The sequence below is a fragment of the Amblyraja radiata genome, chromosome 13, assembly GCF_010909765.2.
Source record: "Amblyraja radiata isolate CabotCenter1 chromosome 13, sAmbRad1.1.pri, whole genome shotgun sequence".
Lineage (NCBI taxonomy): Eukaryota > Metazoa > Chordata > Chondrichthyes > Rajiformes > Rajidae > Amblyraja > Amblyraja radiata.
This window is the reverse complement of record NC_045968.1, coordinates 26,835,047-26,907,135: the sequence shown is the minus strand read 5'-3', so window position 1 is coordinate 26,907,135 and position 72,089 is coordinate 26,835,047. Positions and strand designations below refer to the sequence as shown.

Genomic DNA, 72,089 nt, shown 5'->3' with positions numbered 1-72,089 from the left:
AAATGTGTTGCCTTTGGTTTGGAAATGCTAAAACTGTGTTGCCTTTGGTTTGGAAATGCTAAAATGTGTTGCCTTTCATTTGGAAAAGCTAAAGCTGTGTTGCCTTTCATTTGGAAATGCTAAACCGGTTTGTCAACCGTCAGTCACAAACCACTACACATTAATGACATTGATCTGGAGTTGGTCAGTAGCACTAAGTTCCTGAGGGTGCAGATCACGAACAGTCTGACCAGGTCACAAATCATCGCATCACTAGTTAAGAGAGCGCAGCAGCGTTGGCACTTTCTGCGCCGGATGAGAAGAGCTCACCTCCCCCATCCCGTCCTCACCAATTTCTACAGGGGCACCATAGAGAGCATTTTGACCAGCTGTATCTCGGTCTGGTTTGGGGACTGCAAAGCCTCCGACTGGAAGTCCGTGCAGAGAGTGGTGAGGACTTTTCAAAAAATCATCGGGACTTCTCTTCCTTCAATCCAGGACATTGCGTGCAAACGTTGCTTGTCCAAGGCCAACAGCGTTATAGAAGACCCCACACATCTCCATCATGAACTGTTCACTCTGCTGCCCTCGGGCAAAAGGTATCGCAGTATAAGGAGCAGAACAGCCAGGTTTTGCAACAGCTTCTTCCCCCGAGCCATCAGAATCTTGAATTCCATATAATGCGCCGCAACAATTATCAATTTTATCTATTTTATCTTTTTATCTAATTAATCTTTTTATCCATATCCTTTTATCCATATCCTTTTTATCCTTTTGTTGTTTTATGTTGCACGGTGAGCCAGATGCAGCAAAATTTCGTTCGGACTTGCATTTGTTGATTTTTGAATGACAATAACGTCTTTGATTGATTGATTGATTGATTGATTGATTGATTGATTGATTGATTGATTGATTGATTGATTGATTGATTGATTGATAAAGCTGTGTTGCCTTTGGTTTGGAAATGCTAAAGCTGTGTTGCCTTTGGTTTGGAAATGCTAAAGCTGTGTTGCCTTTGGTTTGGAAATGCTAAAGCTGTGTTGCCTAATTAAAGTTTCCTTGCCTAATTAAAGTTGCCTTGCCTTCTATATAATTAAAAGTCTAATCTTGACTACTTCCTGTTTGCACTTTATATTGATTTTAGAAAAAACGCTACCACGTATGGTTGTGATTTTTGGCCATCCTACTCAGAGTCCCCCTCCGCTGATCAGGTGCCGAGGATTTTTCCCATCGATGAAAAATAAGGGTTATTTGTGTTTAAAAAAGGTTGAGATTCTCTCTCTCCTGTCAATCACGCTATGATTTCAGCAAGTCATGATTTCAGCAAGTCATTTAACAAGGTACCGTGTGGTAGGCTGCTCTGGACGGTTAGATCGCATGGGATCCAAGAAGAATTAGCCAACAGGATAGAAAATTGGCTTCATGAAAGTAGGCAGAGTGTGATGATGGAAGGAGTGCTGGTGCAGAGTTCCTTGAAAATGGCATCACAAGTCGATAAGAATGTCAAGTAGGCCTTCAGCACAGTGGCCTTCATCAGTCAGTATGGTGTATGTAAGTTGGGAGGTCATGTCACAGTTGTATAAGATATTGGTGAGACCACATTTAGAGTATTGTATTCAGTTTTTGTCACTCTTTTACAGAATAGATGTTGTTAAGCTACTGTGAAAAGGGTGCAGAGACATCTATGAGAATGTTGCCAGGACTCAAGGGCCTGAGCTGTAGGGAGAGGTTGACCAGGCTAGAACTTTATTCCTTGGAGTGCAGGAGGATGAGAATTAATCTTATTGAGGTGTATAAGATCATGAGAGGAATAGATAGCGTAAATGCAGTCTTTTACCCAGAGTAGGGGAATCAAGAATCAGAGGACGTGGGTTTAATGCGAGGGAGAAAAGCTTTAACTGAGGGGCAACTATTTTTACAAAAGGGTGGTAGGCATATGGAACGAACAGCCAGAGTAGGTTGGTGAGGCAGGTACTATCACAACATTTAAAAAACATTTAGACAGGTAAATGGACATGATGAATTTAGAGGAATATGGCCAAACAGAGGAAGGTGGTACCAGTGTAGATGGGGCATATTGGTCAGCGTGGCAAGTTGGGCTGAAGGACCTGTTTCTATGTTGTATGACTGTGACTCTACCTCTTTGAATTTGTGATGTCTCTGGTTATTCAAAAATGAAAAAGAACCATAGATGCCAGAAATCCAAAATATAATCAGAAAATCCTGGAGTTGCTCAGCAAGTCATACGGCTTCTTTTTTTTGTTGTAGAGATGACCACAAGGAAACAGGCCCTTCGGCCCATCAAGTCCACATCAACCATCATCACACATTCACTAGTTCAATGTGATTCCACTTCCCACTTTTCTACACACTAGGGGCAATGTGGTGGCCAATGCTTTACACCCCTTTAGAATGTGGGAGGAAACCGGAGCACCTGGAGAAAACAGAAGCAACCCCTGTTTTTCCAGAGTAATAAAAATCCAGAGCGGTCAATGGGGAGTGGCGGCAGCTACCGGCGCCCGACGGCCGCCCGGTACATGGTGGGGGGGAAGGTCCCACGGGCCGAGCCCGGGGACTGGACCCGGGCTGGAGCCGAGCCTGGTGCTGGAGCTGGAGTGAGTTCCGAGCCTGGGGTTTGGGATGGGGCAGTGACTGGGGCCAAGAAAGAAGCTGCCACTGGATCCATGGACGAGCCCAGAGATGAAGTTTGGGTGTGGACTAGAGCCCAGGCGGTGGCCGAGCTGACAGCTGGAGTCTACAGCCAGGGCCGGCACGAGTATGAGAACCGGGCAGATTTCCAGGCCCTGGCACTGCTCTATGACCTGGGTAGGTGCTGGGGCAGGGAATGGGAGTGAGGGGAGGAGGATGAGGGAAATTAGGAGGATGGAGATGGGGGAGGGGGGGGGGGGGTGGAGGAGGGAGTGTGAGGGGATTGAGGGAGAAGGGGGGTAGGCACTGTCCATTGTCCACACTGTCCACTATACCATCAACTCTGGTGTCATGTACAAATTTACTAACAATATTAACTACATTGTCATCCATGTTGTTGATGTTAGTAACAAACAATAGTTGATCCCTGCGACAGGACTGATCACAGGATTCCAAACTGAAAAGCAACTCTCCACCATTACCCATTGAGTTTTTCTTCCGAGCTAATTTTGAATCAAATTGGCTAGCTCATCTTGGATTCCATGTCATCTAACAAACCTATCAGATTAGCCTACCATATACGGGACCTTGCTAAAGTCCATGTAGACAACCTTTAATGTCATGAATCCTCTTGGTGCAATAAAACGCTATAACATTTGTGAGACACTATTTCCCACACACTAAACCATGCTGACTATCTCTAATTAGTCCCTACCTAAACAAATGCTGATAGATGCTGTCGCTGTGAAACTCCTACAACAACTTTCCCAACACTCATGTCAGGTCCATTGACCCTGAAGTTTCTAGGCTTCCCTTTGCTGCCTTCCTAATGGTGCAACATTAGCCACCCTCCCGTCTCCGGAACTTCACCTGATATAAATCTTTCGGCAAGGGTTTCTGCAATTTATTCCCTAGCTTCTTACGATTGAAGGATGCACTAGGTCAAGCCCTGGGATTTATCCACCTGAATCTATGTTAAAACCATCAAAATTCTCCTTTTTGATAATTCAATGGCCTAAGGCTTCAAAACTTAGTTAGTTAGCTTGCATGATCTCCTCCTCAGTAAAAACTGATGGAAAAATATTCATTTAATATCTCCCCCATCACTTGTGACTCTACATAAAGATAAGCATGCTGATCTTTAAGGGGATTTATTCTCTCCCTAACCAACCGGGCGATGTAAGGCTCTGCTCCGGATCTTGATGTTGGAGCCCCCGGTGGGCGATGGCAAGTCCCGCGGCCGTTAAAGCCGCGCCGGGCGATGTAAGGCCCCGCTCTGGGTAATTTTCAACCCCGCAATTCGGGAGAAGTTGCCGTTGCGTGAGCTCCGAAAAGTGGTCTCCCACCAGGGACACGCGAGCTCCCGATGTCACCGTCCACCAGGCCTGCGGCTGGAGCCTCCGAAGCTCCGAAGTCGGGTCGCAGCCGCGCGCTACCACAGCTCCCCACGCTCCGAAGCCGGCCAGCTCCACGATGGTGAGTCCGCAGGCTCCGTGACTGAAGCCCCCAGGTCGTTCCGGATGGTGGCTGCTCCACGGTGCTAGGCCCCAACGACAATGGAAACCCGACAGGGAAAAGGTCGGTTCCCCCGCACAGGGAAGAGATTTAAAAGTTTCCCCCCCTGCCCGCCACATATACACAGCTAAAAACAATATCTAAACTACAACCAAACTATACACTCAACAGGACAAAACATTTTTTTTAAATGACAGATGGACTGCAGAGGCCGCTGCCACGAGGCACCACCATCTGCTAACCCGTTTGATTGCGGATATACTGGGCTGCTGGTGACATGTTTGAAATCCCAGAGTTGGGTAAAGTCTTTGAAGCTTTGGCTTGTAAATTGTCCTTCATTGTCCGACATGAGGGAGAGATGGGCCCCGTGAACTGAGAAGTGTCTTGCAAGTTTCAGAATAACTGCCGCTGATGAGGCAGTGTGGAGCAAATCAATCTCAAACCAACTGGAGTAGGAGTCCACTAGAACCAGGTACTGGTTGCCATTCCAATCGAAAATGTCAGTCGCCGAGGTTGTCCACGGCAGATCAGGAACCAGGTGATGAAGGAGCAGTTACTGCTGGTGCGGTGCTAGACTGTTACATACTGCACATTAGTGCATCCTCTGGTACATATAGTCCGACACGGCAGACCAGAAAAACATGCTCTTGGCCCGTTGCACCGTTGCTTCTGAACTAGGATGCCCTCTATGTATGGAATGAAAAAACACCCGCTGCATGAAACTGGGACATTGCTTTGTGGCCCTTCATAATAACTCCGTTCTCGATTACCAGTTTGTCCCTGACGGGAAATATATGGCTGCACCGAAAGTGGAAATGAGTGCTGCTTGTTCCTGTAGGGTGTTATCTTCAGCTGTGTGAGCAATCAACCTATCCAACCCCAAGGGGTAACTGTGGTCAATCATCATAACATCAAATGTGTCCTTCTTGGCTGCATGCCTGTCGTTTGTTTTCCTGTGTGCACGGGACAGGGTGTCTGCCAGGTACATGTCTTTACTACGTTTGTAGATTAGGGTGATGTCATACTTCTGGAGCTGCAGCATCATTCTTTGCAGCTTGTCTGGTGCAACGTGTATCGGTTTATTGAGGATGGAAACAGTGTTTGATGGTCCGTTTCGATTGTCACAGCTTTGCCAAACATTGAACTTCACACAAGCGAATACCATTGTTAGTAACTCTTTCTCGATCTGCACGTACCGAGTCTCTGTGTCCGTCATGGTCTGTGAGGCATAAGCAATTGGCTGATCTTCTTGGAGGCCATACTGGGAGGCATTGCAGGTCAGCGTGACTGGCTGATTAACATCGAAGTACGCCAGAGTGGCTGGGCATGACATCTGTTGTTTTAAAATGTTGAAAGCTCATTGCTGCTGCTCGTGCAACATCCAAACAGTGTCCTAGTGAGTGAGCTGGCATAGCAGGGCTGAGAGCTCGCTGAAGTGTGGAACAAACTTGCCCAGGTTGTTCACCATGCCTAAAAATCTTTACAGACTGGCAACATCGGTCGGCGCTGCCATTTCACTATTGGCTGCTGTCTTAGCAGGATCGGCTTTGAGGCTGTTGCTGGTGAAAAGGTGACCAACATAGTTAACTTGGTTGACTCAAAACTTGCGTTTACTGGGGTTAACTCTTAAGTATACCTCCCTGGCGCGGTCGAGCACCTTTTTCAAATTGTCATCGTGTTTCTGTTTTGACTTTACCTGCTACCATCCACAATGATCACGCAGGGGCACCTGTCAAAAATCTGCTCCATCAAGTGTTGGAATACTTCGCTGGCTGAATTGGTGCCAAACGGCATGTGTAGAAATCTGTAGCGTCCGAAGGCTGTGCTGAAAGTAGTGAGCAGCGATGATTGATAGTCAAGAGGAATTTGCCAGAACGAGCTCTTGGCATCCAACACAGAGAACACTGTAGCCTACGATGGAAAATCTAAAATGGCGGGGTTTGAAGTCTTCCTCGAAAACTCGCCATTGCTCTTCGATATCCCCATCGGGCTAGAGGAATGAATCAGTCATGGCAAAGACTGTGAAAGGTCCGTAAAAATCACTGAAGACGTTGATCCAAGGTGTTCCCGTGCCTTCTGTTACCATGTGACAATGTCTAATGGCTCAGAATCCATGCATGAGTATAAGTTGTTTATTTAAGAAAGCACACAGACCTCAAATACATAGGTCTTATTAGCTCAATCTCAATGACGAATCTAACTAGAGGCTGGACTAGCAGGCTAGATAATATGAGACACTCAACCAGTTAGCTGATTGAGTGTACAGTGTTATGCAGTAAAACATGACATGGATTTTTTCACAGATCACTCTCCAGTTGAAGATATCAACAGAAACCAAGAACAAGAGAAATAAAACAAATGTTTCCATCATTAGAACCAAACTGCAATATAATTCTGCAGTAAATATGTTTAAGATCTTTGTCATAACCTGTTTTAAACTGGCAGATGGTTTGTGAGACTGGTTGAGGTCATTTAGTTTTGCATTTGGCATCTGTTTATGTTTGCGTAACTTAAATGATCATTTATGGGTGTGACGCAAAGAGCGGTTTCATGGAAAACAGATACACAATGTGACCATCATGGGAAAGAATGGAAAAAAAATGTTATCAATAAGTTTAATAGATCAGGTAGGCCATGGGCCTAGATGCCAAACGGGCTCATGATTTTAACTTTCGTGACCCATGTCTGGTATCTAAGGTAGACAAAAGTGGTCGACACAAGGTCGTAGAAGGTCTTTGTAACTCTTCTTCATGCTCGAGAGTGGTCTCCGCGTACTCGAGGCCTCGGCTAGGTCGCGGCGTTTTTTTCAATAGGTAAAAACCCGCGAGTTAAAAAAAGGTCACCATGGGAAAAACTCGATACTTTTTTTACTTGTAGGTTTAGTCGTAGTAGGTCGTCATGTTATTCATAGGTAATCAAGGGTAGCCAAAGGTAATCGACGGTAGTCGTAGATAGTCTTCATCATAGTCGAAGGGAGGTCGAAGGGAGGTCAAAGGAGATCGAAGGAGATCGTCTTCACTCTCCACTATTCGGTGTCCAATTTTCCCGAAGTTAGTCGTAGCTAGTCGTAGCTGGTTGAAGCTAGTCTTCAACATAGTCGAAGGAGGTCGAAATAGGTCTTCTACTTCAGACAGCCTACTTAGTCTGAGTCAACAATCACAAAATTTGTCTTACCTTGTGTCAAAAAGGCTGGCAGTATCATCAAAGACCCACACCATCCTGGCCACACACTCATCTCCCTGCTACCTTCAGGTAGAAGGTACAGGAGCCTGAAGACTGCAACAACCAGGTTCAGGAATAGTTACTTCCCCACAGCCATCAGGCTATTAAACCTGGCTCGGACAAAACTCTGATTATTAATAACCACTTTCTGCTATTTGCACTTTATCAGTTTATTTATTCATGTGTGTATATATTTATATCATGGTATATGGACACATTTATCTGTTTTGTAGTAAATGCCTACTATTTTCTGTGTGCTTAAGCAAAGCAAGAATTTCATTGTCCTATACAGGGCCACATGACAATAAACTCACTTGAACTTGAACTTGAACTTGTCTGTTCTGAAAGATCTTGGCAGACGAAGGACCACAGTGTTCCTGGGTACGTTCAGGAGTTCAGACTCAAGGGGTCCGATAGTCCACTTTCTACTCCCTTCGAGATCCCGGCCAGACTGTAGCCTCCTACTCAGTATTCAGAGATAGTTTCCAGCAAGATCCTGCTCGACTACGCCAATGTTAAGGTTTGTTTCACTTCAACCAGACAAAAACGGTGTCTGCCCGCCCGGTCCATCGGCTCCATCCGCGGCATCGGAGCATCCCCGCTGCCGGCGGTCTGTCCGGGGAGACTGTTCTCCCGTTACCAGGCGGGAAGCAGGAACGACTGACTATGAACCCAGTCCTGGCAGCGGCCGTGGCCCGACACCAGGCTCCGCTCTGGCCGGGTACACGCCACCCCTCCCCCCCCTCCGCCAGTCCATTGCCCCCCACCCCCCACCTCGCCTTTCCCACCCCCCACCGGGCCCACGCTCCCGCCCCCCGCCAGGCCCTCGCATCCTCCCCCACCCTCGCCATTCCCGCCCACGCCACGGGCCCTCCCCCCCCCCGGGTCCAAGCCTGCAACCAGCGATCCCCCGCACACTATCCTACACATGCTAGGGACAATTTATACAAACCTGTGCGCCTTTGTATTGAGCGAGGAAACCCTAACCCTAACTCGAGGTTGATAGGCTTGGTATAAGTATAAATTGTCCCTAGCGTGTGTGGGATAGTGTGCGGGGGATCGCTGGTCGGTGCGGACTCGGTGGGCCGAAGGGCACTCTATCTCTGAACTAAATTTGACACAGAGGCCCCAGGGATTGGTCTCGAACCCCCAATGTCCTCATGGGAACTAAACTGTTGGCCACAAGTTGTCCCAGAGGCAGATCTCTCATCAAATGATCTCTCCAAACCCCCAGAGGCAGCGTGCTTTTCAACTGGGTACAGGCAATGTTGTCAATGTACCAGTGCCACCCACCTGCTCCGGCCACTGAGTGTAAATTCCCACCACCCATTTTGAAGCAAGGCAACGGGGCGGGGGAGGGGTGGTGGGGTTGTTGGTCCCAAAGTCTGCATTTATCCAATAGTCAATGTTACTAAAACAGATGATGTGGCCTTTGTGCAGTACTATTAGTGGGATCTAGCTGTCACACGCTGGGTCCACAAATGGCAGGCGTCGGGGAAAGTGGGGGGGGTTGGAGAATGGGAGAAGAGGGAGAGAGGATAAGGGGATGTGAAGGGATGGGAGGGAGCAGGGCCATCTAAAGTTCGGCCGGGCAACCTAAAAGCCGTGTCATTTTGCCCGGCGTGACACTGCAGATACTGGTTTATACCGAAGATAGACACAAAAAATTGGTGTAACTCAGCGGGTCAGGCAGCATCTGTTTATTCTAAGTCTGTGGCCCATGGTTCTGGACTCGCCCAACATTGGGAACATTTTTCCTGCATCTAGCTTGTCCAGTCCTTTTAAAATTGTATATGTTTCTATAAGATCCCCCCTCATTCTCCAGATGTGGTCTCACCAGAGCCCTATACAACTGCAGAAGAACCTCTTTACTCCTATACTGAAATCCTCTTGTTATGAAGGCCAACATTCCATTAGCTTTCTTCACTGCCTGCTGTACCTGCACGCCAACTTTCAGTAACTGGTGTACAAGGAACGCCCAGGTCTCACTGCACCCCCCCCTTGCCTAACCTAACCCCATTGAGATAATAATCTGCCCCCTTGTTTGTGCCGCCAAAGTGGATAACTTCACTTTTATCTATAGTGTACTGCATCTGCCACGCATCTGCCCACTCACTTAACCTGTCCAGGTCACCCTGCAACCTCCTAATATCCTCTTCGCAGTTCACACTGCCACCCAGCTTTGTGTCATCCGCAAACTTGCTAGTGTTGCTCCTAATTCCCTCTTCCAAGTCATTAATATATATGGTAAACAGTTGCGGCCCCAACATTGAGCCTTGCAGCACTCCACTCGCCACTGCCTGCCATTCCGAAAAGGACCCGTTCAATCGTACTCTTTGCTGCTTATCTGCCAACCAATTTTCTATCCATGTCAACACCCTACCCCCAATACCATGTGCTCTAATTTTAGTCACCAGTCTCCCTTGCGGGACCTTATCAAAGTCTTTCTGAAAGTCTAGATACATTACATCCACTGGCACCCCTTCATCCATTTCACTTGTCACATCCTCCAAAAATCCTCAGTCGGTAGACCCTCCCACAGGACCCACTGAGCCTTCCCGGCAAATCCATCTGCAGAGAACAGGGATCCATAAAAGGACTGGACTAAAGCACGAATCCTCTCTGGATCTGTAACAGAGGAGCCATAATCCGCAAGCAGCTCCCCGCCTTTTCTCCAGAGAGAAAAGAAAGGTGATGCACAGTCCAGATCATGCAGCATCTGGACCCGCAACCTCACGTAAGCGCCTCGGGACAGCTCAAGCATCAGGTTCCTCAAAGCTTCCTTCTTCTCCTGATAATCTCCCCACTCACAGGAGACCACACCAATCCGACCCAGGCGAGACTCTGCTTCGAGTAACTCCCTCTCGAGCCTCTCGACCGGTGCCGGTGCCGTCCACATTAATGAACTGCAATGGCATGCCATCCAGGCTCATGGCCAGATAGAGCAAATGACCTGGCACAACTTCCTGCACCTTAAGGATGTCTGGCCAGAAAGTCAGGGCGAACAGGAAAGCCACTCCACTCGAATTTGTACTGAGGTAGCTCATGTAGACCCCCTTCTCACACCAGTCCCACCTTCCGGTCAACCCCCATGTGTATTCCCGACAAAAAAGACGGATGGAAGCTTTCCCCACATCCCACCACTGCCTAAGGGAAGGGAAGCTCCTCTGCCTCTCTCTCCAATTCCCCCAAAACCGACTGATTGACTCCCAGAAACACCCATCCTCCAGCAGCCGAGGACAGAATACATACCGTGTCTGAATTGGAGTTTTGGATTGTTCAATAGATAAATTTCGTATTTGTTTTCACAAGCCATGCTGAGTTTGAAGTTGTTCCAACAAGGCTGCCATCGAATGAGAACTGTACACTACTATTTCCTGCTGTAAGGCCAGGTTTGCAGCAGACTGTGGACTATTATAGATTGCTGTTAGGATCTGGGTGCATAGCGGGTGTCCCCTTGCTACTGGGTCGAGTTTTGATGAATAATAACCCACTGGTCTGTGCTTTCCCCCGTGTTTTTGGGTGAGGACTGCAGTTGAGCACTCAGAAAGGTTGGTGCAGTAAAGTTGGAAGGGTCTATTGTAGAGTGGCCTTCCTAGTGCCGGGGCCAGCATTAAAGATCTCTTCAAGTTCTCGAAAGCTCTCTGAGCTTCTTCGGATAACTGAAATTCTCCCTCTAGGCTAATATTAGGATTCAATTCCTTGGTGTCTCGTGCAATATTACGGATCCAGGGTCTGCAGTAGTTCAAACTGTCTCATTTGCTTCGCCTCTTTTAGGACAGAAAATTTGCAAATTGGTTCAAGTCTGCTGTTTTCTAAACTTCTCTCTGTAGCAGAAATTATTACTCCCAGAAACTTTATTTTTTGTTGAGCCATTAATACTTTGGATTGAGGGACCACATATCCTAAAGTTGCCAGGTGATTCAATAATTGAGCAGTGTCCTCACAATTGCTCTGCTCATCTAAACTAGCCACTAACAAGTCGTCCACATACTGTACTTACTGTACTAAAGTGGATTTCCTTTTAAAACTTAAAGCGCTCAACTGTTATTGAAGACATCGAGAAAACAAGGTGGACGAATTTATAAATCCCTGAGGTAGTCTTGTCCACGTATATTGTTGTACCCTGTAAGTAAAGGCAAATAAATACTGGTTGTTCTTGTACAGAAATAATGAGAAAATGGCATGTTGCAGGTCTACAATTTAAAAACTCTTCACCTCCGCTGGAATTAAAGCTAGTAAATGAGCCTGGTTTGGCACCAAGGCATGGAGCGGTTCTACCACTGCATTGACAGATCTTAAGTCCTGGACCTGCCTTGGGCACTGCAAGGAATGGTGTGTTGCAAATAGACTGGCACTTTACTAAGATGTCTTGTTCCAGCAATCCCCCAATCAGCTTGCCCACACTAGGAATTGCCTGTTTTTTAATGGGTACTGCTGTATCGAAGGCAGTGTCACCACATTCTGGAGAGCTATCTCGATGGGATCAATGCGAACACATCCTACCTGAGTTGCGTCTTCTGCCCACACTTGCGGTTCCACATACTCACATATCTCATTACCCAGATGCTGGCGTATCTGGGCAACTGTCCTTGCGGTTCCACAAGAAATACTACACTTGTCGCTTTACCCCCCCCGCCCCCCCTTGACTCCATTCAAGGACCCAAGCAGTCATTCCAGGTGCGACAGAGGTTCACCTGTACCTCCTCCAACCTCATCTATTGCATCTGCTGCTCTAGAAGTCAGCTGATCTACATCGGTGAGACCAAGCGTAGGCTTGGCGATCGCTTCGCCGAACACCTCCACTCGGTCCGCAATAACCAACCTGATCCCCCGGTGGCTCAGCACTTCAACTCCTCCTCCCATTCCAAATCCAACCTTTCTGTCCTGGGCCTCCTCCATGGCCAGAGAGAGGACCACTGGAAATTGGAGGAGCAGCACCTCATAATTTGCTTGGGTAGTTTGTACCCCAATGGCATGAACATTGACTTCTCCAATTTCAGGTAGTCCTTATGCCCCTGTCCCACTTAGGAAACCTGAACGGAAACCTCTGGAGACTTTGCGCCCCACCCAAGGTTTCCGTGCAGTTCCCGGAGGTTTTTGTCAGTCTCCCTACCTGCTTCCACTACCTGCAACCTCCGGCAACCACCTGCAACCTCCGAGAACCGCACGGAAACCTTGGGTGTGGCGCAAAGTCTCCAGAGGTTTCCTAAGTGGGACAGGGGTCCTCCCCCCACCCTACATCAGTCTGAAGAAGATTTTGGCCTGAAATGTTGCCTATGATAACCTGGATAATCTGGTTCTGGCGCCCTTGTCTAATCTGGCAAACCATGCCTTGCCCTTGCTTGAGGACTCTATAAATCCAAATTAGAATTAGGCGCCTCCTTCTTCGTTACATATTCAGTTTTTGTCTTAACTACTGGCTGATTCTCTTGTTTTTTAGGATCCTTCCAGTGATACCTCACTGCATGAGCCGACGAGAACTGTTCTCTGACCAGTCCATGTTGTTTGTCTTAATTGCTTCGGCTACATTAGTTTAACAGTTTAACAATATTGCGCAGTACTAAGGAGAATTTGCCCCATTCCGAAAATTTAGATCTCCTGACTGGCCCATATATAATTCCGAGAACTGTTCTAAAAACGTATCTGCTCCCTCTCCTTTCTTTGGTCGAACATCCAGAATCCCGGCAATATCTATTGGCTTTTGGAGGGTATTGGCAAGGGCAGTTAAGACTGCATCTTCTCTTGCATTATTATCAGCAATTACATTAGGCAGTGCTTCATGAGTTGGGTGTCCTAAATTGGCTGGGAACCTGGTATGCTCTGTAGGAGTTATGATCTGTTGTATTACAGCCCACAAATCTCTCAAATCCACGTGATACACGCATAGTGGTACAGAGATAGTCCACAAAGGAAGCAGATGATTTATTTCTGTCAGGTATTTCACACAGTACTGCCATCATTTCATTAGGTTTCCATGGGGAATATATATCAATGGTTCGATGGTTGTTTGCACCAACTACATTAGCCGGATCAAAGGCTGGGTTAGGCATCTCCCTAACTGGGAACTGACGACGGGATATTTGTTCTTCCTTCATAATTTTTGCTATGTCTGACTCACTCTCAGTGTCCCCTGATACAGTTTCACCCTCCAATGTATCATCCTCATCACTAAGGTGAAGGCAATATTTCTTAATGGTATATCTTATCTTTCTAGGTGGTCGTCTTGTTCTTCTATGTTTAGGCTCATAAAATGGTCCTGGTGGTCATACTTTGTCTTTAAACATGGGAGCTATTTTCTTTATTTTGCTCCTTGTACTGTGCGCTACTGGTTTATCTGTTAGTGGTGGAGCTGTTGGGGTCAAAGAACTCTGTGTTGGTGCTGCCGTCTGATGAGCAGGTGATACTATAGGATCAGCAGGGGGTGTGGGTGGTGCTGCAGACACAGGAGGAGGTCTGTGATGCACACAAGGTGCTGGATGTGAAGGTGGAGTATAGGGAGCGCAAGGGGAATAAGGTGGAGGCTGCAAATTTATTTTAATTTGAACGCTCTCCCAATCTTATAAATATTCTTCATCTCCTCCTTCCAAACCAAATGTAACCAGTGGCTCCCTTAACTCTAAGTCTACAAATGCCAGTTTCCTTTCAGGAGTTCTCTTTTTCTCCCGTTCCCTATGTTCTTTATAAGCACATCCACATTCCTTCTTTAAGGTATGTAGAGGTTTGTTTCCTTCATCGTCCTTTAACTATTCCAAGCTTCAAAACCGCCTCCTGCCAATTCGCCATTATTGCAGCCTCTCTGCGTTCTTTTACTCCTTCGTAATATTGTCTCCATAGCCCAATAAGTTCCTTTGCTACATCACTTTGGCTTCATTGCCAAACAATCTTCTCAATGTATTTCACGACCTCCAGTGTTCCAACCCCTCCTTCAGGCCACAAATCACTCCTAATTTTTTATTCAACGCTGACGAAAAATATTTCAATCTTTCCGCTTTTTGAGGGAATTCCCTGCAAAATAATTGTAGTGGTTTTTGAGGTCTTCCATATTATCTCTCTCTATTTGGTTTCCCATTGTTGCTTACAATGGACACAGTATCCAAATGATTCACACTTCACTCACAAGACTTCACAAGTTCGTTCACAAACAATGGCCAACGTTTCTTCAACATGCCAGTAAATCTCTCACACAATCTCTCCTTTCAACCCGGGTACCCAAAATTGTTTCACACCAATCTCACGCACAGAAATCACACAAGCTTTTAAATCGGTAAATGCTCAGTTTTAAGTGCAACGGAACAATCAAACACACTTCAGAAGTTATATCTAATTACGAATCTATTCTACAATTGTACTAATATATACATAACCAGTGCCCTCAATAAGAACGCCCTGAATAGATCAAAATGGATCTCTATACAATAACCAGTGTCCTTCAATATGAAGCCCTGAATTTGGTGAAATTTGAATCGGTAAACTTAGATCACGGTTCCAGATAATAGACGTGTCTCCACCCCTCTCAGTATTTCTCAGCCAATCTGTACTCCAACGCTGAGTTCCCAGTACTGTTCCGAGGTTCATAAACCACACTCAAACCCCCTAGGTATCTCCTTTCCACCTGATAACTACTGGTCTTCAGCACATTCGAGCATATAAGGGTTCTGAACTTAAAGAAAGGCAACCTTGAGGGTATGAGACGTGAATTGGCCAAGATAAACTGGCAATTGATTCTTAAAGGGTTGACGGTGGATATGCAATGGAAGGCATTTAAAGACTGCATGGATGAACAACAACAATTGTTCATCCCAGTTTGGCAAAATAATAAATCAGGGAAGGTAGTGCATCCGTGGATAACAAGGGAAATCAGGGATAGTATCAAAACAAAAGATGAAGCATACAAATTAGTCAGAAAATGCAGCCTACCAGAGGATTGGGAGAAATTCAGAGTCTAGCAGAGGAGGACAAAGGGCTTAATTAGGAAAGAGAAAATAGATTATGAAAGAAAACTGGCAGGGAACATAAAAACTGACTGCAAAAGTTTTTATAGATATGTGAAGAGAAAAAGATTAGTTAAAACAAATGTAGGTCCCTTGCAGTCAGAAACAGGTGAATTGATCATGGGGAACAAGGACATGGGAGACCAATTGAATAACTACTTTGATTCTGTCTTCACTAAGGAAGACATAAATAATCTGCCGGAAATAGCAGGGGACTGGGGGTCAAATGAGATGGAGGAACTGAGTGAAATCCAGGTTAGCCGAGAAGTGGTGTTAGGTAAATTGAATGGATTAAAGGCCGATTACTCCCCAGGGCCAGGTAGGCAGCATCCCAGAGTACTTAAGGAAGTAGCCCCAGAAATAGTGAAGGCATTAGTGATAATTTTTCAAAACTCTTTAGATTCTGGAGTGGTTCCTGAGGATTGGAGGGTAGCTAATGTAACCCCACTTTTTAAAAAGGGAGGGAGAGAGAAAATGGGGAATTACAGACCAGCTAGTCTAACATCGGTAGTGGGGAAACTGCTAGAGTCAGTTATTAAAGATGGGATAGCAGTATATTTGGAAAGTGGTGAAATCATTGGACAAAGTCAGCATGGATTTATGAAAGGTAAATCATGTCTGACGAATCTTATATAATTTTTTGAGGATGTAACTAGTAGAGTGGATAAGGGAGAACCAGTGGATGTGTTATATCTGGACTTTCAGAAGGCTTTCGACAAGGTCCCACATAAGAGATTAGTATACAAACTTAAAGCACACGGTATTGGGGGTTCAGTATTCATGTGATGAGAACTGGCTGTCAGACAGGAAGCAAAGAGTAGGAGTAAACTAGTCCATTTCAGAATGTCAGGCAGTGACTAGTGGGGTACCGCAAGGCTCAGTGCTGGGACCCCAGCTATTTACAATATATATTAATGATTTGGACGAGGGAATTGAATGCAACATCTCCAAGTTTGCGGATGACACGAAGCTGGGGGGCAGTGTTAGCTGTGAGGAGGATGTTAGGAGGCTGCAAGGTGACTTGGATAGGCTGGGTGAGTGGGCAAATGCATGGCAGATGCAGTATAATGTGGATAAATGGGAGGTTATCCACTTTGGTGGCAAAAACAGGAAAGTAGACTATAATCTGAATGATGGCTGATTAGGAAAAGGGGAGATGCAACGAGACCTGGATGTCATGGTACACCAGTCATTAAAAGTAGGCATGCAGGTGCAGCAGGCAGTGAAGAAAGCCAATGGTATGTTAGCATTCATAGCAAAAGGATTTGAGTATAGGAGCAGGGAGGTTCTACTGCAGTTGTACAGGGTCTTGGTGAGACAACATTGGAATATTGCGTACAGTTTTGGTCTCCTAATCTGAGGAAAGACATTCTTGCCATAGAGGGAGTACAGAGAAGGTTCACCAGACTGATTCCTGGGATGTCAGGACTTTCATATGAAGAAAGACTGGATACACTTGGTTTGTACTCGCTAGAATTTAGAAGATTGAGGGGGGATCTTATAGAAACTTACAAAATTCTTAAGGGGTTGGACAGGCTAGATGCAGGAAGATTGTTCCCTGACGTTGGGGAGGTCCAGAACAAGGGGTCACAGTTTAAGGATAAGGGGGAAATCTTTTAGGACCGAGATGAGAAAAAAAAATTTCACGCAGAGTGGTGAATCTCTGGAATTCTCTGCCACAGAAGGTAGTTGAGGCCAGTTCATTGGCTATATTTAAGAGGGAGTTAGATGTGGCCCTTGTGGCTAAAGGTATCAGGGGGTATGGAGAGAAGGCAGGTACAGGATACTGAGTTGGATGATCAGCCATGATCATATTGAATGGTGGTGCAGGTTCGAAGGGCCGAATGGCCTACTCCTGCATCTGTTTTCTATGTTTCTATGATTTTAGCTCTGCATTCAACACCATTGTGCCAGAGCTACTACACTCCAAACCTTCTGAGTTGACTGTGCCTGAACCCCTCTGTCGGTGGATCACCTGACAGACAGGAAGCTGCATGTGAGGCTGGGAAAGCACATCTCGGACCCGCAAACGCTCAGCCGCTCATAGGAGCACAGCAAGGCTGCGTACTCTCTCCTCTCCTCTACTCTATCTCCACCAACAACTGCTTCTCCACAGGCACCGCTGTCAGGCTTCTCAAGTTTGCGGATGACACAACCCTGATTGGACAGATCCAGGATGGGGAGGAATCTGCCTACAGACATGAAGTGTCACAGCTGGCATCCTGGTCAGCAGAGTTGGGTTATTGGCTGCAACCTCCTCTCCATTGATGAACTGTACACTGCAAGGGCCAGGAAGCGAGCGGGCAAGATCATCTCTGACCCCTCTCACCCTGGCCACAAACTCTTTGAATCACTTCCCTCTGGAAGGTGACTCCGGACTGTCAAAGCTGCCACAGCCAAACATAAAAACAGTTTTTATCCACGAGTAGTTGCTCTACTCAACAGCCAAAAATCTGTTGCCTCCCTTTGGTCTGGAATTTTGTTGGTTCACATGCTTGATCAATGGTGCTGTATAATTAATGTTTTATTATTATTAATGTGTAGTGTCTTCGGAGTCATTCGTAACTGTAACTGTATGTCATGTTGTTACTTGTGGGCGGAGCACCAAGGCAAATTCCTTGTATGTGAATACTTGGCCAATAAATCTACTTACTTACTTACATACCCACTTTGTGCTGGTCTTCGATGCTGATTTTTAAAGTGTCTCTTTTCAATCGTACTCTCTGCACCGATACAGTACTTCCTCCACTTAGTACCGTTTCCGCTCAGTCCTGCCTAAGAGGATACCTTGAAATTTGTATCCCAGTCTGAGTCGGGCCTTCAACCCCAGGGTTTACGAACCCTCACATATCGGGCCAAATCAATGAAACCTGAACCCCTACAAGCCAATCATCAATAAGGGTTACAAAATACTTTAATTGGCAGTTCCTTAACCCAATCACAAAACATCACATAACATAGTTTCGATAGAAAGCACTTAGTGGGAAACAGTTTCATTAAGCAAAGAAACATTCTACCAGGTAAAGAACACAATTTTGGCAAGGCCCCTCTCCTTGACCAATCATGAGTAACGGCGCGAAGATCATGCAACATAGTTAGCAACATTATTATGACCCATCATTTCTCAACCAATCCTAAAGTGAGCTGCCTTGCCTTTGGTTTTGAAAGTCCTAAAGCGAGCTGCCTTTCCTTTGGTTTTGAAAGTGCTAAAGCGAGCTGCCTTGCCTTTGGCTTTGAAAGTGCCAAAGCGAGCTGCCTTGCCTTTGGTTTTGAAAGTGCTAAAGCAAGCTGCCTTGCCTAATTAGAGCTGCCTTGCCTAATGAGATCTGCCTTGCCTTCTATATAATTAAAAGTCTAATCTTGACCACTTCCTGTTTGCGTTTTATATTGATTTTAGAAAAAACGCTACCACGTACGGCTGTGATTTTTGGCCATCATAATCAGTCCCCCTCCGCTGATCAGGTGCTGACGACTTTTCCCATCGATGAAAAACAAGAGTTATTAATGTTTTAAGAATGTTGAGATTCTCTCTCCTGTCAATCACGCCATGAAGGCCACACTCTTCTGGTGGGAGGAGGGGAGGGACTATAAAACCCGGAAGTGTGTGCATGGCTCAGTCTCTGCAAGATGGGGGAGGGAGAGGTCACGACTCGCTGTCTTTAGTGGCCTTCCACCCTGCTTGAAATGGTATGAAACTGCACTTGAATTTGGTGCCCTTGCATCCTGCTTAAAATGGAATTTCAAGGAATAGCCGTGAGTCAGTTGCGAGCCCACCAGCCGTGAGTGAGCTGCCAGCACAACAGGCTTGAGTGACTGAGCTGTCACCCCAAGAATCCATTCGGCCCACAATGTTCATACTAGCTCTCTGGAAACCAGTCCCTTCAGCACACAACACCCATACTAGCGCTCCAGAAAGCTCCCTCCCCCCCCACTGGCCAGCAATATTGGAATTGGTGGAGAGGTGGAATTTGCGTTGGAGGACCAGCCCTCCCATGTGATGCTGGGACCCAACGGGTCCCACTTAGTCTAGTGTTTTAAATAAAAATAGAATTGCTTACGGATAAATATTGATGTTTAGTCTCATTTTTTTGCTTAATCCATTCATGCCTGATTACAACAGGTTATGTGCTTGATGGGAACGAGGAAAGTTTTGACTTTATAAGGTATAGGTTAACTCAATGAGAAAACATCGGGGAAGGTGCAACATGGAAAATAAATATTTATAGGAAGGAACTGCAGATGCTTGTTTACACTAAAGATAGACACAAAATGCTGGAGTAACTCCATTTCACATAGTGTATGTTATATCTTGCACTAAATGTTGTACATTGACTTTATCTGTGCACTATGTACTTCTTGGTTGTATTTGTGTGTATTTTTTCTTTGACTGGACAGCATGCAAACAAACAATTTTCACTGAGGCTCAGTACATGTGACAATAATGAACAAATAAACTAAACGATACATTATTGATTGAGACATAGAATATAAACTATGACCGCATACAATATTTGTTAGTCTACAACTTGAGGATTGTGTCTGTTCAGGATTGTAAATCACAGCAAAGATCTCATTGCACATGAGTGAATGCAGAGGAGATAATGAGGATGTTGCCAGAACTGGAAACTTGACTTCTGATGAAAGATATAATTGATCTATTTCCCGAATATGTTCAGCCATTGAACTTCCATAGCTGTCTGAGGAGAACATGCACTCATTTGCAAGTAGCCCCACCCTTTGGGACCAGAACTCAAAACAGTGTGTTTCAGGTGTAATCTTGCAGGAGCCATCTGTGATTTTACTCAAAAGTTCTTGCATTATACATCATTTATTCTACTTTCCTTCCTGATTGATCTTGGTGTTTGTGTGTTAACTTTTGATGAACTTCCACTATTTCTCTCCCCTTCTTAAATATAGGGATAATGTTAACTACTCTCCAGTCCTCGGACACCTCGCCTGTGGCTAGAGAAGACACAAAGATCTTCGACAAGTGTCCCATAATCTCCTTTCTTGCCTTTCTTAATAACCTGTGATAGGTCCCACCAGGTGGTGGGGAATTAATCCACCTTAATGCTCTTCAAGATCCTTCCTCTAATCACCCACTTGGATTTTGTTTTTCCTCCTTTCTTTATATTCCTCAAAGGCTCTGTCTAATTCTATCCCCTTAAACCTTGCATGTACTTCCTTTTTCTTTTTAACAACATTTACAACCTCCTTGGTCAATCCAATCTTTGTACCCAATCATTCATTTTATCATTAATGTTTAATGTTTTATGTGACATTCCTAACTGTCACTGTATGTCATGTTGTCACGTGGGGGGAGCACTAAGGCAAATTCCTTGTATGTGAATACTTGGTCAATAAACGTATTCATTCATTCATTCATAGTTCGGCTCTTACATCTTATGGAGTGCTACAACTTATTCTATCCATTACTTTCTTCCACAACATAAAATTACGTGAGATAGGAGTAAATTAAATTATAAAAAACATCCTTTCTCTATCCGATCGGCTCAACCTATGCCCAGACAAGCTCATACCTTGTCACCCTGTTATTACTTATTGATTCCAATACCCACAGTACAATAAATGTTGGGCAGATGCATAATTTTCTTATTTCCCTCTGAACATCATAATGTGCTGATAGAGAATAATTGACTGCATTTAATTATGTGTCTATTGTGCTCCTATTTTTTTTTAAAGAGATGCATCCTAACGCATGTCAATACAATCATTAATGGTAATGTGTTTCAATTTTTAAAAGATCCTATGCATTGATTCAGGAGCCTTTGGAGAAGCACCTCAATGCCACACCATGATTTCCATTCATAAGATATGTATCCTTGTCTTCATAATTGGAGCTAGTGTTCTGCTATGTGTAAGTTGGCATATGGAAACACAACAAAATGTTCAAAATAACATTTTCAAAATGTCATGTGGAAGATTAAGCTAACACGGAGGATCCTTATACATATCAGAATACTGGGATTATGTTTTTGGAGATAACGCACAATGTGGAGCCAAAGTTTGTTCATCGGAGTCTACTGCTTGTCAAAACCCAGATAAACCAATCTATTTCTTCATGAAGGGGTTCAATGGCAACTTAAGCCAGTATCCAGAGCTTAAGTACAGACTCTTCCCATTGCTCTCCTCAGTGAAGAATGTTGTCTTTCTAACCTTAAATGCTACTGAACTGTTTGAAGATACCTCATAGAAATTCTGGTTTCAAAAAGTAACATTTAAGAAGAAAATGTTGCATTTTCGGTAATCAAGCCAGTGTGGGACTTTCACAATGAATAGGAGCCTGGAGAAGGTGGTAGAATAGAAAGAATGAGGAGTACGAGTATTTAATTCACTGAATATAATATCACAGGTGGATAGAGTGGTGAAGGCTTTATGCACGCTGACCTACATCAGTAAGACCTTTGAGTATTGTAGTTGGGACTGTGATGTTATGTTGCAGTTGTACAAGATGTTGGTGAGGCCCCACTTGGAGTATTGTGTTCGCTTTTGGTCATCCAGCAATAGGAATGATAAAACACAAAGATTTATTTCCATTTGTTAAATTCCCATTGCACCTTTTTGTTACTATGCGGCTTAACAAGATGAAAGAACAGAATCCCGGGGATAAGCTTTTCCCACTGAGAGTAGGGAAGATTCAAACAAGGGGACATGACTTGAGAATTAAGGGACAGAAGTTTAGGGGTAACATGAGGGGGAACTTCTTTACTCAGAGAGTGGTGGCTGTGTGGAATGAGCTTCCAGTGAAGGTGGTGGAGGCAGGTTCGTTTTTATCATTTAAAAATAAATTGGATAGTTATATGGACGGGAAAGGAATGGAGGGTTATGGTCTGAGCGCAGGTATATGGGACTAGGGGAGAATACGTGTTCGGCACGGACTAGAAGGGTCGAGATGGCCTGTTTCCGTGCTATAATTGTTATATGGTTATATGGATTAACTTTGTGAACCCACGCTGTACTCTCTTAATAGCAAGAATGTGCTTCCTCAAATTTGGAAATCAAAATTGCACACAATAACCCAGGTGTGGTCTCACTAAGGCCCTGCAAAACTGCAGGACCCCTTTGCATCTATACTCAACTCCTCTTGCTATGAAGGCCAACATGCCATTAGCTTTCTTCACTGCCTGCTGTACCTGTATGCTTACTTTCAGTGACTGATAAACAGGACACCCAGATCTCGTACTCCCCTTTTCCTAACTTGATGCCATTCCTTCGCTCCTTCGCTCCATAGATGCTGTCTCACCCGTTGAGTTTCTCCAGCATTTTTGTTGCAGTGTGAAGAAGGGTTTCGACCTGAAACGTTGCCTATTTCCTTCGCTCCATAGATGCTGTCTCACCCGCTGAGTTTCTCCAGCATTTTTGTCTACCTTTGATTTTCCCGCATCTGCAGTTGCTTCTTAAACATATTAAAACATCTAATTATTTTAAATCTTTAACCTAGTATCACATATAATAACCAACATAACTATTTTTGCATCAAATATTTGGCTATATATTTGCTTTTTATTTTCTGAAACCCAGCTGTACCAGGTACTCTAGGTATTACTTCCAATAAATTACTCTGTCAATAGCCTCATTACTTATTGTCAGCTGGCTAAGGCATCAGGAAGCACATCCTGTGCAAACATTGATTGCTCTGGTCCTTTAAACCATGTTCCAATATTCTTCCTCCATGCAGCCTGGAAACACTTACCCTTGGGTTTCTGCAATGAATTCATCAGTTTATTAGGACACAAATTCAAAATGCACTACTTTTCAGAAGGATTTGTTTTAAATATTTCCACCCAGATTTGTTTGTATATTAAGAACATAAAATCTGTCACTAAACAGGGAATTGGACAGCACTTTAAAATGTGGTTAAAAAATAAATCTTGATGTTTTCCAGGAGCCAACTGGACGTTTTATTAATTTTGCTGAAATAGGATTTAACTGAAATAAACACGTCTCCACCCCCAATGATTAATCCAAGATTAACAATGAAAATTACTAAAATAAATCCAAATGGAACGTTTTCATAACATATATGTGCAGCAAATTGAATATACAGGTATTAGAAATAGAAATTCCTTAAAACTTGTGTTTGTTTTTGATTTAATCACAAAAGAAGAACTGGCACAATTTGTTGGCATATTAAAGTCACTCCCTCTGGGTGGGAAAGGCCACATGGTTCCTCTGTGGAGTTCTACCTTTCTGAGGCAGTAATCAGTTCTTCTCTGGGTGCTACTCAAGTCTGAGCAGCACACAATTTGATTTCTTTGACTGCTAGCTTCAGATCTTCTACGATGGTATCAACATCCTCTTTTGATGTTGCCCGTCCCACACTTAATCGAATGGCATTTTCTGCCACCTCATATGGAATGCCGCTGTTCAGTAGCACATGTGAAGGCCTGAAAAAACAAGACAATTTGTTACAGGTGGAGTGACAGAATAAGAGCAATAAGATTGCTTGATTGAACAATACAGCATGGAAACAAGCTCTTTGGCCCAACGAGGCAGTGTCCCATTCACATTAGTTCTGTCATCCCACTTTCGCATCCACTTCCTACATATTAGAGGCAATTTACCAGAGGCCAATTAACTTACAAACCCACATGTCTTTTGGATATGGTAGGAACCCAGAGCACTGGTTGGAAAGCCATGCAGTCACAGGGAGAATGTAAACTCCAACCAGCCAGTGCCAAGGTCAGGTCTCTGGCGCTGTGAGGCATCAGCTTTACCAGCTGTGGTACTGTGAATGCCCACGCAATCACTTCTCAAATTCCAGAAGGAAAGTTTTGTATGTGTATTTTGTGATTCTAAAAGGACACATCGTAGACACCAGTCTACAAACCTGATGTCATATGGCCCAGATGCCGGGAGATTAAATATCAACACTTGTGCAAATGCAGTTAAGCAACATAAACATTTATAAACTGAGATTAGGATTAAAAAGTTTGAAGATTGTTCAAGACAATATTTAACCTTTGATTCGTCATTGGCTCACTAAAAGGAATCTGCACAGCCAGCCAACTCTCATCCTAAACCAAACAAAATCTTGTTGCTTTTTTTAGTTCAAGCTTCACTATCAGCACGTGCTGCTTGCTTTTCCTGAAGCTGCACATTTAAATAACCTCTGTGACAAGAAAGCATGCTAGCAGATGGGAATAAATGGGTCGACTGGGTTTATATTAACTGGAATTTAGAAGGATGAAAGGTGTGGTCTCACTGGGACCCTGTTTGGGGGCCTGTAGATAACTCCCATTAGGGTATTTTTACCCTTACAATTCCTCAGTTCTATCCATACTGACTATCCATCTCCTGATTGTGTGTCATCCCTTGCAAGGGACTGAACTTAATTCCTTACTAACTCGAGTCTTTACACTAACTTGGCCAAAATGAAAAGTACAGAAGCACGCCAACCCTTCAGTCTTCAAGTGTGAAAATAAAGGACAGTGTAAACACCCATCAGTTTATGAAAGGGACAGTGTTCAGTGTCCTGCTGGTAGGCCAACACTTAAAAAAGAATTATATTCATCATAATAATAATAGGGAGAGAAGGAGAGGGAGAGAGGGGGAGGTGGGGAGAGAGGGGGGAGGTGGGGAGAGAGGGGGGGGGGAGAGGACGGGGGAGAGAGGGCGGGGGGGAGCGAGGGGGGGCAGAGAGAGGGAGGGGGGAGTGAGAGAGAGAGGGAGGGGGAGAGAGGGAGGCAGAGAAAAGGAGAGAGGGAGGCGGAGAGAGGGAAGAGAGGGAGAGAGGGAGGGGGGGAGGGAGAGGGAGGGGAAGGGAGAGAGGGAGGGGGGAGAGAGGGAGGGGGAGAGAGGGAGGGGGAGAGAGGGAGGGGGAAGAGAGGAGGGGGAGAGAGGAGGGGGGAGGGGGAGGGGGGGAGGGGGAGAGGGGGAGAGGGGAGAGGGGAGAGGGGAGAGTGGTGAGGGGAGAGGGGAGAGGGTGGAGAGAGTGATGGAGGGGGGAGAGAGGGAGGGGGGAGAGAGGGAAGGAGGACAGAGGGGGAGGAGAGGGAGAGGCAGAGGCAGAGACACAGACCCGTGGCTTGTAATAAACATTTGAGTCAGTTCATGGGCTCGACGGCTAGGTAGAGACTGTGTTCCATATGTATATGGAGTGTGTGAGGTTGCTGCCCCTATACAAATATCTGAAGGGGCTGCTCCTCAAGTACTGGTTACATTTTAGTCCCACGATCCTGGTGTTTGGGCACAAGGCAGGGAGTGGGGAGGGCCGATCAGGGGGGGGGGTGTGGAGCTGGGTATCTCATTGTCGGTTTGCTCCTGGGCCTGTCCAAGATGACCATTTGCGGGTCTAGGCAGCGGGCGGTCGATGGTCACACCAGTCGGCTGCCTGCCCCTCTTCCGAGCCTAAGTCCGTGCTCGTGTGTCCCTGGAGAGGGATCACGCGGTATCCACGGGGACGCTGGAGGCATTCCGTGAACATTGGTCGCCGCGGGCATTGTAAATATTGATTGCACCATTGTATTATAATGACTTGCTTGATGTATTGCAACCATTGAACGTTTATGTACTTTTGATACGCTGTAATGTGCAATTGCAAGTCCTTGGAAAGGAAAAAAAGAGTGCCCGCAACCACCCTCCCCCCCCCCTCCTACAAGTCGAGTCCACGCTGCCCGCACCGCCCCATCCCCTCGGCCCCCATCATCCCCACCCACCACCGCCCTCGCCACCCAGTTTACCTGCATGTTGAAATCTTCCATAACCACCTTTGCGACATGCCAATTTTAATTCTTGATTCATCTTGCACCCTGTATCCAGGCTACTGTTTAGGGGCCTGTAGATAACTCCCATTGGGGTATTTTTACCCTTACAATTCCTCAGTTCTATCCATACTGACTATCCATCTCCTGATCGTATGTCATCCCTTGCAAGGGACTGAACTTAATTCCTTACTAACTTGAGTCTTTACACTAACTTGGCCAAAATATAAGTACAAAAGCACGCAAACCCTTCAGTCTTCAAGTGTGAAAATAAAGGACAGTGTAAACATCCATCAGTTTGTGAAAGGGACAGTGTTCAGTGTCCTGCTTGTAGGCCAACACTTAAAAAATAATTATATTCATCATAATAATAATAGGGAGAAAAGGAGAGGGAGAGAGGGGGAGGTGGGGAGAGAGGGGAGAGAGGGAGGAGGTGGGGAGAGAGGGAGGGGGGGAGAGAGGGGGGGGAGAGGATGGGGGAGAGAGGGAGGGGGGGAGAGAGGGAGGGGGGAGAGAGGGGGGGGAGAGAGGAGGGGGGGATGGGGAGGGGGAGAGGGAGAGGGGAGGGAGGGGGAGAGAGGGAGAGGGGGAGAGGGGGTGGGGGGAGAGGGGAGGGGAGAGGGGAGAGGGGAGAGAGGGGGGGGTGGAGAGAGTGATGGATGGGGGAGAGAGGGAGGGGGAGAGGGGGAGAGAGAGAGGGGGGGGAGAGAGGGAAGGAGGACAGAGGGGGAGGAGAGGGAGAGGCAGAGGCAGAGACACAGACACAGACACAGACCCGTGGCGTGTAATAAATATTTGAGTCAGTTCATGGGCTCAACGGCCGCCTAAATTTCTGCGGCGAGGTAGAGACTGTGTTCCATATGTATATGGAGTGTGTGAGGTTGCTGCCCCTATACAAATATCTGAAGGGGCTGCTCCTCAAGTACTGGTTGCATTTTAGTCCCACGATCCTGGTGTTTGGGCACAAGGCAGGGAGTGGGGAGGGCCGATCAGGGGGGGGGTGTGGAGCTGGGTATCTCATTGTCGGTTTGCTCCTGGGCCTGTCCAAGATGACCATTTGCGGGTCTAGGCAGCGGGCGGTCGATGGTCACACCAGTCGGCTGCCTGCCCCTCTTCCGAGCCTAAGTCCGTGCTCGTGTGTCCCTGGAGAGGGATCACACGGTATCCACGGGGACGCTGGGGGCATTCCGTGAACATTGGTCGCCGCGGGCATTGTAAATATTGATTGCACCATTGTATTATAATGACTTGCTTGATGTATTGCAACCATTGAACGTTTATGTACTTTTGATACGCTGTAATGTGCAATTGCAAGTCCTTGGAAAGGAAAAAAAGAGTGCCCGCAACCACCCTCCCCCCCCCCCTCCTACAAGTCGAGTCCACGCTGCCCGCACCGCCCCATCCCCTCGGCCCCCATCATCCCCACCCACCACCGCCCTCGCCACCCAGTTTACCTGCATGTTGAAATCTTCCATAACCACCTTTGCGACATGCCAATTTTAATTCTTGATTCATCTTGCACCCTGTATCCAGGCTACTGTTTAGGGGCCTGTAGATAACTCCCATTGGGGTATTTTTACCCTTACAATTCCTCAGTTCTATCCATACTGACTATCCATCTCCTGATCGTATGTCATCCCTTGCAAGGGACTGAACTTAATTCCTTACTAACTTGAGTCTTTACACTAACTTGGCCAAAATATAAGTACAAAAGCACGCAAACCCTTCAGTCTTCAAGTGTGAAAATAAAGGACAGTGTAAACATCCATCAGTTTGTGAAAGGGACAGTGTTCAGTGTCCTGCTTGTAGGCCAGCACTTAAAAAATAATTATATTCATCATAATAATAATAGGGAGAAAAGGAGAGGGAGAGAGGGGGAGGTGGGGAGAGAGGGGGAGAGAGGGAGGAGGTGGGGAGAGAGGGAGGGGGGGAGAGAGGGGGGGAGAGGATGGGGGGAGAGAGGGAGGGGGGGAGAGAGGGAGGGGGGAGAGAGGGAGGGGAGAGAGGAGGGGGGGGGGGGGAGGGGGAGAGGGAGAGGGGAGGGAGGGGGAGAGAGGGAGAGGGGGAGAGGGGGTGGGGGGAGAGGGGAGAGGGGAGAGGGGAGAGAGGGGGGGTGGAGAGAGTGATGGACGGGGGAGAGAGGGAGGGGGAGAGGGGGAGAGAGAGAGGGGGGGGAGAGAGGGAAGGAGGACAGAGGGGGAGGAGAGGGAGAGGCAGAGGCAGAGACACAGACACAGACACAGACCCGTGGCGTGTAATAAATATTTGAGTCAGTTCATGGGCTCAACGGCCGCCTAAATTTCTGCGGCGAGGTAGAGACTGTGTTCCATATGTATATGGAGTGTGTGAGGTTGCTGCCCCTATACAAATATCTGAAGGGGCTGCTCCTCAAGTACTGGTTGCATTTTAGTCCCACGATCCTGGTGTTTGGGCACAAGGCAGGGAGTGGGGAGGGCCGATCAGGGGGGGGTGTGGAGCTGGGTATCTCATTGTCGGTTTGCTCCTGGGCCTGTCCAAGATGACCATTTGCGGGTCTAGGCAGCGGGCGGTCGATGGTCACACCAGTCGGCTGCCTGCCCCTCTTCCGAGCCTAAGTCCGTGCTCGTGTGTCCCTGGAGAGGGATCATGCGGTATCCACGGGGACGCTGGGGGCATTCCGTGAACATTGGTCGCCGCGGGCATTGTAAATATTGATTGCACCATTGTATTATAATGACTTGCTTGATGTATTGCAACCATTGAACGTTTATGTACTTTTGATACGCTGTAATGTGCAATTGCAAGTCCTTGGAAAGGAAAAAAAGAGTGCTCGCAACCCCCCCCCCCCCTCCTACAAGTCGAGTCCACGCTGCCCGCACCGCCCTACCCCCTCAGTCCCCATCATCCCCACCCACCACCGCCCTCGCCACCCAGTTTACCTGCATGTTGAAATCTTCCATAACCACCTTTGTGACATGCCAATTTTAATTCTTGATTCATCTTGCACCCTGTATCCAGGCTACTGTTTAGGGGCCTGTAGATAACTCCCATTGGGGTATTTTTACCCTTACAATTCCTCAGTTCTATCCATACTGACTATCCATCTCCTGATTGTATGTCATCCCTTGCAAGGGACTGAACTTCATTCCTTACTAACTTGAGTCTTTACACTAACTTGGCCAAAATATAAGTACAAAAGCACGCAAACCCTTCAGTCTTCAAGTGTGAAAATAAAGGACAGTGTAAACATCCATCAGTTTGTGAAAGGGACAGTGTTCAGCATCCTGCTTGTAGGCCAACACTTAAAAAAGTGTTATATTCATAATTAAAATGCTACTTGATTGTAGGACTGATAGTATAAGCTTGCCTTTAATTTCGTGCAATTTTGCCAGTGATTAAATTATATTCTATAATTAACATTAAAACTGTGTAATAGCATTCACTGTGGGATACAATTAAATGTTGAATCACAAAAGATTGATCTTCGCAGATCATTAAAAATAAACTAATTTCTGAATCAGTAATATTGTAACAAGCTTTGTTCCATATTAATTTAGAGAATAATCAAAATTCTGCAATAACTCTCCTGATTATGGTTCACCAGATGCTGCAACAATAGGCAGTTCAGAATAATAGGTATGTTACATAAAACTGTTCTGCTAATTACTGCAGAATCCCTTCAGAGGCATCATGGTTCTTACCTATTGACATTTTCAGAATGGCAAGCTGCTCCTACGCTTGCCAGTAGCCTTTGGCAGTGCAGCAGTACATTCCGACCTGGGGCACAACAATTATCGTGGAATACCACAGCATTAATGATAATTCAATGTGTTTCCATTCAGTTTTATCTATCATTAAATAGCATTACATATATAAGTAACACCAAACGTACAGATGTTACATTAAATAAGGGTTCACAGAATTTGTATTCATTAATCACTTTCAAGGGAAGGCGGATTTAAGAATTGAAGACAGCATAGTTACTCCAGCACTTTCTGTCTATTTTTATAAACCAGCACCTGCAGTTCCATGTTTATCCATATTGACTGCTTTAGATGAGAAAGAAATCAACAAAGAGTGACACATGTTGTTATTCACTTGTGCAAAGAATAGAAAAAAATATTTCATGCGATTAGAAACTGATAAACCATACTATAAAAAAGTTGATGGGGTAGTAAACAAGGGCCAATCCAAGAAAGCACATTGCCTATGTTTGCTTCTTCGTTGTACAATTTTATGTTTGATTCATTATTGCACAATATTTTTTAACATACCTTGTAAGTTAGGCCCAAGAATGGACACATTGCAGGTATTCGGCAAACAGTCTGAGCCTTGAAAGTGGCTGTTGAAATGAAGTTTTTCCTTTCCAAAGACAGTCTGGGAATGGAAAAAAAAAGTTAATCATGTTATTCATATTATTTCCTATTTAATTTCCAATGACGAGAATTTTCATAACCAAAATTTACAGAGTTTACTGGACCAACCAATCTTGTTGTATCTCAATAATCACTAAAATCTGTCGGGGGGGGGGGGGAAGAGACAGGGGGGGAAGAGACGGGGGGGGGGGGAGAGACGGGGGGGGAAGAGACGGGGGGGGAGAGACGGGGGGGGGAGAGAGACGGGGGGGGGAGAGACGGGGGGGGAGAGACGGGGGGGAGAGAGACGGGGGGGAGAGACGGGGGAGGGGAGAGACGGGGGGGAGAGGGGAGAGACGGGGGGGGGAGAGACGGGGGGGGGAGAGACGGGGGGGAGAGACGGGGGGGGGGAGAGACGGGGGGGGGAGAGACGGGGGAGGGGAGAGACGGGGGGGAGAGACGGGGGGGAAGAGACGGGGGGGGAAGAGACGGGGGGGAAGAGACGGGGGGGGGAGAGAGACGGGGGGGGAGAGACGGGGGGGGAGAGACGGGGGGGGGAGAGACGGGGGGGAGAGACGGGGGGGGAGAGACGGGGGGGGGGGAGAGACGGGGGGGGAGAACGGGGGGGGGAGAGACGGGGGGGAGACAGACGGGGGGGGGGGGGGAGATGGGGGGGGGGAGATGGGGGGGGGAGAGCCGGGGGGGGGGGGGGGGGGGGAGACGGCTAAGCATCCTATTATTCTCTCGAAGGACTTTCATATTTCAACATTATTGTTACGACATATCCAAGTCAAGTCAAGTCAAGTGTATTCGTCACATACACATACGAGATGTGCAGTGAAATGAAAAGTGGCAATGCTCGCGGTCTTTGTGCAAAAAAACAAACAAACAACCAGACAAACAACAAACAGAATTGATTGGACATGGAGGAAGAAGTTTCATGCTGTCTAAACTTTGGACTTTTGAGTTTTGGACTATATAATGGGTATCATGCCTGACGTTATGGGTTAGGTGCGTACAGTACGACTTCAGACTAAGAACAGTTTTAATAAGACCAGTAACCAAGTTATGCTTGCTTCCAGAAGATGGAAGAATCGCTAAAGAAGTCTGAATGCTGACATAAAAATGTTAAAATTTTATAGCTCCTTTTTTAATGTCAATTAGTAATTACCTCGTTATATACTCAGAACAATTAGGGTTAGGGTTGTAGATATGTAGTAGCCATTTAACTTAACGCAGTATGTTATAACTATAACCAGTTACCTTTACATTTTATCTGCCTGTAATTATGTGGGTGGGATTTATACGTAATCTGAGGCGTGCTTGCGGCTGGGATTCTGGCGCAGACTCCCAAGGAGTTTAGTTTAGTTCGATAAATATCGGGTAAGAGACATAGTTTTCAACCATGCACGAGCATGACCACGAGTATGATTGAAATGAACTTATACAAGAAGAAGCTTTTATGATTTATCTTACTGTTTGTACTACTACAATAAAGAAACTATTAATCAAGAGTGTTTTTGGAAGATTCATCTTTCGACAGCATTGAATGTTTCATGAAGGGCTCGTGGATGCTCAGATTACCTTCTGATCCACGGTCATCAGTGACTATCGAGGACTAAATCCTTGAGACGTTGTAAAAAACTGTCACTACAGATGGAGCCAACAATAGAAGCTGGGAGGCAATCGGTGGAGGCAACACTCTTAGAATAAAGGGGAGGTTATTCAAGACTGAGGTGAGAAAAAACTTTTTCACCCAGAGAGTAGTGAATTTATGGAATTCCCTGCCACAGAGGGCAGTGGAGGCCAAGTCACTGGATGGATTTAAGAGAGAGTTAGGTAGAGCTCTAGGGGCTAGTGATCAGCCATAATCACAATGAATGGAGGTGCTGGCTCGAAGGGCCGAATGGTCTCCTCATGCACCTATTTTTTATGTTTCTATGTTTAACAAAGGGCTGCAGATGATGGAATCTGATAAGAAAGGATGAGTGGAACCAAATAAGGAATGGTGGGCAGTGGATGGGATAGGGGTCACGGTGATACGAGTTATGGGTGAAGGGTAAATGGGGAAGGCGGGGGATGGTAAAGAAACTGCTGAAATGTGGGTGGAGGAGTGTTTGGAAAGTAAGGGGTGAGTAAAACAGATCTGAAGATGAATGAAAGGAACAAAAAGGGGAAGTGGGTTACTAGAAAATGGAGAGGTCAATGTTCATACCATAGTCATACAGTACAGAAACAGGCCCCTTGGCCCAAACCATCCATGCCGACCAAAGTGCCTATCTTAGCTAGTTCCAATTGCGTGTGTTTGACCCTTATCCCTATAAACTTTACCACCAGGGGCGCCGGGGCGATGGCTGCTCCGCCGGCAGTCTGTTCAATTTTTCATTATTTTTGTTATTTTTTAATGTTGTTAGAAGTTTGTTTTAATGTTCTTCGGTTTGTTTTATGTGGGGGAGGGGATCGGGGGAGCTTTTTTTCAAGTTCTTACCTTGCCGGAGATGTGATTAATTTTTGGATCACATTCACCGGCGCGCTCTGCGGCCTTTCAACGATGGAGCTGTGGCAGCGTTCCCAGGCTTAACATCGGAGCCGATACCTTGCCTGGGAACGCTGCCACAGCGACCACCATCAAGAGCTCGCAGTCTCGGGAGAGGCTAGTCGGGAGCTCCAACGTCGCAGAAGGTTCGACCAGCCCCGAGGCGAGGTTCGATCGTCCAGCGCGGGGGAGCTGACATCCCCCCGATGCGGCAGCTGATCGCCTCGACAGGGAGGACCTGAACGCCGCCGGCTACGGGAGCCAAGATCGTCCCGTCAACGGAGGTTCGAGGCCCACGACCGAGGAAGAACTATGGGAAGGGACTTGAACTTTATTTCGCCTTAAGGAGTGAGGAATGTGTAGGAGTTACTGTGGTGGATGTTCATGTTAAAATGCGTTTTTGAGTGATCTGTTGCTTTTAATTGTATGACTGACCTGGCCAATGAAATTCCTCGTATGTTGCAAAACATACTTGGCGAATAAAATGCGATTCTGATTGTGGAACTCCTTGCCACGGAAGGCTGTGGAGGCAGTCAGTTGATATTTTTAAGGCAGGGATAGATACATTCTTGATTAGTATGGATGTCAGGTGTTATGGGGAAAAGGCAGGAGGATGGGGTTAGGAGGGAGATAGATCAACAATGATCGAATTACCTAATTCTGCTCTTATCTCTGATGAACTTATAACAATATGAAAAAAAAACAATTTGTGTAGCGTTTGGTGAATCTTACCCCTCGTTATCTACAGCTCCCAGGCAGGTTATACTAGTTAATTATATCTCATGGTGATCATCCAAACTAATATTCCATTTGAATGATTCAATTGCACATACCAACAGGCATACTTCCAAGTAATCCCTCACTTCTTTCATATGACTGGCATATATCTCCAGCTTCTTAACAACCAGCTCGGCAGCCTGGGGGAACAGGTTAGGAAAGTTAAGTTGACCACTGCCGTCATGTTATCTTTCTCTTTGTAACAGCAAAGCAAGAATTCCACTTACGTTTCCACTTATTTAGGACAGCAAAATGTACACATTTTATAATTTACGTAATGAAATGACAAAAAGTCTAGATATTGGAAAGATGAAATAAAACTGAAAATTCTAGAAAAACTTGACAGGATAAAACTGCAATGGTGGAAAGTGAAATTGTTTCAGATTAATGACCTTTTATCAGAACTGGAAAAAAATTAGATATTAAATCCTTTTGATGTTGCAGAGAAATCAAAGGGAATGTGTGTGATAGGATGGCAGAGGGAATAAATGACAAAAAATGTAGAACCTGGTTTACAATGCAATAATGTACTTTTTAAAGACAGGTTTGAACACTGGATTACTTGCAATGTGATTTGACGATCTAGTTTATCAAACTATCATATGACAGATTTTGGTAAAGTTAAAACTGGGATGAAGGGAACTGTATGGGCACAATAATAGCTAACAACCAGAAAGAAGAAAATAGCAGTAATTTTCAATAAATAGATATAGTGCAAAATGTTGAAACTGACCTTAAAAAAAGTACCTTCCTCCCAGCATCCATAGAAACATAGGAAATAGGTGCAGGAGGAGGCCATTCGAGCCAGCACCGCCATTCATTGTGATCATGGCTGATCGTCACCAAGCAATAACCCGTGCCTGCCTTCTCCCCATATCCCTTGACTCCACTAGCCCCTAGAGCTCTATCTAACTCTCTCTTCAATCCATCCAGTGACTTGGCCTCCACTGCCCTCTGTGGCAGGGAATTCCATAAATTCACAACTCTCTGGGTGAAAAAGTTTTTTCTCACCTCAGTCTTAAACAACCTCCCCTTTATTCTAAGATAAAGGCTTCCAAAGGCTTCCATTCATTTGAACGGTTTCACCAGATTTATCCCAATACCACCACAAGCTCAGTCTGATAACTGGAAAGTCTGTGGATATTTGTGCCTCCCAATTAGACTCTGCAGGTCTACCATATGTCCAGGTACAAGTGCTAATGTCTGACCTGCTCCAATGTTTGTTGTTTCATATTTGCAATATTTGTAACTGTAAAATATTCAATACCCCGATGCAAGTTGCTGCTGGGCTTTCCCCATCAATGTTCACTCAGCTTTTCAGCAACTGTTGTATCCATAACTCACATCTCTAACCTGTTTTAACCTGCTTCTTTCTTTTCTATTCTCCCGCTGTTTATACTTGCTCTCGACTTGTTTTGCTGCTATTCACATTCAGTTCACAGTGTATGGAGTATTTGTTCATTTATTGTTAAACACAAGTTTAGTTTAACTCAAATAAATGTCAGTAGTGATCATTCAGGTCTTGCACAAATTACTGCTGCCGACCAACACCCATCATATAGCAATGTTACAAAATTTTGAGATTTTAAAAATCAAGTCTGTAATTTATCCCATCAGATAAAGCATAAAAATAAGTTTCATTTGACATCTAATTCACTTTCATATCTCAAGTATTTAAAAAGTTATGGCCATTTTCATACTCGGAAATGAGCATCTTGTTCCCTATTGATTTTCTATGGACATAACAAAAAAGTTGTGATCGTGAACAGTCAAAAGCCCATAACTTTCTTAAAAATTAAGAGAACTGAATGAAATTTTCAGTTATCATAGATTGAAGCATTCTGAAACAAATATAAAATAATCTTACTTGGATGACCTGAAATTAAAGCATATAATTAGTTAGTTACCTAATTGTAGCTAATTTCAGACTTCAATTACTAGATCTAAACATCTATCCATTTCTTAATAAATGATTAACATTTTTAAATAGCCTAAATGTCCAAATAATATTCACAAATAATTCACAATAAAACATGATTTTAAAATCTCATTTACATTAATTTATAGGCCAAATGGAAGGAATTCAGTGTTCAATTGCTGTAAATAAATGCCCATTTAAATCAGCTTTCCAGTGGGTCCCTGTGGAACGCGCTGGTTTAGAACGTTCACATTGCGGTAGATTTGTGCCCCAAATGCCGAGAAAAATACTGCGCGATATAATGGGCCCAAATTGAGCTACTCGCAATATTAAATTTTGTATAAAAGGATCTTTAGAAGCCCTTTTGAATGTAAAAATATACAACCTACCTTCTGCTATTTTCTTTATGAGACCCTGCGGTTGCTGGCGCTCGCGGGTTTAAAGATTGATTTTTAAACTACTATAACTATTATTCAAGGCCTTTAAACCTAATAATAGCTTTTGCGACGGGGTCTTCCAGCGATTTTTCGTTAATAATTAACTAGGCTGAACATTTTCGATTGGAACAGCTTAGAGAAAATCGCGTTTTAAACCCGCCCCCTCTAAACGGCGCCAAAATCGCGCACAACCTCAGCGGCAGATATTCAACGACGCTTCAGGTAGGCTTTGCAACATACCTACATCATAAACTCAAACCTGAATCACTTACTTTTGATGTTCATTATATAAAATCTTTGACGATTGAGCTTCCTCTATCGTCTTCTCTATATGTGTTTTTTAACAACATTGTTGATCAGAAATATACAACATAATGCACACAGGAGCTCACTCATATTTAGTCAATGTCAATGTTTAATTGCATGGCTGGAGTTTGAAGAGAAGAATGAAAGGCTTGATCGATTTGTCTTTGAATTGGTATGTGAACTGGTGCACAGATAACAACACTAAAGACTATTGCTCAATTACAGATTCAATTTCATTTTTTTTATCATCAATCTACACACAATACCCCAGAATGAAGAAGCGAAAACAGGTGTTTAGAAATGTTTGCAAAGTAATTAAAAATAAATAACTGAAATATCACATTTACATAAGTATTCAGACCCTTTGCTATGCCACTCAAAATTGAGCTTAGGTGCATCCTGTTTCCATTGATTATCCTTGAGATGTTTCTACAACTTGATTGACATACACCAATGGTAAATTAAATTTATTGTACATAGTTTGGAAAGGCACACACCTGTCTATATAAGGTCCCACAGTTGACAGTGCATGTCAGAGCAAAAACCAAGCCGTGAGGACAAAGGAATTGTCCGTAGACCTCCGAGACAGGATTGTGTCGAGACACATATGTGGGGAAGGGTATAAAACTATTTCAGCAGCATTGCAGGTCCCGAAGAGAACAGTGGCCTCCATCATTCTTAAATGGAAGAACTTTGGAACCACCAGGACTCTTCATACAGGAGAGTGTATGAAGACTCTCGGCCAAACTGAGCAATCGGGGGAGAAGGGCCTTGTTCAGGAAGGTGACCAAGAACCCAATGTCCATTCTGACAGAACTCCAGAGTCCCTTTGTGGAGATGGGAAAACCTGCCAGAAGGACAACTATATCTGCAGCACTCCATCAATCAGGCATTTATGGTAGAATGGCCGGACGGAGCCACTCCTCAGTAAAAGGCACATGACAGCCCGCTTGGAGTTTGCCAAAAGCGTTGTTTTCTCTGATGCTCTGGTCTGTTGAAACCAAGATTGAACTTTTTGGCCTGATTGCCAAGTGTCAGGTCTGGAAGAAACCAGGCACTGCTCATCACCGGGGCCAATACCGTACCTGCAGTGAAGCATGTGAATTCAGCCTTATCATATGGTGGTGGCAGCATCATGCTATGGGGATGTTTCTCAGCGGCAGGAATTAGGAGACTAGTCAGGATCGAGGGAAAGATGAACGGAACAAAGTACAGAGATATCCTTGATGAAAACCTGCTCCAGAGCATTCTGGACCTCAGACTGGGGGCGGAGGTTCTCCTTCCAACAGGACAACGATCCTAAGCACACAGCCAAGACAACGCAGGAGTGGCTTCGTGACAAGTCTGTGAACGTTCTCGAGTGGCCCAGCCAGAGCCTCGACTTAAACACAATCGAACATGTCTGTAGAGACCGGAAAATAGCTGTGCATCGACGCTCCCCATCCAATCTGACAGAACTTGAGTATATACAGAGAAGAATGGGAGAAATTCCCCAAATACAGGTGCGCCAAGCTTGTAGTGTCATACCCAAGAAGACTTGAGGCTGTAATCGCTGCCAAAGGTGCCTCAACAAAGTACTGAGTAAAGGGTCTGAATATTTATGTAATTGTGATATTTTACTTATTTCTTTTTAATTACTTTGCAAAAATTTCTAAACACCTGTTTTTGTTTTTTATAATGGGGTATTGTGTGTAGATTGATGATTAAAAATATGAATTAAATCCATTTTAGAATAAGACTGTTACGTAACAAAATGTGGAAAAAGTGAAGGGGTCTGAATACTTATGAATGCACTGTAACTTGCTCAACAATAGTAACAAAGGGGTATAGGCTGCCCATCCCACTTCCTGCAATCAAGGCATGCTATAAAGTGTAATTTACCTTCCCGAGTCCTGCAATCATTGGAGTGTTCTCTGTGCTGAAAATATAAGGAAAGATAATTTGTGAGTTTGGTTTTGGTATACCATTGTCACATGCACCATAATATAATGAGAAGTTTTGTTTGCATGCATTCCAGACCAACCATGTCATACAGGTTCCATGTCATACCAAACATACCATCAAAGAAAATCCATTCTAAACCAATTTTCAGTGAAGTGAAGAGCATTCTAAGCTAGCCCCTTATTAACTGGAAGCGTTATTAACTTTCTCACATGTTGGTATGAAAGTCTACAGTCATGAATTGGTCTGGAAAGGAAAACAATAACAGAGCTCTTCTAGTTTTCTTTTTAATTGACACCAGTGGAGAAATTAAATCAGGCAGGATAGGAATATGGCACCAAGGCACTTTTATGCATTTCTTTGTTTGACAATAAAGTTACAGACTGATGTGTCAAAAACAATCTGTCATGGCTGAAAAATTAAATACATACTATCGAAAAACAGCAGATGACAATTCAATCCCACAACATTTAATTATGTTGTGCCTAATCTCAATTTTGATTATCAATCTTGGTTCCACATCCTTTAACTCTTGATATTCTTTACAAAATGTTCAATAGACCTAGAAAATACTTCCTGCTCGGGAAAGGGTGTTCAAAATTTCTTCTGCCCTTTGTGTTAATTGCTTTCCAACATCCTCATTAAACTGCTTGTTTTAATTCTAAGATTGGAACCCTTTATGCTGGACCCAAAAATTGAGGAAATATTTTCTAGCTACTTTATTAAATCATTTAATATAATATAACATCTTTATAACATCTTTAGTCTTCTATGCCCAAAAGAATACAAGCTTCATTTGTGCAATTTACATTCATGATTTAAATCCTTTAGTTCTGGCATGGTTGGCATAGTGCCACAGCAAACAGAGCTGATCTCTCACAACACCAAAGACGGGGTTCAATTCTCATCTCTGATGCTGCTTTTGTGCAGTGTGCAGGTTATTCATGCAATGGTGTAGATTTCCTCTCACATTGCAAAGGCGTGTGGGTCGGTAGGTTAATTAGCAACTGTAAATTGCCTCAACTCCGTAGGTGAGAAGTAGTGTTTGGCGGGATGGGGAGGAGAGTGGAGTTGATTGGCATGTGAGGAAATCAAAGTGGTTTGGAGCAGGATTAGTCTAAATGGGTGTTTTATGTTTGGCACAAGGTTTAGAGTGAAGGGTCTGGATCTATGCTTTATAATTTTAAAACTCTCTGTTCCGCAGATTGGTTCTGCACCCAATGCCAATATATTCTTCATGAAATACAATATTTTTTCCAAAAATGAATGAGTATGATCGAAATATTTCTATTGTACTTTCAAGGACATTACATTGCTGAATTCCCAAAGTAAAAGTAGTTCTGACATTAATGTGACATCAAAGGTTCAAAGATCAGTTTATTGTCACGTGTACCGATTAAGCTACAACGAAACTCGAATAACCAGCACAGAGGCAAATTAGAAAATGTCGTGTTTCTGGAACAGAATCTCTTTTATAGGTAATAATATTGACATAATCACCACTTCAGTCGCATTTAAAAGTTAATTTATAAAATGCCACAACCTTCAATGCATCAGGCAGGTAAATGCTTTCTCTGTGCAACCAACTCATGGCTGATTTACATTCCTGTCAAGCCCCTCATGGGATGAATGGGACCTCAACTAATTTACATTTCTATAAATAGAAAACAGTGGATGACAAGCAGCAAGCCAAAACAAATACTGAAGAATTTGAGATGTTCTCATTTTCCTACAGCACTCATTGTATGTATATATTACTGACAGCTTTCTAATTCAGTAAACCATAAAATTAAAACAGAGACCACAAGCTGTCTGCTCTTTGGAGAAAGCAGGAAAACGTGTATTTGGAGCTTTTGTAAACTTCTTTAGATTAAAAACTCCCTTCTTCAACCAGACTTTTATATCACCCTTCCTAATATCTTCTGTTCCCAGCAATAGAACTCAAGTGTTTTGTGACACCTTTCTATGTTAAAGGACCTATAATAAATTGTTGCTGTTGATCAGAGTTGCCTCCATATTACAGGTAAAGTAATCAGAATAGTCAAAGTAGTTCCTAAAATTAAATTGTGCACTAAGACTGTACGTTGAAAACCGAATACGTTTTTAGGTTTGAGAGAAACATGCCAAGGCAGTGTTTTTACAAAACGTACAACATGTATTTGAAAGTAGAATGCACAGGTTCACATCTTCATTGGAAAGGAGGAGATTAATGGAGAGGGTTGGGCCTCCAGGTGGAGAAATAGTCCAAAAGACAAGAAAGTGGCACAAGCATGTCAGAGGGTGAAATGAACTGACTAATCAGTTCAGATCAGTCAGTTTAGATCAAGTAGAGAACATTTATAAAGGAATTTGTCAAATCAATCTGGCTGTGGATAGTCAGATCATGTGGCTATTTATTTAAAAATTTTTTTTAATTAGAAGCAAGTGTACAAAAATATAACCAGCGGCACATGACATAATACAGTTATTGTACAGCTTCAATTTTGACTTTTAGCTATATTTAAGAGAAAAGAAGAGAGAAAAAGCAAGAGAGAGAAAAAGTGGAACGTGCAAGGATAGAATCCCTAGACTACCCAAGTGGTGTAGCCATAGAGTGAAAGAAATAAGGAAGACGTAGAGAAATAAAAAGACAAAAACAGAAAGAAAAAAGTGATGATATACCCAACCCGTAATTAGATTTAACTCCAAAATTGTGTTGCACCATACTATCCTTGTAATAAATCAATGAATGGTGTCCATGTCTCCAAAAAATGCTCTGGTTTTTCTGCTAAGACAAGTCTAATATTTTCAAGATGTAGCGTCTCAGACATGTCCACGCTTCCTCCTCCCCCTCTCTCCTCACTCCTCTCATCTCACCCTTTCCCCCCTCTCCTCACCCCTCCCTCCCACCGCCCCCACCCATCTCCCCTTCTTCACCCTCCTCCGCTCCTCCAACCCACCTCTACCCCCCACCAATCCCCCTCTCCAACCCCCCTCGACCACCCCCTCTCCCTTCCTCCAACCCCCTCTCCCCTCCTCCAACCCTCTCTCCCTCCCCCGCTCCCCCTCCCCACCTCCTCTACTCTCTTGCCCCATCCTCCCCTCCCCCCCTCTCTCTCTTCCTCCTCCTCTCTCTCCCCTTCCCCCTCCTCTCCCTCCCCCCTCTCCCTGTGTGTATGGGAGGTGGTTAGTGTGCGTGTGAAGCCGCAGCCCCCCCACCTGGAATGGGACCCAGCGGTCTCCCCTCTCCCCACCTCGTCTCCCCCTCCCCCCCCCCCCCCCCCCTCCCCCCCCCTTTGTGTGTGGGGGGTGTTAAGTGTGCGTGTGAAGCCGCAGCAACCCCCCCCCCCACCGCGCGTTGGGGGGAACAGACCCAGCGGGTCTGCACTTGGTCTAGTTAGCTTTAAAGAGGAATGGGTTGATATTAGGTATTAACATTAGGTTTTAGGTTAAAGTAAACGGTTTAGTACGATTGTTAGTTTTTTTATGTGTTAATGATAAAATTATTTATATAATTTGTTAGTAGATTATTACGTTACCATCGATTTAAATTGTTTTCTATGCTGCATAATTCAAAAGTCTTGAACCTTCTCTTAGTAAACACGAGGGCCTTGAACAGTCTATCCGCTTACATTTCCATCTATCACTGATAAAAATGTCTAGACATAAGCACATGCGAGTTTGTCGACCATCTTATTTGCAACTTTTATATATCTTTTTATGTAAAAAAACATATTCTATTAAACTACCCCTTATAAATATATATAAAAGGTGTACATTAAACACACGGTTTAGCCAACAGGTTCAGTGAGAATTCAGTAGCCCTGCTAATCAATCAGAGCCATGACATTCTACTTATCCTTTACGGTCTTTTTTAGGTCCTGGGCATATTTAAATGCGGCTTCTGGGTCAATAAAGAAACGCTCCGAGCCTTCATATGTGACCCTTAGTTTCGCGGGATACATTATTCCATATCTCAGGTCTTGGTTTCTTGGTTTCCTGGTCCTCCAAAATATTCCAAATGGAATTTAAACTGGAGGTGGTGAAGAGAGGTCTGGAATGTCTCTAAGAATCAGATGAGTCTTCGTGAAAAGGGCACGTTTCTTGACCACCTCTGCTGGATAATCTCTGAAGAATCTTATGTTTTCTCCGTGGCTATCTATTTTTAAACCCAAAAAACAGCGCCTCATTCAGCTCCAAATCAGTTTCTATTATCACCGAGGATGAATTGACAGTGGAAAGAGGAGGGAGTACCTATACATTTTTTTTGAAAACTTACCCTGGTCTGAACTTCCTTTCTTGGCCTCCACCAATGAACATGGCATACACTGGTGAGCTTGTGCTTGGCCCTCGAACATAAAGTGCTCCAATACGTGGACCATAAAACTATAGGGTGGGGGCAATGGAAATACAAAGATAATTTGGTAGCACGAGCTTTTAAATTCCGCAATCATCACATTTTAATTTCAGTTTCCACTAATCTGGGACTGTGAAACAGGTGCCCAGCAGCAATTGTTCAGAACTACCTGCAGTGACCAACTCCCAATTTTGATTGTAAATGCATGTTTTTAGTAATGACAATTGAATAAGCAGATCATGTAGTATGTACATTGCATATGGGTGTCACAGACAGGCAACATAGGCAGTAGACAAGATCGATCCCATTCAAAGTTGTTTTGAAACCAATACCCTCAAATTGGTCCTGCATGGTCCAGGTAGTACATTGTGTTAATTGTATGCAAGAAATCTGGACTTAACAGCAAGAAGAACCACCATCCTGCACCAACCTCCTCCCCACACCCTAATCATCTTCTCCATGCCTGTATGATCCAAAGATTTTTGTTTGTTGAGAATTCATTCGATTCTTGGCGATGCTCTGCTTTGGACATCGAGGGCGAAATTGCACAAAAAAAGGCATTAACAGGAGAAGAAGAAAGGTATGATGACCGTTTCTCATCCCATTCAGCTTGGCCTATTGAGAATCCAATATTTTCTAGTTTTGTTTTAGATTTCCGGCATCAGCTATTAAAAAAAAATGTCCACATCTGCAAGGGTGATGTTTCACCTTGTGTCCCACGACAGTAAGGTAATCCACACCAAGATCCTGCACGTCAACTTGGAGTTTGCCAAGTGCCTGGGCGGCGTCTGTATGTAGCAGAATCTTGGGCGTTTGCTTGCCTCTCTGGTGATTTACAATCTTCACTCGCTGACACATCTCTGCAATCGGCTGCAAACAAAGCAAACACAATCTAGATAACTCAGGTCATAAAACCATTTTGCCATCCATTTTGGTGGCAAAAACAGGAAAGCATACTATTATCTAAATGGTGGCCGATTAGGAAAAGGGGAGATGCAGCGAGACCTGGGTGTCATGGTACACCAGTCATTGAAAGTAGGCATGCAGGTGCAGCAGGCAGTGAAGAAAGCGAATGGTATGTTAGCTTTCATAGCAAAGGATTTGAGTATAGGAGCAGGGAGGTTCTACTGCAGTTGTACAGGGTCTTGGTGAGACCACACCTGGAGTATTGCGTACAGTTTTGGTCTCCAAATCTGAGGAAGGACATTATTGCCATAGAGGGAGTGCAGAGAATGTTCACCAGACTGATTCCTGGGATGTCAGGACTGTCTTATGAAGAAAGACTAGATAGACTTGGTTTATACTCTCTAGAATTTAGGAGATTGAGAGGGGATCTTATAGAAACTTACAAAATTCTTAAGGGGTTGGACAGGCTAGATGCAGGAAGATTGTTCCCGATGTTGGGGAAGTCCAGGACAAGGGGTCACAGCTTAAGGATAAGGGGGAAATCCTTTAAAACCGAGATGAGAAAAACTTTTTTCACACAGAGAGTGGTGAATCTCTGGAACTCTCTGCCACAGAGGGTAGTTGAGGCCAGTTCATTGGCTATATTTAAGAGGGAGTTAGATGTGGCCCTTGTGGCGAAAGGGATCAGAGGGTATGGAGAGAAGGCAGGTACGGGATACTGAGTTGGATGATCAGCCATGATCATATTGAATGGCGGTGCAGGCTCGAAGGGCCCAATGGCCTACTCCTGCACCTAATTTCTATGTTTCTAAAACACAAAAGCCAGATTCTTAAATAACTTCCGCTAACAATAAATGCAGGAATATGCCACTGTACAGAGTAAATATCAGGGCTATCAAATGATAAAACATGAGCTAATTGAAGTTTATACATGTCCTGTTAAACAACAAAAGAATAGTGACACTTTTTCAATCATTTTAGAACAGCAGTAAAGAGGTTTTTCTGCAATTGTATAGGGCTCTAGTGAGACCACATCTGGAGGGTTGTGTCCAGTTTTGGTCTCCGAATTTGAGGTAGTGTAGCATAGGTTCACGAGATTGATCCCTGGGATGGCGGGACTGTCATATGAGGAAAGATTGAAAAGACTAGGCTTGTATTCACTGGAGTTTAGAAAGATGAGGGGGCATCTTATAGAAACATATAAAATTATAAAAGGACTGGACAATCTAGATGCAGGAAGAATGTTCCCAATGTTGGGCGAGTCCCGAACCAGGGGCCACAGTCTTAGAAGAAAGGAGAAGCCATTTATGACTGAGGTGAGAAAAAACTTTTACACCCAGTGAATTGTGAATTTGTGGAATTCCCTGCCAAAGAGGGCAGTGGAAGGCCAAGCTGGCCATCCGCGAGTCAAGGCGCCAGACGGTGGAGGGCTCTACCCAGGCCGGCTGCCTGCCCCTTTTCCGGGGATACGTCCATGCCCGGGTGCGGATAGAAAGGGAATACGCCCTGTCTACGGGCACCCTGAGGGAGTTCCGCGACCGCTGGACACCGAGGGGGGTTGAATGTATCCTGGACAAGGATTGCAATATAGTTGTTTAGCAGTTGCTTAGCATATTTGTTCATCTTGTATTATGGTGGTGTTTTGTTTTATTGTATTGTAAATACTATTTTAATATTTGAATAAATATTTTTGATAAAAAAAAAAAAAAAGAGGGCAGTGGAGGCCAAGTCACTGGATGGATTTAAGAGAGAGTTAGATAGAGCTCTAGAGGCTAGTGGAATCAAGGGATATTGGGAGAAGGCAGGCACGGGTTATTGATTGGGGACGATCAGCCATGATCACAATGAATGGCGGTGTTGGCTCGAAGGGTCGAATGGCCTCCTCCTACACCTATTTTCTACGTTTCTATGTTTCTAATAATCCAAAACTTTTATGGGGAAGGTGGAGAAGGCAGGTGAGGAGAATCGGGGAATGGGGATGCAGGATACACGTCGGGAGCAAGGGAGATGGCCAGAAGGAGCAGGGATGGTTCTTGAGGAACAGGAAAAGATGAGGGGAAACAGAAGCCTCAGATCAGAACAGACATTGTGTGGGAGTTTAAATTACAACATTGAAAACTGTCTGAAATCTTAAATAAAATAAGAAAATGCTGAGGATAACCAGCTGGTCAAGCAGCAACTGTAGCAAGTGAAAGAGAGATAATGTTTCACGTTGATATAGACAAATTAACTCTGAAATCGCCTGAGAAGACAGATTTATTTGATTTTGATGGAAATTGAAATGTTTTCTTCCTTCCTATCTGCTGCCCAACCTGCTGTGTATTTCCAGCATTCTCTGTTTTTACCTGAAATACATACAAGGATCTTCATCCTTGAACAGAGCATTGGAGCAAGATAAGATAACAACAACAGCAAAACCTCAGGTACAGGAATGCAGGACATTTCAATAAAATAAATGATAAACCAATCAGGCTGTCACAATGTATAAAGGTGGAAAACCAAAAGTAGTGAAAAATACTAGAAATAATCAGTGAGTTAGAAAACATCTATGGTGAGAAAAATTAATCAATACGGCCAATGATCTTTCATTAGAGCCACTAAAGCCCACCTCCTCTTTTGGCGACATCAGATATAATTTGTTCTCTCTTGCTCATAGTTCACCTAGAGACAACTTTGTTATTCACTAACCTTTATCACAGTGTCATCATTCAGCTTTCCTGGTCTTCACCTTATTTGTCTTCGCTACCCTGTCTTCTCCACCTTGTTTATCTTCATAGTCTTCTCTACTCTTATTTATTTTCTCACAATTGAAACCTCAATTTGTGAACTGTGAGAACACTGAAAGGTCACTGACTGTTTCTTGCTTCACAGGTGTTACACAGTCCAATTATATACTATATTTTCTGTTTCTCATATCATAATTCCCAATTTATTCACAAAGCTCTTTCAAGGAGGAAACCCATTCATGACATTAGCTGTTTAGTTCCCCATAGCATTGTGGATGTATTAGCCTCATGGTGGCAAACTAAGTTACACAACCCTTCTACCAACGTTTAAGAATAAGTCCCATCACCACGTTCTCAGTACAGGTATGGATAATAGAAACCAGGTTTCCAAATGAGAACAACACCTCAAACCAAAATGAAGAAAGTAATTACCATGAGAACTCCTGTTTCATTATTAGCAAGCATAATAGAAATAAGGCAGGTGCTTGGCCCAATAGCAGCTATCACATCATCAACTTGAATGCATCCAGTTACTTTGGAAACAGGCAAAAATGTAGCTTCTGCAAAGGAGAAATAAAATAATTGACCTTGCAAGTATCAAGTGAACTTAACGTTGCATAATATTTATTGTATTAAATGTTGTACTATTTGTCCTTTATCTGTACACTGTGGTTAATCACCGAACTTGTTTGTGGTTCACGAGGGTGAAGCGAGTTACATTATACCAGTTGGATAAGAAACATATTTAAATAGATGAGTCTGTCCCAGAGTGCAAGCCAGTTATTTGCTTTGGGCCGAGGAGGAAATAGATAATTTGTTTTTACCTTCAACAAAATAAATAAACTTTCAACTGCTGAAATTCAATAATAATTTGGTGACCACATTACAACTAACTCAATCATTGTTCACTATATTATCAATATACTGATGCAATCTTACATGTTATGTATATATTCACAAACTTCAATTTTGTAGGTTTCAGAGCAAGAGGAGCTTGCTTTGAACTGCACTTAAAGATAAAACGCCATCAGTAAAGTCTCACTTGCTTTTCCCTCCTTGACCAGATTTTCTACCACCAGGTGCACCGAGTCATGTTCGACGTTTGATGTAATAATGTGAGGCAATACTTGAACAATCCCTCCAAGGTCGACTCTCCCATCCTTCGGTGCCAAATGACGCTGATGGTCCCAGAAATACTTGACTGCCGTATGAATTACTAGATTATTAGCCTGAAAAATACAAAAACTTGTGACTCATATTCTGCTGAAATGCTGAGCACAAGTTTAGGAGTTTCAAATTCTCATTAATTTTTAGAGGAGGCATTGCACAGAACAAGATAATTATTTTTGAACTTTTGAATTTTATGTTGCTTTGGGACATGCAATGTCAGCTATAACAGTAGCTGAAAGAGATATATGATACGCAAGGTCGACAGAAATTCACTTTCCCATTCCAACTATGACCTATCTGTCATAGAGTCACAGAGTGATACAGTGTGGAAACAGGCCCTTCGGCCCAACTCGCCCATACCGGCCAACAATGTCCCTGCTACACAAGTCTCACTTGCCTGTGCTTGGTCCATATCCCTCCAAACCTGTCCTATCCATGTTTAATAGTTTCTTAAATGATGGGATAGTTCCAGCCATAAATACTTCCTCTGGCAGCTTGTTCCGTACACCCACAACCCTTTGTGTGAAAAGGTTACCCCTCAGATTCCTATTAAATCTTTTCCCCTTCACCTTGAACCTACGTCCTCCAGTCCTCGATTCCCCTACTCTGGGCAAAAGACCATGGAATAGAGACCCAGCCTACTCAACCTCTCCCTATAGCTCACACCCTCTAGTCCTGGCAACTTCCATTACCAGGATAAGGCCAAACACATTTAGAAAAGCAGCACCTTATATATTGCCTTCGTAGTTGACAACTAAAGGACATGAATATTGAATTCTCTAATTTTAGGTTGCCCACATCCTGTTATTTTCTCTATCCTTCTACCTATCCTGGTCATCTCACATACACCGTTTCTCCCAGCTTACCCCCCTCCCCCCATCCACCTAACACATTTTTTTTAACCCCACTCTCTCACTGAATACCATGCGCCCCCCCCCCCTCCCCACTGCTCACCCTTCCCTCCTTCAATGTTCCCTGTGCAACCAACCTTCAAGTAATTCACTTTTTAATTTTATTTTCATATCATATTCCAGAATCTGCAGCCTTTTGTTCTCCACTTATCACCTCATAGCCTCAGCTGCTATCTCCACTCATTCTTCTGGCGATAAACCTCTCCATATCTGTATCCATCTAGCTTGCTAGCTCTCGCAGTTCTCCCCTCATCTCTTTATGTTGGCTAACTTCTCCACTTTTTCCAGTCTAAATCAGGGATGGCCAACCGATGGAGCATGCGCCAAAAGTGGTGCATTGAATGATTAGAAATGGTGCATTGCATCCCAGTGATAATAATTAAAAAACAAGCCTACTCATGCAAATATTAACACAGTGCTCTTCAACCTGGGCAGAACTGCTCTAGTGGGCAATTTAAGCTTTCCGATGGGTGGCAGAATATTTACATACCGAGGGGGCCAAACGACAGCCAATGGAAAAGGCGAGAGACGCAGCGGACGGTCACCGGCCTGCCGAGGTCGCTCTGTAGCTGTCAGACCACGTGCTGTCTGCATCGTGGAGGGTGGAGATTGTGGGCCTAGTGCTGCGCCTGCAATCTGGTGAGGAGAGTGTCGGCTCTGGCTCGCTGGTGAGTGGCCGGTGGAGAGGCAAGGGTCGGTGGAGTCCCTGGTAGAGGCCCGTGAGTAAAGATACGGGCCGGCCGACTCTGTGGGAGCAGCATCGGTGACGGGGAGACGGTGAAGGTCAGCGACAGCTTAGAGCTGGAAATGGGTTTTACTGAGAATAAATCTAAAACTTAGCAACTTAGCACATCTTTTAGCGAATGTCATCTTCTTTCACATTAATCTGTTTTCAGTTACAAAATATTCAGTGAGTCAAACTATGAAAAAAGGACTTTAGTTCTGAAGTCGTTCCATAACTGTTCACGTGTGATATTTGTTTGATATTGAGGCGGCGGGCGTCTACACCAGCAGTGTGTTACAGGTTTTTGCCAGTCATTTTACAATTGACATTCATGCTGCACACACGGGTACAGAGTTGTGCTTCATCCTTTGTGAACAATTGAAGTTTTGTACTTTTCGAAAATTAACCTTTGTTTTAACATCAGTTACCCATCACAGTGCAAAAGAAAATGAACAAATGAAAAATAAAAACTGAAAGTGAATATCTCATCAATTCAATAAACAGTGGGAAAATGAGTTCTTACTTATTGCGGGTCCGTCAGGAAAGCTGTTGTGCATTGTTTGCTCTCACAAAATAGAAAACGTGATCTTAATAGACACTACAAAGCACATCAGACTGAAATAGAAGAAAAACTGAAGCTAGTGCTTGGATCTGAGTTATGGAAACATTATGTGATTAAGAAAAAGGATGAAATAAAAAGACAAAATATATTTGTTAAAAGAAGTTGTGAAACTCAGATCCTAACTTAGTAAATGATATCAGTGCATTCAAGATGAAGTTAAAACTGTTTACCTCTCAGTGAGAAAATTAGGATTTGCGGCAGTTTCCACAAAGAGCAATGGCAGGTTTACAGAATATATTGAATTAAAAAAATAAGGTTATTGCAAGTCATTTGAAAGTCATGTTCATGATTTTGCGAAAGAAGAAGACTGCATACTCGCATTTATAAACCCATTTTCACTTAGTGAACAAAAATCATGAAGATGCCTAGTAACATACAAATGGAGCTTGTCGACTTGAAAATAAATTCATTATTGAAAATGAAATTTGATGAGCTTCGCTCAGTCCCAAATGCTTCTGACATTATTATTTTTGGCGATCATTACCCGGTGAATATTTTCCAGAACTAAAATATTTGCCAAAGTTATATCTGTCATTTTTGAACAACGTACAGATGTGAACAAGCATTTTCACCCATGAAATTGATCAAAAACAAAACGAGGTTGCGATTGACTGATTCAAATTTGAATAATTCTCTGCTGCTCTCAGTAACAAATTTAAGTCCAAACATCAAGCTTGGCAAAATCAAAACAGACTCAAAAGTCTCATTAAAGTAAGCAATGTTTATCTTGTTTCTAAAGTAAATCATTATATCATGTAAAAATGCTATGTACATATTAACATATTTATGCAAGAATTGACTGGGGATACAAGTGTTGTATGGCACATCTGAACTAGTGCGTGAAAAAATTGGGGCATGGAATGGAAAAGGTTGGCCACCTCTGGTCCAGATGAAGACTCTCAACCTAACTTCTCATTTCTATCCACGGATGCTGCCTGACCCAATGAATTCCTCACCTGCTTTTTTATATTTTGCTTTACTTATTTGTTATTAAATATCTCTATTTAGAAGAGTTCTTCCTCTGAGAAACCCTTCCTCTAAAGAACTGTCAACACAACACCAACAAAACCAAACATACTGCGCAGAGAATTTACAATTTAGAATAATTGTCAGTTACTCAGGAAAATTAACACTTCATTCATCCAGTTTGGATAGAAATCCAGCTTAAAGCTTTGCAATGATGGCCCATTCTTGGACAACATCCTTGCAATTTATTCTCTGATTGATTTGGAGAGGTAGACAAGATGATAGTGGAGATTGTGTGGGAACTGGGGCGAGGGATGGCAGAGTGAGTTGATGGATTTTTGAATGGGATTTGAGGGGGTGAGTCACCTTCTGTATTGACAATTAATTGGGTAAAATAAGATTTCTTACCTCAGTTCCACCAGAGGTAAAAATTATATCTTCTGGGTGACCTCCAACCATCTGAGCTATGGTCTCCCTTGCCCAATCTATCAACACTTTGGCATTCCTACCTAATCACAATTAGATTCAAAAGAAAAATGTTTGTAAGTATGTCTTTATTTACGCTACAAGTAGTTTACAGATACAACATGGAAACAGGCCCTTCGGCCCAAGTTCGTGACGACCAGCGATCACACCTACACACTAGGGACAATTTATAGCAGCCAATTAACTACAAAGCTGTATGTCTTTGGAATATGGGAAAAAAACAGAGCACCTGAAGAAAACCCACGCGGTCACAGAGAGAATGTACAAACTTCATATAGACAACACTCGTAGTCAAGATTGAACCAGGGCCTCTGATGCTGTAAAGCAGCAACTTTACCACTGCACCACTAAGTCACTCAGGAAAATCAACACTTCATCCACTTCATGATTTGGATCGAAATCAAATTTAAAGGTTTGCAATTAAGTATAAAGCAATTTCGACAAATCCACAATATTTAGCATCATGCATTTCCAAAAACATAAACTGTTTCCCTTGCCACAGACAATGCTTAACATTCACATTATTTTATAATCCGAGTGCCTGATACCAGACCATCTTCTGTTAACGAGACCATACAGAGACCATGGGGTGTCGAATGGGATAGTGGAGGATGGAGTTAAAGGGAAAGGGTTTCTTAAATGTGTGAGCGTAGAGACAGAGGGGTGTAAAATGAGGGTAGAAGCAATAGGTAGCAAGGTGAAAAGTAAAAGTGGCAGGCAGACAAAACCAGGGCAAAAATCAGAAAGGGCCACTTTTCAACATAATTGTATAAGGGGTAAGAGTGTTGTAAAAACAAGCAAGGAGCATTCGTAATAAGGTGGATGAGTTGAATGTGCAGATAGCTATTAATGACTATGATATAGTTGGGATCACAGAGACATGGCTCCAGGGTGACCAAGGCTGGGAGCTGAACATCCAGGGATATTCAATATTCAGGAGGGATAGAGAGAAAGGAAAAGGAGGTGGGGTAGCGTTGCTGATTAGAGAGGAGATTAACGCAATGGAAAGGAAGGACATTAGTTTGGAGGATGTGGAATCGGTATGGGTAGAGCTGCGAAACACTAAGGGGCAGAAAACGCTGGTGGGTGTTGTGTACAGTAGTAGTGAAGTTGGAGATGGTATCAAACAGGAAATTAGAAATGCGTGCGACAAAGGCAAAACCGTTATAATGGGTGATTTCAATCTACATATAGATTGGGTGAATCAAATTGGCAGGGGTGCTGAGGAAGAGGATTTCTTGGAATGTATGCGGGATAGTTATCTAAATCAACATGTAGAGGAACCAACGAGAGAGCAGGCTATTTTAGATTGGGTATTGAGTAATGAGGAAGGGTTAGTTAGCAGTCTTGTTGTACGTGCCCCCTTGGGCAAGAGTGACCATAATATGGTTGAGTTCTTCATTAGGATGGAGAGTGACATTGTTAATTCAGAAACAATGGTTCTGAACTTAAAGAAAGGTAACTTTGAGGGTATGAGACGTGAATTGGCCAAGATTGACTGGCAATTAATTCTAAAAGGGTTGACGGTGGATATGCAATGGAAGACATTTAAAGACTGCATGGATGAACTACAAATATTGTTCATCCCAGTTTGGCAAAAGAATAAATCAGGGAAGGTAGTACATCCGTGGATAACAAGGGAAATCAGGGATAGTATCAAAGCGAAGGATGATGCGTACAAATTAGCCAGAAAAAGCAGCATACCGGAGGACTGGGAGAAATTCAGAGACCAGCAGAGGAGGACAAAGGGCTTAATTAGGAAAGGAAAAATAGATTATGAAAGGAAACTGGCAGGGAACATAAAAACTGACTGCAAAAGTTTTTATAGATATGTGAAAAGAAAGAGATTAGTTAAAACAAATGTAGGTCCCCTGCAGTCAGAAACAGGTGAGTTGATCATGGGGAACAAGGATATGGTGGACCAATTGAATAACTACTTTGGTTCCGTCTTCACTAAGGAAGACATAAATAATCTGCCGGAAATAGCAGGGGACCGCGGGTCAAAGGAGTTGGAGGAATTGAGTGAAATCCAGGTTAGCCGGGAAGTGGTGTTGGGTAAATTGAATGGATTAAAGGCCGATAAATCCCCAGGACCAGATAGGCTGCATCCCAGAGTACTTAAGGAAGTAGCTCCAGAAATAGTGGATGCATTAGTAATAATCTTTCAAAACTCTTTAGATTCTGGAGTAGTTCCTGAGGATTGGCGGGTAGCAAACGTAACCCCACTTTTTAAGAAGGGAGGGAGAGAGAAAACGGGGAATTACAGACCAGTTAGTCTAACATCGGTAGTGGGGAAACTACTAGAGTCAGTTATTAAAGATGGGATAGCAGCACATTTGGAAAGTGGTGAAATCATTGGACAAGTCAGCATGGATTTACAAAAGGTAAATCATGTCTGACGAATCTTATAGAATTTTTCGAGGATGTAACTAGTAGCGTGGATAGGGGAGAACCAGTGGATGTGGTGTATCTGGACTTCCAGAAGGCTTTCGACAAGGTCCCACATAAGAGATTAGTATACAAACTTAAAGCACACGGCATTGGGGGTTCAGTATTGATGTGGATAGAGAACTGGCTGGCAAACAGGAAGCAAAGAGTAGGAGTAAACGGGTCCTTTTCACAATGGCGGGCAGTGACTAGTGGGGTACCGCAAGGCTCAGTGCTGGGACCCCAGCTATTTACAATATATATTAATGATCTGGATGAGGGAATTGAAGGCAATATCTCCAAGTTTGCGGATGACACTAAGCTGGGGGGCAGTGTTAGCTGTGAGGAGGATGCTAGGAGACTGCAAGGTGACTTGGATAGGCTGGGTGAGTGGGCAAATGTTTGGCAGATGCAATATAATGTGGATAAATGTGAGGTTATCCATTTTGGTGGCAAAAACAGGAAAGCAGACTATTATCTAAATGGTGGCCGACTAGGAAAAGGGGAGATGCAGCGAGAACTGGGTGTCATGGTACACCAGTCATTGAAAGTAGGCATGCAGGTGCAGCAGGCAGTGAAGAAAGCGAATGGTATGTTAGCTTTCATAGCAAAAGGATTTGAGTATAGGAGCAGGGAGGTTCTACTGCAGTTGTACAGGGTCTTGGTGAGACCACACCTGGAGTATTGTGTACAGTTTTGGTCTCCAAATCTGAGGAAGGACATTATTGCCCTAGAGGGAGTGCAGAGAAGGTTCACCAGACTGATTGCTGGGATGTCAGGACTGTCTTATGAAGAAAGACTGGATAGACTTGGTTTATACTCTCTAGAATTTAGGAGATTGAGAGGGGATCTTATAGAAACTTATAAAATTCTTAAGGGGTTGGACAGGCTAGATGCAGGAAGATTGCTCCCGATGTTGGGGAAGTCCAGGACAAGGGGTCACAGCTTAAGGATAAGGGGGAAATCCTTTAAAACCGAGATGAGAAGAACTTTTTTCACACAGAGAGTGGTGAATCTCTGGAACTCTCTGCCACAGAGGGTAGTCGAGGCCAGTTCATTGGCTATATTTAAGAGGGAGTTAGATGTGGCCCTTGTGGCTAAGGGGATCAGAGGGTATGGAGAGAAGGCAGGTACAGGATACTGAGTTGGATGATCAGCCATGATCATATTGAATGGCGGTGCAGGCTCGAAGGGCCGAATGGCCTACTCCTGCACCTAATTTCTATGTTTCTATGTTTCTATACATACCACTCATCACATACCTGGTGCATAAGAACTGCTTGGATTTCCCCAGGCCTCCTGCATGGCCTCAGTAATAGTCTGCATTACCTCACTCTCCATAGGTGTGGTTGCATTATAATCCATGTAAATGCTGCTTTGAATGCAAAAAATATTTTAACTATACCGCATCTTCAACCCACGAGCCCTAATCGTTCACCTTGTGGCAAAAATAAAATACTGATCATACCTAAGACTTAATATGATGCAAGGAAAATTACAGGTAAAATGGCTGGTTGGCACCATGACATGATTGCTGCCTTTTACCTCTGTAGACTGGGTCCAAATCTATCCCAGACTGAAGTGTTAAAGCTCTCTTTCTTAAAATATGAAAATGTGGATCATTTTAATGGGCTAGCAATTTATACAGTGCATTCAGAAAGTATTCAGACCCCTTCACTTTTTCCACATTTTGTTACATTACAGCCTTATTTTTAAATGGATTAAATTATTTGTTTATCATCAATCTACACACAATTCCCCAGAATGAAGACGCAAAAACAGGTGTTTTTTGCAAAGTAATTAAAAATAAATAACTGAAATATCACATTTACATAAGTATTCAGACCCTATGCTATGACACTCAAAATTGAGCTTAGGTTCATCGTGTTTCCATTGATTATCCTCGAGATGTTTCTCCAACTTGATTTGAGTCCCCAGTGGTAAATTAAATTGAATGAACATGATTTGGAAAGGCACACATCTGTCTATAAAAGGTCCCACAGTTGACAGTGCATGTCAGAGCAAAAACCAAGCCATGAAGATGAAGGAATTGTCAGTAGACCTCTGAGACAGGACTGTGTCGAGACACAGATGTGGTGAAGGGTATAAAACAATTTCTGCAGCATTGCAGGTCACGAAGAGAACAATGGCCTACGTCATTCTTAAATGGAAGAACTTTGGAACCACCAGGACTCTTCATAGAGCTGGCCACCCGGCCAAACTGAGCAATCGGCCAATTCCCATCTCATACCTGCAAATCCTCCTTTCTTTAGATTCAGGACCCTAGTCTCTGAATTAACCGTGTCACTCTCCATCCTAATGCAGAATTCCACCATGTTATGGTCATTGTTGCCCAAGGGGCTTTGCACAACAAGATTGCTAACTAATCCTTCCTCATTACCCAATACCCAGTCTAGGATGGTCTGTCCTCTAGTCATTTCCTCTATATATTGGTTTAAAAAAAACAGCCCGTAAACATTCCAGGAAATCCTCCTCCTCAGCGCTGTTACCAATTTAGTTGGCCCAATCAATATGTAGATTAAAGTCACCCATGAAAACTGCTGTGCCTTTGCTACACGCATCCCTCATTTCCTGCTTGATGCTATCCCCAACCTCCCCACTGCAGTTTGGTGGTCTGTAAACAACTCCAACAAGCGTTTTCTGAACTTGGCTATTTCTCAGTTCTACCCATACTGATTTTACAGCATCCAAGTTAATGTCTCTCATTACTATTGCATTAATCTCCTCTTAATACAGCAATGCCACCCCATCTCCTCTTCCTTTCTGCCTATCCTTCCTGAATATTGAAACCCCCTGCATGTTTAGCTCCCAGCCTTGGTCACCCTGGAGCCATGTCTCCGAAATTCCAACTATATCATGTCCCTTAACTACTAACTTCACATTCAATTCATCCACCTTATTACGAATGCTCCTAACATTAAGGCACAAAGCTTTCAGGTTTGTTTTTCTTTACTCCTTCTACCTTTTGCTTCTGTCCTCTTTTTATGGCCCTATGTCTCCTTGCATTGGTTCCCATCCCCCTGCCTTATTAGTTTAAACGTGACCTTTTCTAAACTCTTTTTCCCATTAACTGTTTGCATCCGTTTCCACATTGTTGACACTACCCCCCCACTGTTTAGTTTAAACCCACCCATGGATTTCTGCATTATTAACATTTTTGACTGGCTTGTATTCTTAACAGACAGCTAAAGCAAGGAGTTAAACCACACTTCAAATACCAGCAGTTGGATGCATGACTACCATATTCACTTCATGCTGCTATTTCAATCCATGGTTTTTTTGGTACCCATTTTAACTAGCTCGGATATCAAACTGGACTAAGTCAGTAAGAATCTTTCAGAAAGGCCGGTAAAGAGGATACCTCTTTTAGTTGGAAAGAACATAAAAATATTAACAAAATTAGGAGTTGGGAAACATTTCTCATTAAGAAGAAACAGTATAGTCCATCATTTATATCACTGTAATTTCAATACGTTTCTTTCACATGATCATATGGCCAAAGCTATGTCCACAATTTTCCCAAGATGATGATCGCACTTACTATTCATTTGCCGAGTTATTTTTTTGTTGCAGTTCTGCCAACTTTGGACAACCTTGAGTAACTGAAGGCCCATCCGTTTTTGCGGGGCATGCATTTTTTTCCATTGCTCCACAAATAACTCAATAATTTCTGCAAAACACCTATAAAAAAATGGAAATATGCACCTGTGAATTTGTAAATAAACAGAATGACAATATACAAAGGATAACTGATACCAAAATGCAAATTAGATAAAAAGCTTTGCAGCTCTGTGTGCCTTGTCAATAGTAATGAACAATTCCAAGTATTCATTGTCATATGCAAATGCAATGAAAATCTTGTTTGCAGCAGCATCAGAGGCACTTGAACAACACATATAGACATAGGTTATGCATAAATAAATATAGGAAGTTAGTTGTTCCTGAACATTATATGGAACAGCCCCCGGGTGGTGCCAGCAATGGTTGTCGATCCAACTTATACTTGAATGCAACATTTATGCTTTAAATTGGATTAGGTATGAATATGGTTAGGCTAAATTACATTCCTAATTACATTCCACAATAGAGCCAGGCTCTGATCAACAGGTGCAGCACATGAATGACTATATTCATGTATGAAAATCAGATTATATTCATGCTGTTATGCATATATATGCAGAAAAACACAGAGAAACAAGGCAAGAGTCGGACTTCCATCACTGTTCTGCACAAATAAATCAATCAACCTTACCCTTTGAATATAGAAACAAGACAGAAATAATGGCACATATGCAATCATACATGGTTCAATGAAATTAAGGTATATATGTAAAGCATGTATATGGAAACAGGCCCTTCAGCCAACCAAGTCCACACCGACCAGCAATCTATCATATACCAGTTCCATCCAACACGCAAGGGGTAACAGTTTAAGGATAAGGGGGTAAGTCTTTTAAGACCGAGATGAGAAAAACATTATTCACACAGTGAATCTGTGGAATTCTCTGCCACAGAAGGTAGTTGAGGCCAGTTCATTGACTATATTTAAGAGGGAGTTAGATATGGCCCTTGTGGCTAAAGGGATCAGGGGGTATGGAGAGAATGCAGGTACAGGATACTGAGTTGGATGATCAACCATGATCATATTGAATGGCGGTGCAGGCTCGAAGGGCCGAATGGCCTACTCCTGTAACTATTTTCTATGTTTCTATGTCCCCCCCGTCCCGTCCCCCCCCCCGACATCAGTTTGAAGGGGGGTCCCGACCCGAAACGTCGCCTGTTCCTTCGCTCCATAGATGCTGCCTCACCCGTTGATTTTCTCCAACGTTTTTATCTACCAACAGGATTCCCACCACTGGCCACATCTTCCCATCTCCTCCCCTGTCGGCTTTCCACAGAGACTGCTCCCTCCATAACTCCCTTCCCACCCATACCATCCCCTCTCCTGACACTTTCCCTTGCAACCGCAGGAAATGCTACATTTGTCATTTTACCTCCCCCCTTGACTCCATTCAAGGCCCCAGTCTTTCCAGGTGTGACAGAGGTTCACCTGCACCTCCTCCAACCTCATCTATTGCGTCAGCTGCTCTAGGTGTCAGCTGCTCTACATCGGTGAGACCAAGCGTAGGCTTGGCGATCGCTTCGCACAACACCTCCGTTCGGTTGGCAATAACCAACCTGATCTCCCGGTGGCTCAGCACTTCAACTCCCCCTCCCATTTCGAATCGGATCTTTCTATCCTGGGCCTCCTCCGTGGCCAGAGTGAGACCCACCGTAAATTGGAGCAGCAGCACCTCATATTTCGCTTGGGCAGTTTACACCCCAGCGGTATGAACATTGACTTCTCTAATTTCAGGTAGTCCCTGCTTCCTCCTCCCCTTCCCAGCTCTCCCTCAACCCACTATCTCCGCCTTTTCCTTTCTTCTTCCAGCCCCCCCCCCCCCCCACCCTCACATCAGTCCGAAGATGGGTCTCGACCCGAAACATCGCCTATTTCCTTCGCTCCATAGATGCTGCCTCACCCGCTGAGTTTCTCCAGCATTTGTCTACCCATTCACACAAGTTCTGTTATCCCACTTTCCTCACCCACTCCCTAGAGGCAATATTACAGATACAGGTTAAGCTACAAAGCCAATGCATCTTTGGGATGTGTGAGGAAACCCACACGCTTGCAGGGAGAATGTGCAAATTCAACAAAGACAGTGCCCGAGGACAGGATCGTACACAGATCTCTGGTGTGTGAGGCAGCAAGTCTACCAGCTGTGCCACTATATTTTGTTTTCCCACACCAAAAAAATTATACATTGATAACTTTGGTTACTAAAAAAAACTATCCATTTTCAGTCTTAAATCTCTAAGTGACACTATGTCCCCCTTTACAGCTACTGTATGTTTTAATTCAGTTCAAGATTATGGGGCAGTACATTGGCCATACATTTGCTGGCTAAAAGCGCTAGAGACCCTGAATTGATCATGAATATGGGTGCTGTCTGTATGGATTTTACTCCATTTCCCTTTGATCGCATGGGTTTTCTCTGGGTACTCTTGTTTCCTTCCACATTCCAAAGGTGTGCAGGAACCTTTTTCAGACCCAACCCAAAAAGTAATATTTTCCTTTTGCCCAGAGATTCTGTCTGACCTGTTGAGTTACTCCAGCTTTTTGTGTCTATCTTCAGTTTAAACCAGCATCTGCAGTTCCTTCCAACCCACACAATAGAACACCGTTTTGTTTTCTCGTTTATAACATTGTTTACAGAGTACTATGTTTACATATTCTGTTGTGCTGCTGCAAATAATGGCCCTGTCCCACAGTACAAGTTCATTCCAAGAGCTCTCCCGAGTTTAAAAAAAAATCAAACTCGTGGTAAGCACGGAGAATGAACGTAGCGGGTATGCCGGTGCTCGGGGACGTTTCTTGGTGGCTCATAACGCTAACGGCAGGTACTCGGGAAGACTCGCTAACGGCAGGTAAGCTCGGGAAGACTCGTGAAGATTTTTCAACATGTTGAAAAATGTCCACGAGAGCCCCGAGTACCGACGAGCGGCCATTACCATAAATCTCTGAGTTCAAATCAAGGCAAACTCGGGAGAGCTCTTGGAATGAACTCGTACCGTGGGACAGGGCCAGAAGGATTTAATTGTTCTAACTGGGACGTGAGAGAATAAAACACTCTTGACTTTGATTTATGTCGCTAATGTGTGGGATAGAACTAGTGTACGGGTGATCGGCGTGGAATCGGTGGGCCGAAGGGCATGATTCCACGCTGTATCTTTAAATTAAACAAAAAACACTAAAACCAGAGGGAGTCTAAAGAAGGACCTCTACCCAAAACGTCACCCAATTTCTTCTATCCAGAGAGGCTGGCTGCTCCATGGTGTTCCCCCACACAATTAAAGTATGGAATAGTCTTCACCCTACCACAGATATCCAACCAGACGCAACTAAATTTAAGGTAGCTCTTTTTTCCCCAAGAACCCTTTTTTGCTTAAGTCAAGAGTCAAAAGAATTTTATTGTCGTGTGTCCCAGATAGGACAATGAAATTCTTGCTTGCTGCAGCACAACAGAATATGTAAACATAATACAGAACAGGAGATAAAAGTTCAGTGTGTCGATATACCATAGACCATATATATACACACAATAAATAAACAGATAAAGAGCAATAGGCTGTTATTGTTCAGAGTTTGGTGGTGGACCCTTCATCACCTCCAGTTTAAATTCCATTTGGAATATTTTTGGAGTAACTCTTGCTCCCTGAAGCAAGAATTACTCCAGGGAGTTACTCTGCGTTGATTTTCAGCGGTCGCGGCGAGGTGGCGACCAGACAGCCATGGTGGCCAGGTCTCCCACAATGCAAAGGGAGGGAGAAAGTGCTCGGCGCCGACCAGTTGCCGTGGCAGTGCCCATGTGCAGGGCGGCTGATGATGTGCTGGCCGTGGTTGTGCGCATGTGCAAGGCGGCCGGCCGTGCCGGCGGATGAGGAGCGGCTGGAGAGCTGAGAGGGAGCCTGGCGGCCCGGACACGGATGGCGGGCGGAGACGGAGAGTGACAGAGAGAGCTAGAGAGGGGGGCCCATTCAGAGTTGAACGGGAGGTGACCCGGGTGCTCGCCAAGTCGGGCAAAATGGCACAGCTTTTAGGTTGCCCAGCAGGACTTTAGGTGGCAATTGGCACCCGGGCAACCGTTAATTTAGAACCCTGCTTACCATCGTGGAGCCCGAGATCCCTTTGCCAGGGATCGACCACTGAGCTTTATCACTGGAGCCTGCGGACTTTAACATCGTGGAGCTTGCGGTCTCTGGTCAGAGACAGACTTCGGGAACTCCAAGCCGCAGGAGCTTCGACCGCCCCGACGTGAGAGCTTCAATTGCCCCGACGCGGGAGCTTTGACCGCCGGCTGCGGGAGCTTCGATCGCTCCGACTATCGATGGTTCAACTACCCCGACCGCGGGAGAAAAATGGGGGGGAAAATACTTTATTGCCTTCCATAGCAATGAGGAATGTAGGGAATCCACCGGGGTGGATGTTTATAATAATAAACTTTCTTTCGGACTCAAGGTCCAGAAAACGGACAACATTACATAAAAATACATTGCATATAAAAACATCATAAAATACAAATAAAATCTTAGTATATCACTTATAAAAGCATCATAAATTATTTATTAAAAAACAATACATGAATTAAAATCCAGAAAAAAAAGTCAATGTCCTGCAAGACAACGATACCATGGGATTCGTAGCATGTAGTGTTAAACCTTATGTTTGACAAGGCCACAATAATTCCATTTTTACTCACTTATTCAGCAAATGAATTTATACATATGATTTCTTAGGATAGCTTCTAAAGTACTGACTCCTGCAGCCACAAACATGTTACTAGCACTACACCATCTAGGTTTCCTTAGATTTGTTTACAATCTCCTTCATGGCATATATGCACGTCAGTGCCATGTTTAGCTTTAAAACCAAACTGGCTATCTGTGGAGTTAACAAACTCATTTACTCTATCCAGCAGAACTCTTTCTAAGACTTTTGACAATATGCTGGCTAAAGCTATGGGCCTGTAATTATTTAGCCTGCCTACTTTACCAGTTTTGTCCTTAATGACCGGCACTTACAGAACAGACAACATTGAGTCTGGTAACAAGCCATAAATCATAAAGCCAGTAAAACAAATAGCAAGGAGAGGAGCCATCCTCATACTCACATACTTATGTTCAGCAGAAATATGATCCAAGCCACTTGCTTTGTTGTTGGACAGCTTATTCATGGCATGATACACCTCATGTGACATAATCACCAATGAGCATTACTCTCAATATTGTCCACCCTAAACAAATCACCTTGGCCACAGTTGAATAAAGTACTATAATGGTGTTGCCATATCTCCGCGATATTAGCTGTTCCGGAGATTCCATCTACAGTGCATGGTAGAGATGTTTTGCAACTGTTAAGTGCTCTCACGTCTTTCCAAAAATCAGTAGCATTGTTACTTAGCAGCTTCTTAGCCATGGAATCAGCCCTCATAGCTTGCTCATTTTTACACATGAAGCGAACAGCATACTTATATCTTGCATTAGTGAGCTTCTTGTATTCAAACTCAGGCCCCTGTCTGGTTGCAGTTGGGCTTACTGTCTACATATAAAGCTCTTTTTATATTATTATACATGGAGCAGATATCTCTCCTATGCTTCATATCCTTACAATTAACATTACTACATATTATTGCATCTTTAGGTAGATGAATATTGCTTAAGGATTTATCTGTATGGGCATCATAGGCTAAGATGTCTTCCTTTGTGAGGGTTGACCAGTCCAGTTTTTCTGTGTTAAAGCTATTTCTATCTCTGTATACCACAAGTAGGTGTTCAACATTTATTGTCATTGCAACAGGTATATGATCAGTCATTGCTGCCCCATACAAAATGCTCATACATCCCAATGAGGCATGTGCATCAGCTGTACTAATACAGTGGTCCAGCCATGACGTAGTGTGCCAGGCCTCACTAATATAAGTCTAACTATCTGTAGGTAAAATCACTTTGCTTGACAATATTAAATTTTTATCTTGACAGAACTGAGCCATGATTGGCAAATAATGAGTTGCTATCTGAGATACCTGCATTCATATCCCCAATGACATATACACTACAATAATCACTTTGTAGTGATTGTAATTACACTGCAATAATTATTGGTTTGAATAAAGGAATAGATGAAAGCAAGTCTATTTAAATATTCATCCTCATTCTGATGGCATTCCTAGGGTGTATACACATTCAGGATAACAAATTCCTTGTCGCTGTGAGCAAAGTGTATTGCAATACACCATTCATTTATTGATGAGTCAAGCTTCTTGTTCCATAGAACAGCAACCATTGGAGCAGGAGGTATAGAAGGTCTTATATTGTCATGTTTATGTTAACATACGTAGTTGTGTGTCTTGTTTCTTTTTTCGGTATGGCTGTATGGTAATTTGCATATCATTGACCCTTTTTAAATTGGTGCACGACAATAAAAGACCTTTGAAACCTTTGACTTTCATCATCTTTACCTCCTGCTCTAATGGTACCATTAAAAGAGTGCATGGCCTGGATGCGAGGATCCTTGATGATAGATGCCACCTTCTTGAGGCTGCACTCCACCACAGACTGGACTGAGTCCACCATTCTCTGCAGCTTCTAGCATTGCTGTGAATTGGAATTGCCATATCAGGCTATGATGAAACCAGTCAATATATAGTCTATAGCGTATCTGTAGAATTTTGTCAAGAGTATTCAGTGACATGCCAAACTTATTTTAAACTTCTTAGAAAGTAGAGGACCTGGTCTTTGTGATTACACTATGTGCCGGGCCGCAGACAGGTCATGCGAGATGTTCACATGCAGAAATTTGTATACAGCCTATGCAACATTGGAATGCATCTACCAATCTTCTTTCTTGTGTCCTCTCAACAGGTTTATTTGCTTTTTGGTGAAAACATCTCAATGACATAAATAGTAATTTATTCCTTCTTTCGTGTAAACAGATCCACTGAAAATTTGCGGTAGACAAAATTGCTGGAGAAACTCAGTGGGAGCGGCAGCATCTATGGAGCGAATGAAATAGGCAACGTTTTGGGACACGTGTAGCATCTCTTGCGGTTGCAAGGGAAAGTGCCCGGGGAGGGGGTGGTGCGGGTAGGAAGGGAAGAATTGACCAGGGAGTTATGGAGGGAGCGGTCTTTGCGGAGAGCAGACAGGGGATGGGGGTGGGGGAAGATGGGCAGATGCGGTGAGGTCACGTTGGAGGTGGCGAAAATGACGGAGGACTATTTGTTGTATGTGACGGCCAGTGGGTGGAAGGTGAGGACTAGGGGGACTCTGCCCTTGTTCCGAGTGGGGGGGGGGAGGGATGGGGAGAGAGAGCAGTGTTGCGGTGTATTGAAGAGACCCTGGTGATTGCCTCGTTTATGGTAGGGGAGGGGAACCCCCGTTCCCTGAAGAATGAGGACATTTCCGATGCCCTGGTGTGGAACACCTCATCCTGGGAGCAGATGCGGCGTAGACGGAGGAATTGGGAGTAGGGGATGGAGTCCTTACTGGAAGCAGGGTGGGAAGAAGTGTAGTCTAGATAGCCATGGGAGTCAGTGGATATCAGTCAAAAGTCTATCACCTGCGATGGAGATAATGAGGTCAAGAAATGGTAAGGAAGTGTCGGAAATGGTCCAGGTGTATTTGAGTGCCGGATGAAAGTTAGTGAAAGTTGATGAAGTTAGTGAGTTGTGTGTGGGTGCAGGAGGTAGCACCAATGCAATGTAGTGGAGGTAGAGGTCGGGGATGGGGCCCTGGCACGTCTTGGACAAGGATTGTTCTACATACCCTACAAAGAGGCAGGCATAGCTGGGGCCCATGCGAGTACCCATAGCTACGCCTTGTGTTGGGAGGAAATGGGAGGAGTCAAATGAAAAGTTATTGAGGGTAAGGACCAACTCCGCTAGGCAGAGGAGAGTATCAGTGGACTGGTATTGGTTGGTTCTCCGGTCGAGGAAGAACTGGAGGGCTTTGAGACGTTTCGCCGAACACCTCCGCTCGATCCGCAGACCAAGCGTAGGCTTGGCGATCGTTTCGCCGAACACCTCAGCTCGGTCCACATTAACCAACCTGATCTCCCTGTGGCTCAGCACTTCAACTCCCCCTCCCATTCCAAATCCGACCTTTCTGTCCTGGGCCTCCTCCATTGCCAGAGTGAGCACAACCGGAAACTGGAGGAGCAGCACCTCATAATCCGCTTGGGCAGTCTGCATCCCGGTGGCCTGAACATTGACCTCCAATTTCCTTTAGCCCTTGCTGTCTCCTCCCCTTCTAAGCACTCCCTCAGCCCTCTGGCTCCTCCACTTCTTTTCTTCATCCCGCCCCCCTCACCTTGCATCAGTCTGAAGAAGGGTTTCTGCCCAAGCTTTCTTGATCCGCTATAGTCCTTCTGCAGGTGTTCCCATCGTGCTATTGCGTATTAAACAAAAGGATTTAGATGCTGAATGAATATATGTCATCTAGTGTACAAGTTGAAAGGGAACCCACAGCTTGCTGCTCGACAGTCATGTAATGGAGACAGTGGGTTTGGAAGGTGCTGTTGGAGTAACCTGTGACAGTAACCATAGCATGCTTTGAGGTGCACTGCAGCCACAGTGTATTCATCACGTGTCAATGTTTGAGGTGGTTGATAGGTTCCAATCAAGTATTTGTAGGCCCCCTTCGGTCATGACTGACCATAGGTGATGTATCCCAGTTTGCAGGTGATGTGCGGTTGGATGCAAGCCTGGGCGATGTCATACAGAGGACAAGCTGTTGCCCAAGCAGCACATCCCCCTCTCCACGTCGCTGATCTTTCTAAAGGAACAGCAGGGCCGTTGCTGTTTGGCACCAGCGCCGTCGCAGGAGCTGCCAGAGCAAGGTTGTAGACAACGATGAACTGCCTTAGGGGCTCCGACTCCAGATTTTCTTGAGGTTTACTCCAGGAGCCTTTTCCATGCCTGGAAATGGCCACAAGGCAGTGGAGGTTTTAAATCAGAATTTTCTCTCCCCTAGATGGACTGCCTTCCCAGGCTAACGAGCTCCATCTGCCCGAGAGTCATGAGGGTGAGACCGTCTACCTTCCCGTGCAGGTCTATAGCACCTGCCCACTGCCCAATCAAGTAGGCTACTAGAAATAGACAGTTCTCAGCTCATCTTGGACAGTTTTTCCATTACACTCCAGACTTGTACCAGTAATGATGGCATTGGGATATATCACTCATTACAGGATACCCAGCCGCTAACCTGCTCTTGTACCTGCAGTATTTATGTGGCTGGTCCAGTTGAGTTTCTGGTCAATAGTGAATACCAGGATATCGACAGAGGTGGACTAAGCAGTGGTAAATGAATATGAAAGTTCGATGTTTACATTGTCCCTCGTTGAAGATGGTCACCTGGCACATTTGTTCTCGAATTAGTTGAATTTCAAGTCAACATAAAAGAGGGCTGGGCAATTTTAGCTATCAATGTGCAAATATTACACATGACTGTCTTCTTGCCAGGTAGCCTGTCAGCAATGACACCTGACCCCAGATAAGGAAGTCATTTTGAAAATACAAGTATTAAATATGCCTTCGCATGATATAGTCTGCAAAGGCCTAAGGGTTCATAAGGTTCATTTATTGTCACATACACCAATTGGTGTAGTGAAATTCAAGTTGCCATTGCAGCACATTAATAATACAACATAACATTATAAAGAGATTTAACATAAAACATAAAAACATCCCCCCACAATGGTTCCCACTGTGAGGGAAGGCACAGTCCAGTCCCCATCCCCTCGCCGGGTGATGGATCGCGAGAATCCTCTCAGCGGCTTGGGATGCCTGGTACGGCTACATCCTTACCAGAGACCGCGGCTTCCGAAGCCAACGGACGGAGCTCCACCACTGGCGATCCCGGCAAGAGATCCCAGGCTCCACGATGTTTAAGGTCAGCGTGGCCACCCGCGGCTGGCCGCACCACAATCCCGTAGCTGTGCGATGTTCATCAGCGGGCTCAGCACACCAGAGCTCCAGCGCGGCGACCCGGGTAAGGCATCGCCCGCTCCGCGATAGCTCTCCAGGGCTGTGCCGCCACCGAAGCCATGGTTCTGGCCGGTCCAGTCAGGAAACGCCACTCCAGACCCTGATGGTTGGCCGTGAGGACGGGTCGAAGTTGCTGCTCGAAGGAAAGCTGCCTCTCCGACCAGATAGGGGCTGAGAAATACAGTTTCCCCCTCTCTCCCCCCCACGCATAAAAAGAATAGACCTCCAAACATACTAAAAAATAAATAAATAAAAGGAGTGAAAGGACGGACAGCTGGGCAGCCATACGCAACTGGGCGGGGCCCCCTAGTCTGGACGACGCCCCCTAGTCTTACCTTCCATTCAGAATGGATTTCACAGGAGATTGGTAATGGAACATTTAATGCCAGAATTCAGTTACAGATTTTTTTTTTAAACTATTAACATTTAATCGTTTTAGCACAAAAGTGCAGCTTCCAAATGACCTACTAAATCCTGCCAGTTTCACTTTCACTTTTTGACTCTCAGTATTACGGCCACGTATCCCATTCTGCCAGTAATGTGCACAGCTGATATGTTTAAACAGAGGGTACACAAAAATGCTGGAGAAACTCAGCGGGTGCAGCAGCATCTATGGAGTGAAGGAAATAGGTAACGTTTCGGGCCGAAACCCTTCTTCAGACAGAGGTCTGGTTTACCTGGTTAATTTCTGCGGAAATATAAAAAGGGCATCTGGTGCAACGTTTTCGACAAACAGTTGCATTCAGTAATGCAATAAAGATCGCAAGTACAATGCAAGTACAAAGATCGCAAAACAGTGAAAGCACGTGGTAAAACCATCTCCAACAATGAGGGCGAGAGAGAATACAGAAGTAAACTGGCTTTACGTGCACCAGGATTGCTCCCTTTTCTTCTAATTCATCAACACATTTCAAGCTACGAGGCTTTTGAACTACGAATATCTCAGGCGCTTTTACGCAAAGTTGCGCTGTCAAGTAAGCCGGCACAATTAAAGAGCACAATGTCGTGTTCTGCTCTGGTTGACTGAGCCCAGATTTCAGCTGCACCTCAAGCGGGTTTTAAACCTTGCGGGGCCTTGCTGCTTCTGGGGATCTACCCGGACAACACCTCACTGGAATAGCCTGTAGACAGAAGGAACACGCCGGCCTGATACTGCCCAGCCCACTGTTTACTACTCGGCTTAATCTGCTGCTGCTGTCAGGTTTAATATTTACCATTTACTGCTTTTCCATTCAGGCTCCGACCACCTGTGTTCCTCCAAGCTGGTGGGGGCGCTAGCGTCCACCTCTCGTCACAGCGCCATCAGCGGTGGGGAGGAGGATGATGCCGCAGAGCTGCGATGTTGGTGAAGGGAGAAGGAAAGGATGGATCTGTCACAGACAAATCAAGCTGTGGTTCATCTATAGAAATCGATAAGAGTCGTTGGAGATATGCTGAACATAACCACCACCAGGTGGCGCCAGCAATGGCTGCCTCGCCAACGTCTTGACGTACATGTGTTTAATGTATGTTTTTAGTGTTTAGCATGTTTTATGTAGGGTTGGAGGAAGCTTTTTCTAATCTCTTACCTCGTCGGAGATGCGATTTTTATCCATTTCATATCTCCGTCTGCACTGCGGACTAACATTGAGGAGTTGGCGGCCTTCACTGGAGACTGACTACCACGGGAGCCGGCGGAGTTTAACATCGTGGAGCTGCGGTCTATGGTCAAAGACCGACTTCGAGAACTCCAAGCCGCAGGAGTTTCGACCGACCTGACGTGATAGCTTCGATCGCCCCGACGCGATAGCTTCTATCGCTCCAACACGGGAGCTTCGACTGTCAGTTGTGGGAGCTTCGATCGCCCCGACTGCAGATGGTTCGACTGCCCCGACTGCGGGAGAATAAAAAGGAAGAAGATTAGACTTTATTACCTTCCATCACAGTGAGGAACGTGGGGAATCCGCTGCGGTGGATGTTTATGTTAACTTTCATGTAGTTGTGTGTCTTGTTGCTTTTTTTTAGTATGGCTGTATGGTCATTCGAATTTCACTGCATTGGTACATGTAACAATGAACTGACCTTGAACTTCATTAACCTTCCGAGGAGGTAGAGGCATCGGTGTGCCATAGCATCAATGTGGCTGGTCAAGGAAAATTTGTTAGTGATGTTTCCGCCTAGGAACTTGAAGTATTCAATCATCTGCACTTTGGCACTATTGATGCTAATTCAATGCTAATTTTGCCTTTTTCTCTGTAACAGTGATGTCGTGACACACCATTCTACACTCAGGTACTTTTCTCCTTGCACGTGTTGTATTTGTGTATGGCTTGATTTTACATCAACCTTAGGTTGGCCGCAGAGTCCTTAAAGTTGGACCAGTTCTCTGACTCAAAGCAATCGTGCAGTCTGAAGAAGGGTCCTGACCCAAAACATCTCCTATCCATGTTCTCCACAGATGCTGCCTGACAAGCTGAGTTACTCCAGCACTTTGTGTCTTTTTTAGTAAACCAGCATCTGCAGTTCCTTGTTTCTGCATGTAGGGGGCTCAGTTGTTCCTTCAAACCAGCACTGTATGACATTCTGTACCGGATCCTCCCACTTAAGTTTCTGTTGGTAAGCACGGAGTGGAAGCACAACCAGATGGTCAGATTTTCAAAAACGTGATTGAAGGAAGGAATGGGTGTTTGTGACCAAAGCACGTGAAGACTAGCAAGACAGTCCCTTCTCAATCATTAACCTTTATTCAAAACCTTTGCATTTATGGGCTTGAAATATGTTGGTAGAGAGGAGAGAGCAGTCCTGAAACTGTTTTGGTTTAGAAGCTTTGATAGTGCAATGCATTTAGCTTTACTGAGTGTGTGGTGGTGCTACAATAGTTATGTTCCCAGACTATTTGTCCAGAGTCGTAACTTCATAAGTCATAGGAGCAGAATTAGGCTATTTGGCCCATCGAGTCTACTCCACCATTCAACTCCTTCCCTTTCAACCCATTCTCCTGCCTTCTCCCCGTAACCTTTGAAACCCTAACCAACCAAGAACCTATCAATCTCCACTCTTTAAAAATACACAAATTCCTCCACAGCCGTTTGTGGCAATGAATTCCACAGGTTCACCACGCCCCCAGCTAAAGAAATTCCTTCTCATCTCCTTTTTACAGGTACGTCCTTTTGTTCTAAGGCTGTGCCCTCTGGATCTAGACTCTCGCACTAGTGGAAACATCCTCTCAACATTCACTATCCAGTCCTTTTAATAAAATCCTTGTCATCCTTCTAAACTCCAGCGAATACAGGCCCAGAATCGTCAAATGCTCATCACAAATGAACCCAATCATCCCTAGGATCTTTCTCATAAGCCTTCTATGAACTCTCTACAATGCCAGTACATCCCTCCTCAGATATGGTGCCTAAAACTATAACAATACTCTAAATGCAGTCTGACTTGTGGCCTATAAAGCCTCAGCATTAAATCCCAGCTTTTATATTCTTGTCCTCTCGACATGAATGCTAACATTGCATTTGCCTTCCTTACTACCCATTGACACTGCAAATTAACATTTTGGAAACCCTGCACCAGCACTCCCAAATCCCTTTACACTTATGATTTCTGAATCTTCTCCCCATTTAGAAAATAGTCTATTCCTTTATTCCTACTACCAAAGTGCATGACAGCGCACTTTGCTACAGTGTATTCCACCTGCCACTTCTTTGCCCACTCTCCCTACCTGTCCAAATCCTTCTGCAGATTCCCTGCTGCTTCCACACTACCTGCCCCTCCCTCTTTGCAACATCCGTAAACTCGGCCACTCCATCAATTCCATCATCAAAATCATTGATATACAACGCGGTGAGTAGTGGACTCAACACCACCCCCCGTGGAACACCATTAGTCACTGGCAGCCAACCAGAGACATCTCACCTTTATTCCCATTTTTTGCCTTCAGCCATTCAGCCTATCTTCTATTCATGATAATATCTTCCCTCTAATACCAAGGGCTCTCATCTTCTTTAGCAGCCTCATATGCTCTTTAAGATTCCTTGTATTAAACACAATTGAGACAGCCAGCTGTCCCATGTTCCCACCCTTCCTTTGTCTGCTCTGCCCATTCATGTACAGTTAAGTCAGTCACCCCACCCACTTCCCTGTCACTTATGCTTCCTACCCCTCTCCACCACCGCCCCATGTCAGATTGATTTATTCCTCTTGAGCAGTGTGAGCAAACACCCCTTGCAAGAATACTAATTCCCTTCCAGTTCTTCCAAGTTAGGTGCAGCCTGCCTTTATGTGCCTCTCAGATTTTATGGTCACGTGTTTTATCTTGTCCACACATTTGTATGGTCTCCAGTTTATTCGATATCCATCGTTAATGACCATTCATCTTTTGTTTCAGCAAATCTCTTACTTTTAGTTGTTCTGCAAACTTTCTGAAAACAGTTTTTCACTGTATCTCGATACATGTGACTATAACAAACCAATACCAAATACCAATAACAATACCTGTTTGCTAGTATTCTTTTCTTATTTTTTATTTTTTTTATTAGTAGCAAATGTACAAATATAGAACCAACGGCATATAAAATTATACAGTTATTGTACAGCTTCAATTTTAACTTTTTAGGAAGAAAAGAAAGGAGAAAAAGCAAGAAAGAGAAAAAGTGATTAAGAAGGAACTGCAGATGCTGGAAAATCGAAGGTACACAAAAAAGCTGGAGAAACTCAGCGGGTGCAACAGCATCTATGGAGCGAAGGAAATAGGCAACGTTTCGGGCCGAAACCCTTCTTCAGACTGATCGGGGGTGGGGGGGCGGGGACAAGAAAGGAAAAAGGAGGAGGAGCCCGAAGGCTGGGGGATGGGAGGAGACAGCAGGGGGACTGAGGAAGGGGAGGAGACAGCGAGGAC

At 44.2% G+C, this 72,089-nt stretch overlaps 1 protein-coding gene across 5 annotated transcripts; it reads right to left on the bottom strand.

Moving 5' to 3' along the window:
• Positions 1–17,191: 17,191 nt before the first annotated feature.
• scly (selenocysteine lyase) lies at positions 17,192–68,530 on the bottom strand. 5 transcript variants are annotated; one of them, XM_033031504.1, is made up of 14 exons: positions 68,425–68,530; positions 57,169–57,308; positions 54,869–54,981; positions 51,102–51,202; positions 47,343–47,529; positions 46,733–46,860; positions 43,377–43,538; positions 42,591–42,697; positions 38,273–38,309; positions 33,787–33,870; positions 30,337–30,439; positions 29,764–29,839; positions 23,592–23,767; positions 17,192–17,244 (listed from the first exon to the last, which is right to left on the bottom strand). In XM_033031504.1, exons 2-13 carry the CDS (start codon positions 57,270–57,272, stop codon positions 23,605–23,607), a joined length of 1,365 nt encoding a protein of 454 aa, XP_032887395.1. In that variant the 5' UTR covers positions 57,273–57,308; positions 68,425–68,530; the 3' UTR covers positions 17,192–17,244; positions 23,592–23,604. The 5 variants fall into 5 exon arrangements, with proteins under 5 accessions (XP_032887395.1, XP_032887394.1, XP_032887392.1 ...); XM_033031503.1 differs by lacking the exon at positions 17,192–17,244 and adding an exon at positions 22,860–23,083 and having other exon boundaries at positions 23,567–23,767; positions 68,425–68,529; XM_033031501.1 differs by lacking the exon at positions 17,192–17,244 and having other exon boundaries at positions 23,258–23,767; positions 68,425–68,528.
• Between the last annotated feature and the right edge of the window lie 3,559 nt (positions 68,531–72,089).

Bases quoted from the DNA above. Each gene is read 5' to 3' on its own strand.
- scly (XM_033031504.1), bottom strand. From the start codon at position 57,272: ATGGAAAAAAATGCATGCCCCGCAAAAACGGATGGGCCTTCAGTTACT. The intron at 46,861-47,342 runs GTGAGACTTTAC...TCTCCTTTGCAG, and splicing joins GGTCAAGGAGGGAAAAGCAA to AAGCTACATTTTTGCCTGTT. The intron at 42,698-43,376 runs GTGAAACATCAC...CCCACCCTATAG, and splicing joins TTACTGTCGTGGGACACAAG to TTTTATGGTCCACGTATTGG.